General features: G+C 60.3%; 3 protein-coding genes across 6 annotated transcripts; 2 read left to right on the top strand and 1 right to left on the bottom strand.

Annotated features, from left to right (window-relative positions):
- Window positions 1–801: 801 nt before the first annotated feature.
- LOC308515628 (large ribosomal subunit protein P2-like) lies at window positions 802–1853 on the top strand (the record flags this gene model as incomplete). The annotated part of the gene is made up of 2 exons (XM_081086129.1): window positions 802–1378; window positions 1750–1853. Exons 1-2 carry the CDS (start codon window positions 1036–1038, stop codon window positions 1851–1853), a joined length of 447 nt encoding a protein of 148 aa, XP_080942255.1. The 5' UTR covers window positions 802–1035.
- A 3819-nt stretch (window positions 1854–5672) lies between these two features.
- On the top strand, window positions 5673–8985 carry TPRG1L (tumor protein p63 regulated 1 like). The gene is made up of 5 exons (XM_081086285.1): window positions 5673–5925; window positions 6009–6100; window positions 6173–6349; window positions 7007–7160; window positions 7792–8985. Exons 1-5 carry the CDS (start codon window positions 5734–5736, stop codon window positions 7984–7986), a joined length of 810 nt encoding a protein of 269 aa, XP_080942411.1. The 5' UTR covers window positions 5673–5733; the 3' UTR covers window positions 7987–8985.
- Window position 8986: 1 nt separating this feature from the next.
- On the bottom strand, window positions 8987–24423 carry WRAP73 (WD repeat containing, antisense to TP73). Of its 4 annotated transcripts, none has more exons than XM_081086281.1 (12): window positions 24283–24423; window positions 19397–19549; window positions 18719–18835; window positions 15052–15124; window positions 13771–13874; window positions 13031–13117; window positions 12672–12806; window positions 12504–12581; window positions 11569–11653; window positions 10570–10695; window positions 9927–10118; window positions 8987–9749 (listed from the first exon to the last, which is right to left on the bottom strand). In XM_081086281.1, exons 1-12 carry the CDS (start codon window positions 24349–24351, stop codon window positions 9607–9609), a joined length of 1362 nt encoding a protein of 453 aa, XP_080942407.1. In that variant the 5' UTR covers window positions 24352–24423; the 3' UTR covers window positions 8987–9606. The 4 variants fall into 4 exon arrangements, with proteins under 4 accessions (XP_080942407.1, XP_080942410.1, XP_080942409.1 ...); XM_081086282.1 differs by having other exon boundaries at window positions 9429–9749; window positions 10570–10663; XM_081086284.1 differs by lacking the exons at window positions 18719–18835; window positions 19397–19549 and having other exon boundaries at window positions 24283–24418.
- Between the last annotated feature and the right edge of the window lie 36525 nt (window positions 24424–60948).

The raw sequence follows: 60948 nt of genomic DNA, 5'->3' as shown, positions 1-60948 counted from the left end.
TTCAACACGTGGATTTTGGGGGACACAGCTCCAGCCACAGATGTCACTGTCACTGAACCCCAGATGCAGGTTAGCATCCTGCTCGCTGATGCTCCGAGCGTGACCTCGTGTGACCGCCCTGCGGGGTCCCGCTCCTTGGCCCCTGGCTGGGATCGCAGGGCAGGGCGGGCCCACAGCGGGGCTCCAGGCGCACCCTCTCCTGGGCTTCCTGCCACCTCATCTTCTGAGAAACTGCCCGGAGGAAGCCTCAAGGGCCCTGCCTCAGCGCCCGCCTGACCGGTGCACCTAGACGTGTGAGCCCCCTCCTCACCCCGCCCCTGCCAGAAGGCTTACCCCTCCCCTCCAGCGCTTAGATGGCACCAGGGAGCACCCCCCATTGCACTTTCCCCAGAGACAGATGTCACATCACACCACACGTCTACACAGCACAGGGCGCCCACCTTCCCTGAGTGGCCGTCCGTCTACACAGCACAGGGCGCCCACCTTCCCTGAGTCACCCATCCGTCTACGCAGCACAGGGCGCCCACCTTCCCTGAGAGCCGCCATCCGTCTACGTGGCACAGGGCGCCCACCTTCCCTGAGTGGCCGTCCGTCTACGCAGCACAGGGCGCCCACCTTCCCTGAGAGCCGCCCATCCATGCCCGTTTTCTCACTAAGGACAGTTTGCGGGCGTCGCACAGATTTTCCTGGTCTGCAGCCCAGGGTAGGACGGTTGACAGTCCTGGGCGACGCGAACTCGTTTTGTTTATTCAGACCCATGGCCTTTCCCTCTGCAGTCGCTTAGAAATAAGTGCTTAGCCCACCGGCGTGGCTCAGTGGCTGAGCATTGACGTATGAACCAGTTACTAGGAGGTCACGGTTCAATTCCTGGTCAGAACACATGCCCGGGTTTCTGGCTCAATCTCTAGTAGGGGGCGTGCAGGAGGCCGCCGGTCGCTGATTCTCATCATTGATGTTTCTCTCTCTCCTTCTCCCTTCCTCCCTGAAATCAATACAAATATGTTTTTAGCTTTTTCCCCTACCTGACGCCGCCAGATGCGCGACGTTGCCTCCTACCTGCTGGCCACCCTCGGGGGATGCCTCCCCCAGGACGAGGACAAGAAGATCCTGGACAGTGTGGGCATCGAGGCGGATGACGACCGGCTCAACAAGATGATCAGCGAGCTGAACGGGAAGAACATTGAAGATGTCGCCGCCCAGGGTACTGGCAAGCGGGCCAGCGTTCCCCCCGGAGGGGCTGTGGCGGTCTCTGCCACCCCGGGGTCTGCAGCTCCTGCTGCTGGTTCTGCCCCAGCTGCAGCCGAGGAGAAGAAAGATGAGAAGCAGGAGGAGTCCGAGGAGTCGGATGATGACATGGGATTTGGCTTGTTTGATGAGAGTCTCGTTCCCCTGCAAATAAAATCCTTTTTACATATAAATATATACTTTTTTAAAAAATAAGCACTTCGCTTGGGAAAATGATGAATGTTTTTCTCTTTGTTGCCTTTCGCACGCACCTATCTCACGCGGGGCGCACCCTGCTGTGTGCTCGGTGGCTCCAGTGCCCCCCGCCGGGCAGCCGCTGTGACAACCGGACAAATGGCTTAGCACCGTCTGTGGGTATTTCCGCTGATTCTCGCTCCACCCCGCGTGGTTTCTCGGCGGCCCTGCACCGCGGATGAGAGGGTGCGCCCGCCGCTCGGGAAGCTGGCGGAGGACAGGCTGAGATGGCACCAGGGAGCACCCCCCACTGCGCCACTCTCCCCACAGATCACGCCGCTCGTTCTCGCCCGTCGTGCGTCCAAGTGGACGCTGGAGTCCCTGTGTCTGGTTCCTTCAAAGTTGTGCTGGACCTTTTGCTGCAATTGCGCTGAACACTCATTCATTCCTGAAGAAATGGCCTCTTCCCAAGAACCCAGCTTTGAGAAGGTCCAGACTGGGGGCGGGAAGCTGCTCTGGGGCGCGGCCCGAGCCGGGGCGTACACCCCGGGTGTAGGATGGAGGAATGGAAGCCTCGGGTCCCCACCTGCACCCACCCGGCTTCCGTAGACCCCAGGCTTCAGACACCCTAGGAGTCAAGGCTGGGCTCGGGCGGGTGCTGGCCCACCTCAGGTCTCCAGCCCCAGCCCCAGCCCCAACCCCCAGCCCGGAAGCCGTTAGCCAAACCGTAGCAAGAGGTCCCATTGCACCATGGGATTCGCTGACTCGACTTGTAAGAACAGACGTGGTTTCGTTTGCGGGGTGTGGGACACCAGGTAGAAGGGTGCAAGCGACTAACGGACACCTCATTTAAAATGGAGGTGAGGGGCCAGGAGAGTCCTCTCCCACCACCGCTCTGTGCCAATTACACACCCGCAGGAGGAGAGACATAACCTGCATTCCCAACAGGAAGTGTCACTGCTACCCCAGCCGGAGGAAGATTTTCTCCTTGCCCAGCAACAAGCTCAGCCAATGAGAAGCATGGGCGCCTGAACTCTCAGGTTCCTCTAAAGCAGCCTCCCCGCCTCCTCCTTCCCTGGAAAGGAGCATTCCTCCTCCCCTTTGCTTGCTGGGCTTGCCTATCGTTGTTGCTACAGTGTGCTTGACCCGAATAGCAATTCTCTGCTATTCCCGAAAAAAAAAAAAAAAAAACAAAAAAAACCACATTTTTGCAGGGAAAAATAACTGGCTGCGTCATTTTTATGGTCAACAGTACGCTCCGCACTCAGGCCAGAGAGCCCTGGGCAGCAGGGCCACACGTGGAAGCCAGAAGTTCGCTAAGGCCTGGCCTGCTGCCGCCACACAGCTCCCTCCCCTGCCCCTTCGCCACCCTGTGGCCTGCCTGCCCTGGGCGGAAGGAGGCCTCTGGCCTGCCCGCTGCTGCGCCCAGGTGGCCACGCAGGGGTCACGGAATCGGCGGTTTGGAGCTCACGCAGGCAGGCGTGCGGAGGGGACGTTTCCCTTCACATCTGCAAACCGCCGCCCCAGCGAGCGTGGAAGCATTTTTAAAAGACACGGCTGTTCAGTGTTTCCCTCTCACCCTCGGGGAATGATAAAAATAGCCTGGGCCGGGGAAACCTATGTTGGGGGGGTGGGGGGGGACCACAGGCAGTGTGGCTGGTCGTTTCCAAAGCCTCCTGCTCCGCCCTGAGGTCCTAACCCCCCTCCACCCCCAGAGCGGAGAGGGGGTCCCACGGCGAGGTCAGCACAGCCCCTGCATCTGCCTGAGCTGAGCCGCGGGCCATGCTAACCTGGCCTCCTCTGGATTGTCACTCCTGACCGAGGGCAGGCGAGTTAATTAACGAGGCGTTTCCAGGTCAGGGCCTCGCACGCAGAGCGGCCCCAGCGGCCGTCTGCTCTGTCCAGATAGCGAGGGAGCCTCCGCCAGCTTCCGCGGACGGCCCCACAGGAGGTGACCGCGTGGCCAGCACCGTCCTGGCTGAGACACAGCGGGGAGGGGACCTGGGCGCGCCATCCGGCCCCTGGCCAACCTCAGCAGCAGCCCTTGCCCGCGAGCCCGTCCCCTGGTTCCTGGAGGAGGGAGGGGCTGCCCGCGATGCAGCTTCTCTGGAAGGTGAGCTCCGCCCGCAGACCCTGCACAGGAGTAACCTCCCGGCTGCACGTGAACCGCCAACCTGGGAGCCACCGCCGCCGGGCATCCAGGCACCCGGGCACCCAGCTCCCCGAGCACCCGGCGCCCGGCGGCTCTGAGGTCTCACCTGGGGCTCCTGTGTGGCCCCCCCGCGCCCACGACCCGCTCCCATCAGAGACGGATGTCAGAGGCGGGACCCACCGACCCTGAGAAATGCGAACACCTGGAAGGAGAGAGAAGGCGCACACCTGCCGCGGAGACCTCATCCCGCTCTGAGGTTCGCCCGGCACCGGCCAGTGCTCCGCCCGCGGGGCGACGCTGCCACCTGCCGGCCGGCGTGGGAACAGCCTTTCAAAAGCCCCAGGAAAGAAGCACCAAAGACAGGGGCCCGGCCGGTGTGGGCGCGGCTCCCGAGGTTGGGCATCGTCCTGTGCACCGAGAGGGTGCTGGCTGGACTCCAGGTCAGAGCGCGTGCTGGGCCCCGTGGCGGGGCGGGAGGCCGTTTTCTTGGGTCAGAGGGCGCCATACTGGGGGTCACACTGCCGCACCTGCGTTGGGAGCAGACACCTGTTTGCCGCACACCTGGCACTTCGAGGCTCAGCAACAACGTGAAGAACAGTTGCCGCTGAGATGGCGCTGCATGTGGGCCAGGCAGAGTGCTAAGCGCGTCATAGGCATGAACTCATGTAGCCCTCCCAGCACCCGTTAGTAGAAACGAGTATTAACCCCACGCACCAGAAAAGGAAACAGGCACGGAGAGCTTGTGTCCAAGTCCGTGGGCAGAAGTGGAGCCGCCCGATGCAACCCAGGCAAGCAGGCTTCCGCAGGCACGCGCTCAGTGCCGTCACTGGTGGGTCCCTGGTTCCGCTCCGAGCCCCTCCGCCGTGAAGGGAGACTCAGGAGCCTGATCCTGGCCCGCCCCACAGGGACTGGCATGGCAGACTCAGCCAGACGCACACACAGGGTCTGCAGGACCAGCTGTCCCCACGCCACCGCGGCAGCTCAGAGGGCTAGACCCACGCTGTTACCCCTATCTGCGCACTCGCTCAGCACTCTTTAAGGGCTTTTTTTAGGAGGCAAAGTGCCAACAATATTTCAGTGTCGGTGGCATGCCAGTGCCCCGTCCGTCAGTGATGGCATCCCAGCACAGGAGTGTGCGGCTGTCCAGGACCCGCGGTGGGGCGGGAGGCTCGAGGAACAGAAGGCTGGGAGGGCCCTCGAATTGTGCACGAACCCTCTGGGCATCCGAGTCCGCACAAACTTGAGGGCCTTTGCTAATGGGGGGAGCTGTGCCAGCCGCGCCTTCAGCTGCAGTCCGCACACAGTGCCCACACCCCGGGCTGCGGTGGAAGCGAAGGACCAGGGAGGCGCGCAGCGTCCCCAAGTGCCCACCCTGCGGAGGAAATGGTCCCGGCGCCTTCTCCTGACAAATAGGGCGCGCGCAGCCGGGACGCGCAGGGAGCAGGTCGTTGGATGAAAGAGCAGCGCGCGGAGCAGCGAGCCGTGTTGACAGTGTCCCGCGGAGGGTCTGGAAGCGGGTGTTGGATGGACGCGGGGCGATGGGGTAGGAGGGGGGCTCGAGCGGCGGCGGCAGACGTCGCAGGGCAGCGGGGTGAGAGCCTCGGGTGCGGGCACAGCCCTCGGGGCGGGGCGGGGGCGGCGGAGTGAGCGACCCCTAGCGGAAGGTAGTGGCCACGCTCGTGTCTCCCCCGCCCACTCCCACCCCCACCCCCACCCGCGGGAATGAATCCTCGTGCGCCCTGTGGGCGTGACTTCGGCCGCGTCGGGCGGCTCCTGGGCGGAGGTCGTGGCCGGGTCCGGGGCGTCTGCCGCACGAGGGGGTCCGGTTACTGCGAAGGGGCGGGGGCCTCCGGCGCCCTCCCCGTCTCCTGGCAACTGGCCTTGACCCCGCCCCTACTCGTAAACAGGAAGTTGGTGTGCGCTTCCTGCGCGCAAGGGGCGGGAGCGATTGTGAGCAGCGGCGGACGAACCAATCGCGGAAGACGAACGGCGAAGAGCCAATCGCGGGGACCGGAGGGTCTGGAGCCCGAGGCGGGGCTTGTGAGGCGGAGCCAATCGCGGCGACCCAGAGGGCGGGGCGGGGCGGGCCGGCTGGCGGAGGGCCCACGGGTGGCGACGGCGTCCTGATCGGGCCCTGGTCCGGGTGGGCGGCGGGCGCGGCGATGCTGCAGCTGCGAGACTCGGTGGACTCGGCGGGCACGAGCCCCACGGCGGTGCTGGCGGCCGGCGAGGAGGTCGGGCCGGGCGGCGCGGGCGGGGGGCGGCCGGACGCGCCGCTGCGGCAGACGCTGTGGCCGCTCAGTGTCCACGACCCCACGCGCCGCGCCCGCGTCAAGGAGTACTTCGTGTTCCGGGTGAGGCTGGGGCCGGCCGGGCCGGGGGCGGCGGGCGGGGGGCGGCCGGGCGGAGGGTGACCCCGCCCTGTGCCCGCGCGCAGCCCGGCACCATCGAGCAGGCGGTGGACGAGATCCGCGTGGTGGTGCGGCCGGTGGAGGACGGCGACATCCAGGGGGTGTGGCTGCTGACCGAGTAAGCGGGGCGCCGGGTGGGGCGGGCGGGGGCGCGCGGGCGCGGGGTGACCGTCGGGCGTGCCTGCCGCAGGGTCGATCACTGGAACAACGAGAAGGAGCGGCTGGTGCTCATCACCGACCAGTCGCTGCTCGTCTGCAAGTACGACTTCATCGCGCTGCAGTGCCAGCAGGTGGTGCGCATCGCCCTCCGCGCCGTGGACACCATCTCCTGCGGCCGGTTCCAGTTCCCCCCGAAATCGCTCAACAAGTAAGTGCTCAGCCGGGCCCAGCGCCAGGGCCTCGCCCCGCGCTTCTCTCACCAGCGGCAGAGCCCATAGTCCCAGTAGAAACCAGTGCGGCACTAAGAGGAATTCTGGCACCAGAACCGCTGCTGGGCTTGTAGGACCAGACAGCGTTTTACTCCGACAAGGAACACACCCGCGGGTCGGGTCAGGTCTGCTCTGCCCGCTTTTCCAAGGCAGCAGTAGCACTGCTTTAACCAGGAGCTGATCCTCATGCTGGAGCGAGTTTCCTAAAATATGAGCAACTAGGCAGGACTGTGGGCCACCGAGTTACACACTGTTTGAGCTCCGAAGGCGAGGGCTGGAGGGAGCTCAGGAAGCAGAGGGCTGCAGGCGTTAAGCAGGCGCTGCGCCAGGAGGGGTCAGCCGCTCTATGGAGACCCGAACACTGTGTCTCAGAAAGCACGTAAAATTACTTGAGTGAACGTCAGTGCCGACACGAGTGTCTCGTGCCCGGCCAGCGGGTGGGACACGGCCCTTCTCTCTGGAGGCTGCTTACTCCCAAGGCCACAGGCCTTGTCTTCAGCCACAACCGGCCTTTTCACGTCACACCCATCACTGAGCCGCTGCCAGGGGAGGCCGTGGCCTGCTGGTGAAGTCGGATTGTTTCTCTAACCCCGCAGGCGAGAAGGCCTGGGCATTCGGATTCAGTGGGACAAGCAGAGCCGCCCCTCCTTCATACACAGGTGGAACCCCTGGTCCACCAGCGTGCCCTACACCACGTTTGTGGAACATCCGATGGCGGGTGCGGATGAGAAGACAGCCTCTCTGTGCCAAGTAAGAGCCCGAGGCTGCAGCACTGCCCCGGGGGTGGCGGGGTTCTAGGCCTGCACTGCCTGTTGTGGTGGCCACACGTGGCTGCTGAGCACTGAGTGGGTAGCAAGACAGAAACACACTCTTAATTCTCAGTGGTGTTAGCCGACTTAGGGTTAAGCAGCCCATGTGACTGGCAGCCACTGGTCATCCCCACTTCCTAAGGTAGCCCTTGTGGCCAAGATAGTCTTGGGAAAGGCCCAGAGAGCTTTGGGGCAGGGCAGCTGACCGGCCTGTGGCAGCGCCAGGCAGTCTGTATGCTCATCACAGGAGGCGTGGCCAGTGGTGAGGGCAGTGCCGAGGCCCGGGCAGGTCACCCACTAGCCTGCCCGACACCTGGCCTGCTTCCTGGCTTGGCGGTGGTGAGGGTTGGTAGCTCGCTGTGGCCAAGCCGCTCAGGCCTGTGGAGAGCGAGGCTCCGGGTCCTGGCTGTCGCCCAGCACAGTGAGCACAGCTGTGATCCGAGGCTTCCAGAGCCCACTGAGCAGGCAAGCAGAGGCCACAGGGAGGGGCGGGCTGGGCTGGTGCGGGCCAGGGGCCAGGGGCAGCGGCTTCCTTCCGTGGCTCACTCTGGCCAGCTGTTTTCTCTTTCAAGTTGGAGAGCTTCAAGTCTCTGCTGATCCAGGCTGTCAAAAAAGCCCAGAAAGAGAGTCCTCTGCCGGGACAGGCCACCAGCGTGCTGGTCCTGGAGCAGCCGCTCCTCATCGAGACCTACGTGGGGCTGATGTCCTTCATCAACAACGAGGCGAAGCTGGGCTATTCCATGACCAGAGGCAAGATAGGCTTCTAGGGCTGCAGCGCCTCGGAGAACGGCTGGGTCGGCACAGGCCTGGGGCCAGCTCGTCCTGCGGGCCGGGTACTTCCCTGTAGGGGTGAGTGGGGTTACAACATAGTCACATGACTTGTATACTGGAGGTGGGTGTGGACACGTGGTCACCCGCTAGACAGGCGCAGACTGCATGCAGCTGTCCCTGCTGGCCGCTGCCACCTCCAGGAGCTCCCTTTGGGCCTCTCCTTCCCCTGCCCCCACCTGCCTGTTAATAAACGTGCTGTGGTTGCACTGGAACGTCCGCTGGCCGAGCTGGGCAGTCGTCACCCTGGGGGGCACCACACACCAGTGCCTGCGTCACAAGTGAGTTTACACTTGTGTCCAGCCGTGTATTCAGGCACATGATCCACGTTTTAAAGCTAAAGACAAAAGCCAGCAGCCTGGTGCGGGGAGCAGGGGGAAGCCTGCGTCAGCTCCGGGCGGGCGGGCAGCTGCCGTGTGAGCAGGCGTCGGATCTGAAGTTCACCGGCACCTTCTCACCCAGAAGCTGCCGTCCCTGCAGGCCGCTCCTTGGTTCGACGCCCCCGAGCAGTCCGCCCGCCAGGACAGCTGCTGCGCTCTGGATTTGTGTTGTCACACTCGTGTCTGAAAAGGGAATAGCTTTGTTTGCTCTTAGAGCACTTTAACAAGGAACCGTGTTCTCAGGAAGCAGCACCCACGCAGATACAGGCTTCGCCAGGGTCTCGCCTACCCACGCCTGGCCTCCCGCCCAGGGAGCACGTCCCCACGGGGACCACAGCCCGCCCTGTGCAGGTCCAGCTTGCGGCTTTGACGGGACATTTGTTGATAGGCTTGTTGCTACAGCACTAGCCGGCCGGTTCCCTCCTCAGTTCCAGCCCTGGGGGGCTGGACTGGGGTGGACGGGACCCGGACGCAGTGCCTCTCGCTGGGCAGGCTGCCGACACAGCCCGGCCCCGAACCTCTGCTTTCCGTCTCGCAGTAAAGACATTGAGAATCGATTGGGTGTCGTTCCTTTTTTGAAGTTATTAAAACAAGCGCAACAACTGAGACGGTTCCTCTCCCGTGAGTGCATCTTGAAGCCCAAACTGCTTCTGTTCTCGTCCTGGGAGCCGCCCCTACTGGCAGGCAGTGAGGAGGGCTCTCAGGGCTCCTCCCCTGGTGGCCTGTCAGACACACCTGGACCAGCTGCCTACCGTGTGTTCAGGGCCACGGCTGGGGTGGAAACTCCCCACGGGACCCACTCAGCAGGTGGGACGGACCTTGACCACCACTTCGTGCACCCAGAGCACGCCGTGTGCCTGAGACTCGGTGACAGGAGCTCGGAGCCAGCACGTGTCTGTCTGGGGGGAACCGGCTGCTGGGGACTCAGTGCTGCTCCCTAAGACACCGAACCCAGAAAACCCGTGACCAAATCCTCCAAGAAAACCAGCGTCAGCCTTCTTATGAATTACCAAACATTTAAATTACAAAATTGCAGCTTTACACTTTACATATTTACAAGAGCGCCTCGCTGTAGGGAAACAAACGCAAGCTGTCTCCACAGACCACGGTTGGAGCTGCCCCGAGCCCACTCCCCACAGCTCTGCGTGTCTGCGTCCCTTCCCACAGCTGCCACGTGTCCTACGTGTGGTCGCCCAGCTGCCTGAGGGCGCCATCAGCCCCGTCCTCCGTCTCCAGGAAGCACAGGCAGAAGTGGTCCTTGCTGAGCAGGGCCAGTGAGTCCCCCGTGACAGGCCAGCACAGCGAGAGCACCTGGAAGTCCCCTGGAGGAGGACACGTGGCCGAGGGTTAGAGCGGGAGGCCAGGTCCCAGGGAGAGCAGCCCAGAGCCTGTGGTACAGGGACGGGGCAGTGACCCAGCTGGAGCCCAAAACAAACCGCCGCAACCCGGTTGGGCCTCTCTCCAGAGCTCAGAGCCTCGGGCCCCCAGAGCCTGCTCACCTTCCCCGGGCACCTGCACAGACACGCAGCCCGCCGGCGACCACAGGTACACCTTGCTGCCTCCCGAGCAGATGGCCAGCCGGGGCTGCCGCGGGTCCCACTGGAAGGAGCGCACGGGGCCCAGCTGCTCCAGCACCACAAACAGCCGCAGCTTCTGCATGTCCCAGACCCACACGGCGTTCGGGACGTTGTCTGAGGGGAGACGGATGGTCCCCGGTCAAACCCGCCCCCAGCTGCCTGCTTCAGCCTGGCCCGGGCTTGCCGTGGGCCCTGACGCAGCGGATGTGGGGCCCTGGGGGGGGGGGGGGGGCCTCGTGCTCCCAGGTCTGTAGGGGCCACCAGTCACTCCGAGGCTCACCGGCCGCACAGGCATGTTCTGGTGTTTTAAGAATGACTTTTAACATGTAAAAGCCCTTCTCACAGGAAGAGGCCAGGGCTGTCGTGGGCCTGAGTCCCTGTTCACCAAGGACGGGGCGCATGCAGGGAGGCACGGGGCAGAGGGGCCAGGGAGGACCCCCGTTTCAGGAGCGCGTGGGGAGGATGCGCAGGCGGGCCTGTCAGCTGACGCCCTTTCAAACAGCTGGTGTCCCGGCCTCATGGGGCACAGCGAGTGGGCACAGCACAGTGTGGGCGCGGCGCTCACCGTTCCTCGTGGCCAGGAAGTAGCTGTCGGGACTGAAGGCCAGCGCGCCGACGCCGATCTTCGGGTTTGCTCGGTCGGCAGTGGGCTTCAGCGTCTGCAGGGACACCGGCACCGTGGCGATCTCATCTAGAACACGACACCCGTCTCAGCACGGCGCATGCACCCTGGAGACGCCGCATGGCCGCGATCCTGCCCGCCACAGGCAGAGCCTCTGACCCCGACTGCTTGGTTTAGACAGAGGAAGAGGTTACACGACCTTGAAAGCATCAGGCAAAACCTGAGCGACAGAAGGGCCCGCGGGACGCTGGCGTGAGGTCCGTGGGGAACACCTCCCAAGCGCGGTCCTGGCATTTCCTGCTCCTCCCAGTCCCAGCACCTCGGCTCACAGCCCGCTGCTGCCCACCCTCGACAGCCTCGCTCTAGACTTCTCAGATGAGAAAAGGCGTGTGGGACGCAGGAGGTTTGGGGAAGTGACATTACGCTGTGCTATTTTAGGTTCTTGTCAATTCAGGATCACCCGCTGTGACAAACGTCCCCGTGGGGGTACCGAGAATGTGGGGGTGGGGGAAACCTGTGCCTCCCCTAAGAGCTTCTAAAAATCATCGAAAGGAAAGAGCAAGACCAGACCAGAAGCGCGAGATGCCGACGTGAGCAGCGCGCTGGGTACCCGGCTGCCCGTGAGCGCCCGCCGAGCCCGGGGCTGCATTCTGGGCTCCACGTAAAGCGTGTCTGATGCCAGGTCACAGGAGACCCAGGCCGCAGCCAGGACACGGAACAGCCCGCCAGCCCTTCCCACTGTCGCTCCCAACCCTCAGCTCCTCCAGGGAGTTCCACTCCGATTGAAGCAAGGCCCTCGGGCGTCAAATAGGACTCCAGGGCTGACAGTCCGTCAACAAAAGCCACACCCCCTGGGGAAGGAGCCCCGGCCGCAGGGACAGGAGGAAGGACCTCTGAGGAGGACGGGACAGGGAGCCCGTCCACAAACAAGGAAAGGCTCACACTTGCTCTCGGCAGCCCTGGGTGGCGGGCAGGCGGGCCGGCCCAGCGCCCCCCGCGGGCTCTTCTCCGATTCCTTGTACACCACCTGCAAGACAGGGACGGCGGTGCTGCCGCTGCGGGTGCAGGACACGGCACTGCTCCCTGCTGGGGTTCGGTGTGGCCCCGAAAGCCCCCTAAGGACAAAGGTCTGATGGGGGCAGCCCCATATCCACTCGGGCAGTTAGCAAACGTGAGCAGCTCCCTGGGGAGTGACAGGCTCGGAGTGAGGGACCGTGTGACCTGGCTGACAGGCAGCGGCGAGTACCCCGACTTACATCCCCGAGGCCTGGGGACAGCTGACTGCCTGACACACACACGCCCCAGCCGCCAGCACAGCCCTGCTCCCTCCTGTCTTCACTGAACCTCCCGGCTCCGGGGCCGCCTGACCTCACACTGTCCCTGCAGCCCCCGCAGCTCAGGTCGTCACACACCTGCCCCCTTACTGAGGTCCCCGCCTGTGGGCGAGGAACTCTCCAGACCAGGCTGTGTCCCCACTGCCCCTCACCCCCCAGCACCTTCCCACCTCAGTCTCGCCCCGCTGCCTGGCACACTCCTCCCCATCCTGCACCACGTCCCAGGCGTCTGCCCAGTCCCTCGGTGGCAGCGTCCCCACCCACCCTGGGAGACACCAGCTCTCCCAGCCTCGCCCTCCACCGGGCAGGGCTCGACGGCTCTGCGTGGCGGGCAGGAGGCCAGACAGTGCAGGAGCAGATCAGAGATGAGCCATTTAGGGGGATGCAGGGCAAGGACACCGCCTGGCGCCCCGTGGGAGTGTGGGCAGGAAAAGGCCCTGGCAGCGAGTCTGGCTGTCCCGGTCCCCTGGCCGCAGGATGGAGCCCTGCATCGCAGCATCACCGCCTCCCAGCGCCACTCCCATGGAGACAGGTGCCGCTTACCACTCGCGGGTCACTGATGGCCGCGGGGTGCCCAAACTCGGTGAGCATCTTCCAGGTCACGTGATTGAGGATGCGCACCTGAGGGAGGGCCACGCATGAGACGCACTGCGTGGGGACACCCACCACCCGGGCCGTCCTGGGGCTCCCTACGGCGGGCGCCCTGCCCACCTTCCCGTCGTAGCTGCCGACCGCCAGGAATTGACTGCTGGGGCTCCAGGCCACCGACTTGATGCCCAGGGACCACTCGTACGCGCAGTACGTGGCCAGCAGCCGGCCGTCCAGGGAGTAGAGCAGGACCTTGTACTGCAGAGGAGAGGGCGCCGTTAGCTGAGCACCCACTAAGCCGGGCGAGCACAAGTGCACAGACGGGAGGCGAGGACGAGCGGGGCCAGACTCCGCCCAAGCAGCACAGGGACCCGGGGCGGTAGCTGGGGGAGGTGGTCGCTAGACAGCGGTGAGGTTTGCGGACGGGATCGGCTGTCAACGGCGCCGCAGCCGAGGAAGCGAGGATGAACGTGGCAAAGCACCTCCAGGCAGGTGTCCCACGCCGCCAGCACACAGCCGTTGGGCGCCCACTCGATGCCGGCGAGGTCCTGGGTGTCCGTGTCAAAGTGCTGCCACAGGAAGGGGAGAAGCAGGTTACGTCCGGGCGGACGTGGGCTTGTACAGCCGATGTTGCTAATGCGTCCCGTGTGCACTTTCCTTAGAGAGCAATGGGTGGAAGGCTACCAGGTGTCCTTCCCGGTCGTCATGTGTCCGGAGGTTCGGGGGCGCAGCCTGGCCGCCCAGCAGGCACTGCCGGCTTCGGGTGCGGCTCCCACCTGTGCGCGCTCTCCCGGCCTGCTCCTCGCCTGGCGGTGGGCTGCCGAGCGCTCCCTGAGCTCTGACAGCGTTCCAGAGGGTTCTGTGCCCAGCCTGCCTGTCTCCCACCTGCAGCCGGGGGCACCTCCGAGCCCTGGGCCCTGGGGAGTCCGAGTCGGGTTCAAGTCCACACTCCACCTGACGAGGCGCCACATGCCATGGACGGGCCGGAAGGGGAAGGGCTCCCGTTGGCCGGCAATCCCTCAGCGCACCCCAGCCCGCACCATCCCACCACGGCTCACACGCTTCACCTGTGGGTGCTCCATGGAGTCGCAGGTAGCACCCGCCCTCGGAGATGGGAGTCCCGTTTCCCACAGGTCCCCCCAGGGCCCGAGAGCCTGAGGACAGGCGCACCCGCTCCCTGCCATGCGGCGAGGACAACGGTCCCCACGGGAGGAGTGCTCACCCGCAGCAGCTGCCAGTCGCTGCAGACGAAGATGCTGACGTAGTCCTTGCAGTCCCGCCTCTCGGCCAAGGCCAGGTAGCGGCCGTCCCGGGAAAAGGTGATTCCTGCCAGCAAGAGGAACGGGCGGAATCAAGGCCAGACGGAAGGCAGGCCAGGGTGGTTTAAGGAAGAAGGGGCAGGGCGGCCCAGGCAGACACGGCAACGCGGGGGCGAGGGCAGTGCGGTCTGGCTCCTGCGGGCGCGCACCTGCCGGGAGCCCGTGAAGAGGAGGCAGCCTGCCCGAGGACCTGGTGGCTGCACACGCAGCCCGGGCTGTCCTGGCGTCAGGACACAGACCACAGGGCTCTCAGCCGTCGGGAACAGCCTGTCCCTACGCTTCTGTTGTTACTTCTGAACCTAATTCCTTGGAAGGAGCTTCGAGATAAGCCGCTGGAAATGTTACACCGCATTTCCTGTCGGAACGAGCTGACAACACCCAGGTCACACTTCCTGCGGCCTGAGTCGGAGGGTCGTGTCCACGCGGGAAATGCTCACGCGGCCTCGGGAGACACCCGCTTTCAAACCAGAAGTAAATGTCAAATGTACCACCGCCCCTCATCCAAAACGCAAGCTCCAAACTGCCGAGGCCACAGAGCAAAGGGGGGAACCACTCAATATGCAAGGCCTCCCCGCTGGCCACATGGAGGACGCATCACTGTAGCTACATTGAGCAGGACGCCCACCCAGCCTCGTGGCCCACCCACCTCAGCGCGGGTGTGTCTGCCCCGCCCTCCCCATGGCCAGGGGACACCGCCCCTCAGCCCTCCTCTGGGATGTCCAGATGGGGCAGGTCACCATGTCCGTGGACAGAGACCACAGACTGAGTCAACAGAAGACTGAGATTCAAGGTTCAGAATTCGAGGCGTGAAGTGGGGCCCCTCAGCCCTGAGACAGGGCAGGGCGGCCATGGAGCGCCTCGACTCTGATGCCCTCACACAGGCCTCCTCAGCCCCTGGAGCATTTGAAGGGGTCCTGGTCTTTGGAGGCGCGGGAAATATTCATTCACGGACGAACATTCGGAGGTGGACAGGCTTTAGAACAACCCGAGGGGAAAATGAGATAACCGGGGGGCCCGGGGGAGGTAACATGACCCAAGGGTGGGGGGCTCAAGCAGACAGAGAGGCTGGGGGCCGACACACGGACGGCGAAGGCACTGCAGCCTGTGGCTGAAATTTCCCGATAAAAAGAGCAAAGGACCCAAAGCAGCGCCCGAGGCCTGGACCCCGTGGTCTGCGCACTCACCCTGCTGACAGGCCTTCGGGTACTTGATGTACGAGACGGACTTTGTGCACAAGGACCAGACCGTGATCCGCAGCTGTCGGGGAGGAGGGGGAGCACACGTTACACTTCCAGAGAGAGCGTCCGAGCCCTGGGGGAGCCAGGCCACAGAGGGAACGGTCTCGGGGCAGGGCTGGCCCTGGCCCTCGGTGGGCACCACGCTCACCTCCCACTGCCCTACAGCCACCCCCTCCACTGTTTTCACTTTGCAGCAATGCCATCTGAGTGACAAGAGAGTGAAATGAATAATGCACGAATGTCGCTGTTCATGCCGGGCAGGTCGGTGCTGCGTGGCGGCTGGCATATTGTCACGCACATCGCTGGTCTGAGGAGCAGCGTCCTGTGGGGAAGCACGCGGGACGCGGCCTCCTCGCTCCATGGAGTCGGCCTGGCTGCTCCTGGCGCCTGGGACGCTGGAGCGGTGGCCCAGCTCCAGGCAGGAGGCTGTGTCCTGAAACGCTGACCCGCTGCTTTGGCCCACGGTCCTAGAGAACCACGGAGGCAGCCCGTCCACATCCCTGCCCTCCCTCACCGGCCGGCGCAGAAGGACCGAGAACCTGGGGGGCGGGGGGCAGGCCCCTGTGCTTAGGAGGACGACCTCGGGTCAGGACGAGAGCCGTGGCCTTTCACTCAAACCAGCGCATCTGCATCCGACACTGAGGCTCTCAGCCCCCCTCCACCGCGCCCATCCCCTCTGGAGCCTGAGAGCAGCCGCCCCGACCAGCACGGCTCCACTTCTCTGTGGAAAGGCTCTCCCTGCCCTCCCGTCTGTGAGAGCTGAGCCGCAGCTGCAGCCGCCTGCCGAGGAGCCCCCAGCTGGGCCGGGCCGTGGTGAACAGAGACCCGACTACACAAACCACAAAAGAAAAAGGACCGTGTGCCTGGCCGGTGTGGCTCAGTGGTTGAGCATCGACCTGTGAACCAGGAGATTGTGGTTTGATTCCCATGGGGCACCTGCCCAGGTTGCGGGCTCAATCCCCAGTGAGGGGCGTACAGCAGGCAGCCGGTCCATGATTCTCTCATTGATGTTTCCAACCACATGACCCTGAGGCACATGTGTAAACTGTGTTTGTGAGTGCGTGTGTGAGTGCGTGAGTACCTGTGAGTGCACGTTGTGAGTGCACGAGCGAGTGTGTGCGTGCGTGAGTGCGCTTGTGTGCAAGTGCGTGTGAGTGCGTGTGCGTGAATGTGTGTGTGTGTGCGTGTGAGTGCGTGTGCATGTGCGTGAGTGCGTGTGTGTGTGTGAGTGAGCGTGTGTGTGTCTAAAAACCAGACGGGAAAGCACTCACCTCACCAATAGGCAGAGAAGTGGAAACCAAAGCCCAAGGGCAGCCCACGCAGCCGCACGGGGCGGGCGATCGCTCTGCGCCGCCTCCCACCACCAGGCCGCCCACAGGCCCATCCCAGAGGACGGCTCATACCGGCCCAGGAGACACAGCAGACTCCCAGCTGCGTGGGTCCCAACACCTCAAATGCTCGGCAAAGGTAGGACGGCAAGTGAAGCGGGGGGTTTCCCACAAGGAATGCAGGGACCAGCCATGCCTTCCACACGGGGCGTCTCAGAAACATGCAGCAGGGGGAGCGAGGACCTCGGACAGAGGACAAAGTCAGGCAAACGGACCTGAACAGGTGCAAACCCACAGTGCAGTGTCGACACACACACTCACACATACACAACCACACATAAGGGCACACAGATACATACACACACAACCACATGTATGGACATACAGCCACACATATGGACATAGATACACACATTCAACCACACATATGGGCACACGGATACTCACACACACAACCGCATGTATGGGCACACAGATATACACTCACACATACAACCACACGTGTGGGCACACAGATACACACACGCCCCTCAAGGAGCGCGAGGACTGAGTCACAAGGCATGCAGCAGCCGGGAGCGCTGGCTGGGGGGGCGCCGGCTCGGGGCCTGCCTTCCAGCCGAGACCTGACGGAGCGAACGGCTCCTGTGTCCCTCCCTGCTCACGGAGGCCGGTCCGAGGGGCAAAGCCCTCCGTCACGCTGCCCTGCGGAGGGGCCGCCACCTGCCGCTGGAGGGAATCCCGGCCCAGGGAGCCGAGTGCGAGGACTGTGCCCGCGGCAGCACAAAGAGCTCCAGGGATCACGTCTGAAACCGGAGACGAGCACCTCTAACGTGTCGGCGTGTCCGGGGCCGAGACCAGGAGCCGTGCTTCCCGCCTCTCCCCGCGGCCCGTGTGGCTGGCGAGTCAGTAACAACAGGGAGGAGCAGAGCGAAGGCCACTCTGACAGCAGGTCGTCCCGGCAGCTTCGCCAGGACGCTCGGGTGAGCTCCCCCGGGAGCCGCGGTCCCGCCCTGCAGGTGGCTGGGCGGAGGGACGGGACGGGGACACGGGACGCCTGCCCGGTAAAGCTGGCGATGCCGGGAAGGTACCTGCTTGTCAGTCACGGCTGGGAGCAGGTCACTGGCCAGACTGGGCGCAGCGACTGAGGGCACGGAACCTGGGACATTAACCCGAGCAGAGGCGTTCGCTCCCTCGGCTCCTGGCGTGTCGCACCGGCCTCCTGGAGGCCAGGCTCCCTCGCTCCGCTCCTGGCATCTCCCCACGCGGCTCACGGCCATGTGGACCCCACGCTGCGCTGAGGGACTGCAGCTGCTCATGCCTGGACCGGCTGCGACATGGGGCGGAAGGGGGGCCCTGGCCTTGCCTGCAGCTACACTTCGCCCGGGACTGGAGCCAGGCTTTAGATTTATTTCCGCACAAATAAAAACCTCTCACCTCCATGCAAGTCTCAGAAAACTCTGTTCCTCGAGGTATCATAAGGACCCCCCCAGCACCCAGTGGGGAAGGGGCTCCCCGATTTATGACATCACAGCAGCAGGCCCCAGGTCCCAGGGTCTGACTGACAAATCCCGAAGCCAGAGCGGCCTGAAGCAGCTCCTCACAGCTGGACAGAGGGTCTACCCAGAGGGGCCCTTGAAAAAGCCGAGTGAACCCCGAGGTTGGCTGGGAATCAGTGTGCCCGCCCCACGTGCGTGCTGTCAGCTTGGCCGAGCCTGGAGCCGGCGCCACGCCGCCCGCAGCCCTGCCCGCCGACCGCACTCGGGGTCAGGCCCACACGCCGGGGCCTAAGGCGCCTCAGAAAAGCGCAGGAGCGGGATCTCTGCGCACCTTTCTGTCTCCAAAATGCACGCAGACCCCGGGAACCCGGCACAGGCCGTGCCCTCACCGGACGCTCCTGGGAGGGAGGCCACGCTGAGCGCTTGCATTTACCCAGCCCCAGCCCCGCTGGGCAGAACCGCCAGCGGGTGTTCGAAGAACAAACCCACGATGCGCTCACCGACACCCCCAGGTCAGACACCCCCTCGGAAAGATGTAAATCAGTCTGTACTGATGCACATTCTCTACTGTGAAGTCCCAGGAACTGTTTAAAGCCTTAAAATGTGACTTAGGGTTTACTTTTTAAAAATGTGTTCATTTTCCTTTAAAACTGGGCAAGAAGATTAAATATCACCTCTTCGGGGCTTGCTGTGCTCGGACGACTGACATAAATAACCCCCCAAAGCCCCCGAGGGAGTTCAGGGCCCATGTCCCAGCGCGCTGTGCGGGGCAGGGGCGGGGCCGCTCACGTGGAACTCCGTGGTGTTGAGGATGTGGCGCCCGTCGGGGCTCCAGCAGGAGGCCACCAGCCCCGCGGAGCCCTCGTCGATCCTGCAGTGCCACTCGGGCTGCTCCAGCGACCACACCTGGCCCAGGAGAGACGCGGATCACAAACCACCCAGGGCAGCACTGACCCTAACACCACTGCGGTCCAGGCACGGGAAGCTGCCCCCCTCTCTCTACGCTGGGCCGGCGGGCACACCACCAGTCCCCACCCTTCTGGGGGTGAAGGGAGGGGTCATTAATGCCGCACTGGCCAAGCTCCCAAACAAAGCCTCGTCTCAGGGCTTCCCAAATGCCCACGCCCAGCTGTCCGCCCTGGTCTGCACGCTCTGCCTGCAGCCCAACAGCTATTCGGTTCCAGGTGAGGAACATTTACCTGCGGGGGGAGGGGGGGGGCCGGGCGGGGTGGCGAGGTCAATGGGAAACCAGCAAACAAAGGGGACATCTGCAGTACTTTCAACAATAAAGGTAAATCTTCAACAACAACAAAAGCATACTGAAGTGTTTCCCATTTGGAAGGACTGGAACTGAGAGAACTACCAGTTTTCACAGGGAGCGGCTTTGAGGGGCCTTTTTCTCAAGCCAGAAGGGCAGAGGGCAGCGAGGGTCTGCAGGGCTCACCGGGGACGGCGTCCAGCCCGTACCTGCACCAGCCCCCGCTTGTACATGGCGCACAGGATGAAGAGGGAGTCGGCCGACCACTCCATGTGCTGGATCTGGTCCAGGCAGCTGTACAGCTGGAGGATCTGAAGGCTGCCCACCTCCCGGACCACCAGGCGGTACTGCACGCAGGAGGCCTAGACACAGGAAAGAGGCGCTGACGTCCTGCTCGGGGGTGGGGGGGGGGGGCGTTCTCCAGGGGCGCCCTCGTGGGGAAACCTGCGGCCTCTCTCCTCTCTGACATGTTTTCTATCTAGAAGGTTCCAGGTTTACCACCAAGTACACGGCCCATTCTGAAAATGAGTCAATAAGAAGATAGAATTGAAATATACAAACCAGATGTTAAAACCATTACATTTCAGCATAAAGTATTATTTTAACACTCTCTACTGAAGTAATTATCTGCTCCTTTCCTATTTCTTTTATAATATGTACTAGAGGCCCGGTGCACAAAAATTTGTGCACTCGGGGGGGTGGGGGGGAGGCGTCCCTCAGCCCGGCCTGTGCCCTCTCGCAGTCTGGGACCCCTCGGGAGATAACGACCTGCTGGCTTAGGCCTGCTCCCGGGTGGCAGAGGGCAGGCCTAATCCCTAGGTGCAGCCCCTGGTCGGGCTCAGAGCAGGGCCGATTGGGGAGTTGGGGCACCGCCCCGTCATGCACAGAGCAGGGCGGATTGGGAGGTTGCAATGCCACCCTCAGTCACGCTAAGGGTAGGGCCGATTGGGGGGTTGGGGCACTGCCCCCTGTCACACTCAAGGCAGGGTCGATAGGGAGGTTGCGGCACCACCCCCTGTCAGTCACGCACAGAGCAGGGCCAATCAGGGGGTTGGGGCGCTGCCCCCTGTCATGCACAGAGCAGGGCGGATTGGGAGGTTGCGATGCCACCCTCAGTCACGCTCAGGGTAGGGCCGACTGGGGGGTTGGGGCACTGCCCCCTGTCACACTCAAGGCAGGGTCGATGGGGAGGTTGCGGTACCACCCCCTGTCACGCACAGAGCAGGGCCAATCAGGGGGTTGGGGCGCTGTCCCCTGTCATGCACAGAGCAGGGCCGATCAGGGGGTTGGGGAGCTCCCCCCTGTCACGCAGAGCAGGGCCCATTAGGGGGTTGGGGAGCTCCCCCCTGTCACGCACAGAGCAGGGCTGGTCAGGGGGCTGGGGCGCCGCCACTGTCACACTCAGGGCAGGGCCGATGGGGAGGTTATGGCTCTACCCCATCACACACAGAGCAGGGCCCGTTGTGGGGGGAGGGTTGGAGCACCGCCCTCTATCACCCACAGAGCAGGGCTGATCAGGGGGTTGGGGTGCCGCCACTCTCACACTCAGGGCAGGGCCGATGGGGAGGTTATGGCTCTACCCCGTCACACAAAGAGCAGGGCCCGTGGGGGGGGGGGGTTGGGGCGCCGCACCCCGTCACACACAGAGCGGGGCCCGTGGGGTGGCGGGGTTGGGGCACTGCACCCTGTCACACACAGAGCCGCAGTGCGATCAGGGGGTTGGGGAGCTCCCCCCTGTCACGCACAGAGCAGGGCTGATCAGGGGGTTGGGGCGCCTTCCCCTGTCAGGAACAGAGCAGGGCCGATCGGGAGGTTGTGCCCCACCCCCTGTCACACACAGAGCCACAGGGCGATCAGGGGGTTTGGCGCTGCCCCCTGTCATGCTGATCCTGGTGCTTGGAGGCCTCACGGCTCCACTGATCCCGGTGCTGGGAGGCATATTACCCTTTTACTATATAGAATAGAGGCCTGGTGCATGGGTGGGGGCTGGCTGGTTTGCCCTGAAGGGTGTCCTGGATCAGGGTGGGGGTCCCCACTGGGGTGCCTGGCCAGCCTGGGTGAGGGGATGATGGCTGTTTGCAGCTGGTCACACACCCTTCAGGGTGGGGGTCCCCACTGGGGTGCCTGGCCAGTCTGGGTGAGGGGCTGAGGGCTGTTTTCAGGCTGGGACTGAAGCTCCCAACTGCTCCTTTTTTTCTTTTTTTTTTTTTATTCTGGGCCAGCTTCAGCTCTGGCTCCAGCTCTGAGGCCTCTGCTGCTGAAAGAAGGTATCTGGTTTGTTTAGGTTCTATAATCGAAACAATGTATAACTCCAGCTCTGAGATCCCAGCTCGCTGAAAGCTGGTTTCTGGGGTTTTGTTTAGCTTCTATATTTGTTATAATGTTTCTTAAACTGCAGGCTCAGAGGCCGGCAAGGCAGGCAGGGAAGTTGAAGCAAGCAAGCCTCATGTTAGTTTCAAGCTGCCTGGCTGCCGGCCGCCATCTTGGCTTGCAGTTAATTTGCATATCTCGCTGATTAGCCAATGGGAAGGGTAGCAGTCGTACGCCAATTACCATGCTTCTCTTTTATTAGATAGGATTTTTTTTTATTGATTTCAGACAGGAAGGGAGCGGGAGGGAAAGGAACATCAATGATGACAGAGGATCATGGGTCGGCTGCCTCCTGCATGCTCCACACTGGGGATCAAGCCCAACAGGAACTATCCCCTGTCTGCCCCCAGGTCCTGGCAGTGCTCCTGGGACCCTTGTAGCTCCCTGGGTGACAGGGGCCTCTTCTGTTCTACCAGGGGACTCGGGGGAGGGGGCCTCCTGGATGGCCCCTGAATGAGGGCTGGTCACAAGAGAGACCAGGTCATCAGAAGTTTGGAATTTCCGCCCCATTCCCCATTCCCTGGGGAGGGAGAAGGGCTGCAAACAGAGTGAAGGACAGATCAGACCTGCGGGAGAGCCTCCGGGTGGGAGAACACATCATGCAGAGAGGGTGGCACCCGATCCACCAGGACAGAGCTCCTGCACCGGGCCCCTCCCACCGCGCCCTAAGCCTTCCTCAGCGGGCTGGCCACCCGTGTCCGTTACCACAGCCTTTAAGGAGCTGGTGAGGAAGCTAGTGTTTCCCCGAGTCCTGTGAGCTGCTTCAGCGAATGCATCGAACCCGAGGAAGGGGTGGTGGGAACGTCCCACTGCAGCCGAGTCAGACAGAAGCTGTGGGTCACCTGGGCCCCTGCTACCCACGCCTGGTGTCTGTCCCGCGGGACTGAGCCCTTCACCTTAGGACTGAGGCTGCCTCCGGGGAGAAAGGGCAGAACTGAGTTAAGTGGCAGGACGGCCAGGCCAGCGGGTGCCAAGGAAGTGCTTGGTGGGGGGAAGCCCACACGTGTGGGGACCAGAAACGACGGGAGGTGGGTGGTCGTGGTGACAGTAAGAAGGGCCCTTGCTCCCGGTACTGACTATAAAACTGCGTGTGTCAGTATTGCTTCCTGAAAGATACAGTCTCTATGTCATGTTAGCATCCGTACCTAAGCAAATGCTTTCTGTTTGAGTATACTTTGCTGACTGTAGAGGACATGACAGTGTAAAAGTCAGGAACCCATTTCTAATTGCTAATTACTTCCTTTTTGTACATATCAAGGCCAAACTAGATACTGGTTTGTGTTTTATGAACATCCATTAAGAAAAAAAAGCCACAAGCGTTTTCCGTAGAAAAGGGAGGAGGAGCCCTAGCTGGCTTCACTCAGTGGATAGAGTGTGGGCCTGCGGACTCAAGGGTCCCAGGTTCGATTCTGGCCAAGGGTACCTGCCTGGGTTTCGGGCTCGATCCCCAGTAGGGGCGTGCAGGAGGCAGCTGATCCATGATTCTCTCTCATCCTTGATGTTTCTCTCTCTCTTCCTCTCTCTTCATGTCGCTCTGAAATCAATAAAAACATATATTTGAAAATAAAAAGGGAGGAGGAGGGCTATTGCAGATTAGAACAAATCTGTGTCACAGTGCTAACTTTTTCACACTGTAGCTTTGAATACTGTATCAGTTACAATGAATTCCCTAGGAGGTGGAATATTTGGACCAACTCTTGGAAAAAATAGTATTAAATCTGTTGCAAGATATTAAAAATGGCACCCCCCAATTCTGAGGTCACACCTTGGTCTTACTGGGATCTTTCAAAACCTGAGCTGCTGGGGCGCACAAGAGGCTTGGTTGGGAAGTGGTAGGGAGGACATTCCCGTAAAAGGGAGTGTGTGGAAGGCACCGGCCCTGTGCATCGGAATTCCGACTCAGGGGAGACTTGGGGGAGTGTCGAAGGCGACACCCCTATCCTTGACCTTTCCAACAAGTCTGTGCACCTGCAGACCCGTGCAGACCCCGGGAGTTTCCTGGAACCTTACGCTTAACCCCTGATGCCCTCGCCTAGAGGACAATGTAGACGTCGTGTCCTCCCGGGATCACTCGCCCTGTTGATGGCATCTAAAGGTAGGAATTCCAGTGAAGGCCTAACAGGCAGGCGATGGAGGGAGGCAGCTCTGGCCACTAGAGCCAGGGCCCTGCGGCCTCTCCTGCACGGCCCGACTGTGCCTGAGTGACCTGTTCCCCCGTCCGCCGGGGCTGCTGGTCGCCCGACCCCAGGCTTCATGCACGGGGCGGCTCACCATCTGCACCCCTGGGAGGACCGGCTCCCGGCCCAGCGGTGCGGACACGGAACGCTAGTTAGCGACACCAGCAAAGAGGGCTGGGAAGGGTGTCACAGCAGCTGCCCCTGCCCCCTTCACAGAAGACCGATTGTGTGCTTGCTTGTTTTGTGGCAAAATAACCACCAGCAGCCGCTGTCTCCTGTGTGTACAGAAAGCGCTGCTTCCATCCGCCCGCGGCAGGTGGAAACCCAGGTGCGGGAGGCGGCACCTGCCCAGGTCCTGCGCCCAGGCCACCCGTCCGGGTCCCGTGCCCACGGCTACTGCCCAGGCCACCCGTCTGGGTCCCCTGCCCGCATCCCGCCCCTGCCCACCCCCAAGCTGCCTTCCCCCGGGGCCCCGCGGCCGCCTCCGCTCCCCTATCCGGGGTCCCCACGGAGGGCCCGACCTCGGCCCGGGCCCTGCGGCCGCTCACCAGGTACTTGCCGTCCGGGGAGAACTTGCAGAGCTGGTTGGAGAGCTTGAACACCTCGGAGAAGTTCATGGCGAAGCCGCCTGCCGCGCCGGACCCCGCGCTGCAGAGCACTCGGAGTCACCGCAACCGCCAGCCCGCGCCCGGAAGTGACGGAGGGCGGGAAGCGCGCCACAGCCTATCGGGGCCCGGGAACCCGCGGGGCATTGTGGGGCTTGTAGTTCGCCCTCCGGGCGCCTCCACGCTTCTAGCGACCCGGGATTTCCGCGGTGCCTCCCTCCAGCCCGGGCTGCCAATAAAACGCAGGACACGCACTTCCATTTGAATTACAGATAAACAACGAATCGATTTTAGTAAAAATATGTTCCCCCAATACTGCATGGGACGGATACTAAAAAATTACCCGCTTATCTGAAATTTACATTTACTGGCCGGCCTATGTTCTGTGTATTTATATTTGTATTTATATTTATGCGTAAATATATTTACATAAAACATGTATTTGTATGCTAATATATAATAGTGTATGTACATATGTTTTGTACATGGTGCATAAACTTTCGTTTTTCTTTGTTTTTTTTTGTTTGTGGCTTAATCAGGCTCCCTGCCTGCAGCGAGTCCCCCCCCCCCACCCCCCCTCCCCGCCCCCGCAGCGAGCCCACGACTCGCGCTCCGGTGCAGCTCAGATCGGGGTGAACGAATTTGACGCCTGTTCCGCGAGGACAGCGAGTGGACCGCGCCCACGCTCCGCACGACGGTGCGCGCACCCGCGTGGGCGCTGGCTGTGCGGTCTTTGCTACCCACTCCTGCGCGCGTGAGCCGTGTCCTCGCGCCCACTTGGACCGTATTCCCTTCTCCCCAACTCCCCACCGGGCGCCTCCCGTGAGGCCCGCCGGCACCCCAGCGCCCGCCAGATCGCGCGCACCCAGACCCCGCGCCTGCCCCTGGCTCTGATAACCGAGACCGCCGGAGTCCTCCTGGTGCCTCCGCGCCCAGCCCAGGGGCTGCTCCCTGCGGGCGCCCCCACCCTCCAACTTCCCAGAACAAGCGGGTTGGGGATGTGCAGGGGGGGACACCTGTGAGTGGGGTGCTCCTCTCCAGGGATGTGAGGTGTCCCAAGGAGCGTGGCCAGGTGGGAGCCGTGGTTGGGGGCGGCCACACGGGGCACGGGGGAGGAAGCACACACGTTCACTGGGGAAGAGAAGGCCAGAGCAGAGCCGGCCCCTGCCATGGTGGACGCCGGCAGGTAGACAGAGGCCGGGTGGGGCATTGAGGAGGCTGACGGGGAGGGCAGGGTGCCCATCAGCCAGGTGGGCGGGCAGATGGTGTCTGGTCAGGGTGGCTCCTCCAGCAAAGGCAACAGTTTGTTCCACGGGGCCTGTGCCCGTCACACACACACACACACACACACACACACACACACGCACACACCAGCACCGCCCGCCCTCCTGCTGTGCCAGGCACTCGGGCCCTGGGGATGCGGGTGACCGAGCCCGCAGGGGACTGGTTCCCGTGGAGGGAGACGGCAGGAAGCAGGTTCTGTCTGGGGCTCCCCGAGGGTTTGTCCTGCCACGTGTGCTGGTCCCACGCAGGTGCCTGAGCTGGGGCAATGCCCTGCAAAGGAGTGGAGACGGCGTGGGTGCTGCGGGTGTCAGCAATGGGGGACCCTGGGGGCGTCATGGGCAGGAAAGCGCACCCTCACGCAATGCTGGCTTCAGTCAGAGGCACAGGCCCCAGGGTGAGGCGAATCTGCCAAGTCTGTGCCGTGGGGACATCAGGGGAGGCAGGAGCAGGGACACCCGCTGAGAGGCTGTGGCAGACATGGGAGAAGAGAGGGGCTGGGACGGGTGGCCTGTGAGTGGGAGCTGGGGCTCCGGAGCTCTGTGGGGGGCAGGGGGGAGGAGGGTGGGGGGATGGGGAGCCTAGGGTGTGCGAAGCTGCCGTCCACTCCTCTGCCCCCGCCAGGCCACCTGGGCCTCACCCGGAATGTGCCGGCGGAAGCTCAAACACCACTCTGACCACAGCTTCTCTCCCCCCCACCTCCCCCTGCCGGGAGCTGGTCCATGCTTGCTGTTTCAAGGGACCTGGCATATATGGCATACTGTTCTTAATATGTTTGCTCACCTTCTTGGCACTATGTGTTTTAACCAAGGTCTCTGAGAAAGGTTGTTTCCCCAGGTAGGGATTTTCCCCTGAAGTTAGGGAGGGAATAAAACCTCTTAACTAAGTGCCAGGCGGGTAATTAATCACTTTAACTACGAACAATCATGCTTAAGCTACATAATCTTTACTCCCTGGAATGGAGATAAGAAATGCCCTAACCTTTGGAATAGAGGTTGATAGGATTGGAATCAACTGGTATAAATACAGATGTAAGAAGACAGAACGAAGAAGACAGAACCTACACGGAACCTAGAGACAGAAGAACTTCGCTGGAGAGAACATGGCAAAAGATCCTGGACTGAACCTGACTACAGAAATTGGCAAGAGAACCTGACTAGAACCTGGTGACTGAACCTGGCTGGAGAACCTGGACAGAACCTGGCTGGAGAACCTAGTGAGGGAACAGGAAAAAAACCTGGCTGGAGATCCTAAGCAGAACCTCTCTGGAGATCCAGACCAGAACTTGGCTGGAGATCCTGGCTGGAGATCCTGGCCAGGCTGCTGATCAACTGAACACTGTCTCCGTGTCCTTCCTTCTTCGCCGACTCCGTCTACGCCTTTGGGAACCCCTGGACCTGCTGGGGTTGGACCCCGGCATCTGGCACCCGAACAGGGACCGCTAGGTAAGCGCCCCACACTCGGGACGGATAGGACTCCACCGTAGGAAGAGGGTGGATAGTCTTCGCCGACTCCGTCCACACCTTTGGGAACTCCTGGAACAGGATTCCCCTAGGTAAGCCCCCCACCCCCATTGAGAACCCCACACTCGGGACGGATAGGACTCCACCAGGGTACTGCAGACCCCCCTACAGAGGATAAGTAGGGTAAGAAGGTGGATAGTACAGAACTTAGATTGAGAAGATGTGCCATACTGAGTCCAAAGAAAGAAGACTCTGTATTGATTCTTAGATTGAGAAGATGTGCCATACTGAGTCCAAAGAAAGAAGACTCTGTATTGATTCTTAGATTAAGAAGATGTGCCATACTGAGTCTAAAGAAATAAGACTCTGTATTGATCTTTTAACACAATATGCTTGCTAGCAGAGGAATTAAGGTTACTCCCAGTCAGATGGAACATTTTATACAAGAAATACGTCCATGCTTTTCTGAGGAAGGAAAGGTAAATGTAAAGGCATGGGAGGAGGTAGGCCCAAGGAGCCTTATCCTTAACCCCACTGCAGCCTTCCCACCCCGGGAAAGTGCAGGATTGGCAAGCTCTCCCTGGTGTGATAGATCGGGACTCAGGTAATAGCGGAAAGCGCCAATCCTACTCTTAAAATGGATACAAGAGAGCATTTGGGGTTTTTCTTTTTAATGCCTGCTTTTAAAAAATAAAAAAGGGGGAATTTGCCGGGAGCCGGTCCATGCTTGCTATTTCAAGGGACCTGGCATATATGGCATACTGTTCTTAATATGTTTGCTCACCTTCTTAGCACTATGTGTTTTAACCAAGGTCTCTGAGAAAGGTTGTTTCCCCAGGTAGGGATTTTCCCCTGAAGTTAGGGAGGGAATAAAACCTCTTAACTAAGTGCCAGGCGGGTAATTAATCACTTTAACTACGAACAATCATGCTTAAGCTACATAATCTTTACTCCCTGGAATGGAGATAAGAAACACCCTAAACTTTGGAATAGAGGTTGATAGGATTGGAATCAACTGGTATAAATACAGATGTAAGAAGACAGAACGAAGAAGACAGAACCTACACGGAACCTAGAGACAGAAGAACTTCACTGGAGAGAACATGGCAAAAGATCCTGGACTGAACCTGACTACAGAAATTGGCAAGAGAACCTGACTAGAACCTGGTGACTGAACCTGGCTGGAGAACCTGGACAGAACCTGGCTGGAGAACCTAGTGAGGAAACAGGAAAAAAACCTGGCTGGAGATCCTAAGCAGAACCTCTCTGGAGATCCAGACCAGAACTTGGCTGGAGATCCTGGCTGGAGATCCTGGCCAGGCTGCTGATCAACTGAACACTGTCTCCGTGTCCTTCCTTCTTCGCCGACTCCGTCCACACCTATGGGGACCCCTGGACCTGCTGGGGTTGGACCCCGGCACTTCCTTCTTCGCCGACTCCGTCCACACCTTTGGGAACTCCTGGAACAGGATTCCCATAGGTAAGCCCCCCACCCCCATTGAGAACCCCCACATTCAGGACGGATAGGACTCCACCAGGGTCCTGCAAACCCCCCTACAGGTGATAAGTAGGGTAAGAAGGTGGATAGTACAGAACTTAGATTGAGAAGATGTGCCATACTGAGTCCAAAGAAAGAAGACTCTGTATTGATTTTTACATTAAGAAGATGTGCCATACTGAGTCTAAAGAAAAAAGACTCCGTATTGATCTTTTAACACATATGCTTGCTAGCAGAGGAGTTAAGGTTACTCCCAGTCAGATGGAACATTTTATACAAGAAATATGTCCATGCTTTTCTGAGGAAGGAAAGGTGCCGGAAAGGTAAATGTAAAGGCATGGGAGGAGGTAGGCCCAAGGAGCCTTATCCTTAACCCCACTGCAGCCTTTCCACCCCGGGAAAGTGCAGGATTGGCAAGCTCTCCCTGGGGTGATAGATCGGGACTCAGGTAATAGCGGAAAGCGCCAATCCTACTCTTAAAATGGATACAAGAGAGCATTTGGGGTTTTTCTTTTTAATGCCTGCTTTTAAAAAATAAAAAAGGGGGAATTTGCCGGGAGCCGGTCCATGCTTGCTATTTCAAGGGACCTGGCATATATGGCATACTGTTCTTAATATGTTTGCTCACCTTCTTGGCACTATGTGTTTTAACCAAGGTCTCTGAGAAAGGTTGTTTCCCCAGGTAGGGATTTTCCCCTGAAGTTAGGGAGGGAATAAAACCTCTTAACTAAGTGCCAGGCGGGTAATTAATCACTTTAACTACGAACAATCATGCTTAAGCTACATAATCTTTACTCCCTGGAATGGAGATAAGAAACGCCCTAAACTTTGGAATAGAGGTTGATAGGATTGGAATCAACTGGTATAAATACAGATGTAAGAAGACAGAACGAAGAGAGACAGAAATTGGCACAGAACCTACACAGAACGTTCTCTAGAGACAGAAGAACTTCGCTGGAGAGAACATGGCAAACGATCCTGGACAGAAACTGGCCTCAGAACCTAGAGACAGAACCTAGCGAGAGAACATGGCAAAAGATCCTGGACTGAACCTGACTGCAAAAATTGGCAAGAGAACCTGACTAGAACCTGGTGACTGAACCTGGCTGGAGAACCTGGACTGAACCTGGCTGGAGAACCTAGCGAGGGAACACGGCTACAGAACCTGGCCGGAGAACCTGGAGAACCTGGCTGGAGAACCCAGCAAGAGAACATGGACACAGAACCTGCCTGGAGATCCTAAGCAGAACCTCTCTGGAGATCCAGACCAGAACTTGGCTGGAGATCCTGGCTGGAGATCCTGGCTAGGCTGCTGATCAACTGAACGCTGTCTCCGTGTCATTCCTTCTTCGCCAACTCCGTCCACACCTATGGGGACCTCTGGACCTGCTGGGGTTGGACCCCGGCATCCCCCCCTCCCCCCCGCATCATGCCCCTGCCAGCCCCACCGCCTCCTTAGAGCGCAATCTCCCCAGGTGCCCCCTGCCCCAGCCCCTGCCGGCCCCGACCCCACCTGCGGGGATGGCGCCTGGGGACCTGGGTGCTGGGTTCTGGTTCATTGGGTGGAACCTCTGATCCTCCGTGGGGCCCAGCCGCTGCTCAGCCAAGCAGCTCCGGAGCAGGGCCCTCGGTGCCCCCAGAGTCCCCAGGGGTTTGCTCCGCAGTTTCTTTCTAGAAGGACACGGAAGTCACGTGGGCGCTAGAAACGTTAGATGAAGACGGTTCTGTGGCTACTTCGGAGTTGACGCGCCCGTAAACCGCAGCACCTTCCGGTGCAGAAGACATTTGCCACTTGCAGCCGAGTCCACTGGGAGACAAGTCCCTTGAGTCACGGCGGTCGGGGGTTTGGGGGTAAGAGATGGGGTTTGGGGGTAAGAGACGGGAGTCGGGGTGAGAGACGAGGTTGGGGGTAAGAGACGGGGTTTTGGGGTGAGAGTCGGGTTCGGGGTGGGAGGCTGGCAGAAGGAGTTGCAATGAGGCTGACACCCTGGGGCCACTCCTATCTGCCCCCCGGTGGGCCCTGGCCCAGGAGGGAGAGGCGGCTGTGCTGGGCACCTGGGGCGGGGTCAGAGGTAACAGGGGGCCCTGCTCGGGCAGGAGGCTGCACTGGTGTCTTGAAACCTGGGCTTGGTCTCCCCTGGAGCCGGGCGCGGGGGAGCGGGGCGCCCTCTCGGGGTGCCAGAGGCTGCAGCCACGTCTTCAAACCCGGCCCCTCAGGGCCTGAGGTCCGGCAGGGTCCTGGGTAGCCGTGGCCCCAGCCCCGCTCACCCACCCCCACCCCCGCCTGCGGGACAGAGGCCTGCCCGCACTGGCTCCCGTGCCCATGTGGCCGGGTGCAGGCAGGAGGGGCGGGCTAAGGGGGGCATTGCCCGGGTTTCCTGCCCGAGGAGGGGGCCTCCTGGCCTTTTCAATCGGGACCCAGGCCCAGCCCTGCCCGGGGCTAGAGCCACCGGTTCTGGGGCGGCTGGGGCAGCCGAGGCCTCTCAGCGCCCAGGGCCCCTGCCCTGATGCAATTGGGGGAGATGGCCGCTGCACCGGGGCCACCCCACCTGGCCACCCAACTAGGGGCTTCTGGGTGCTGGGACATCCTGCAGGCCCCTCGAGGCAGGGCCACGGGGGTGGGAAGGGGCCCAGGAGGGCGCGGGTGTCCCACCCCGCAAACCCCCCACCCCCGTGATGGCTTTCCTCCCCCTCAGCTTCCAGGCTGCCTGGGTTACTGACCTCAAAGTAAAACAAAGGACCCGAAGCGGCCGGTTTGGGGGTTTGGGGCCGGGGTGGAGATTTTTGGGGTCTTTTCTCTGATGAACTGAACCGAGCTGCCCTCCCTGAAAGCTGGGGTCCCAGGGGAGTGTGGGCAGCTGGAGCGCCTGCCACTGAGGGCAGAGGCCGATCGGGCAGAGCAGGTGCTAGGCCGTCCGCTTGGCTGGGTGTCTCCGTGGGGCCCTGGGCAGGGACAGGCAGAGGGGCCGGGAAGCAGGAAGCCATGGGGTCCTGCCCGCCCCTGGGACACACAGCGGAAGGTGGTGGTGATGGAGCAGGCCTGACTCAGTCAGGTCATGGAGGAGAGTGGCTTCCTCCAGGAGGCCTGCAAGAGGGGGTGGGGAGGGTGTGGTCTGCCCTCAGAGCCCATGCGTCAGGAGGAAGCACTGAGCTGTGACTGGGAACTGGGGCTCCGTGCTGGGCAGCCCTGCCTGAGCTCGGGGCCCTGTCTGCGGGCTGAGCCCCAGAACAGCCCTGTCACAGAGATGCTGGGAATTGTTTGGGGCGAAGTGGGGAGTGAAAGGCAGAAGCGCCAGGTGTCCCCGTCTGGTCTGGGCTCTCACTTTCCCTCCTGGCTGTCCTGGCGGGGCAGGTGCAGGGGCAGGTGCAGGGGCAGGTGCAGGGGCAGGTGCAGGGGCAGGTGCAGGGCTGGGCCTGGGGGCCGGGGAGGCCCAGCTGCTCGGCCTGGCCTGGCGGGGTGATCCCAGGCCCTGGGGTCCTGCTTGTGGCACCCGGCTCTTGTTTCGTGTATACATATATGTTTTTTATAGAAATGAGTATTTTATTTTTTTAAATATATTTTATTGATTTTCTACAGAGAGGAAGGGAGAAGCATAGAGAGTTAGAAACATCGATGAGAGAGAAACATCAATCAGCTTCCTCTTGCACACTCCCTACTGGGGATGTGCCCGCAACCAAGGTACATGCCCTTGACCGGAATCGAACCTGGGACTCTTCAGTCCACAGGCTGACGCTCTATCCCCTGAGCCAAACCGGTTAGGGTTGTTTTGTATATTTTTATTGATGTCAGAGGGGAAGGGAGAGGGAGAGAGAGAGAGAGAAACATCAGTGATGAGAGGGAATCATGGACCGGCTGCCACCTGCAAGCCCCACACTGGGGATCAAGCTCACAACCCACGCAGTGCCCCGACCGGGAATCAAACCCTGACCTCCTGGTCCGTAGGTCGAAGCTCACCCACTGAGCCCCGCCAGCCCAGCCCCAGGCTCTCGCTGTTTAAAATTAAAAGAGTGTTTTTCCTGTGCTGGAAGTCACATCATCTGACATGAACCCTTTTCGGGTGACCCCGTCAGTGACATGCAGCACCTTCACCGTGCTGTGTGGCCACCACCTCGGTCCAGTTCCAGAACATTCTCATCAGCCCACAGGAGACCCCACGCCCACGAGCAGTCACTCCCCATCTCTCTGTCCCCCAGCCCCTCCCGTGCCCGCGGCTGTGCCCGCCCTGGACACTCCGGTCGGCGGAGGCCAGGCCAGGCCAGGCGGCCGTGGATGTCCGGCTCCTCTCGCTGAGCAGCACCGACCGTGGGGCGGGTGTGGGCGCTTTGTCCCCCTTCGTGGCCGAGCAATCGTCCGCAGTGTGGACCCACTACAACCTGGTGACCCACCCGTCGGCTGGTGCAGGCTTGGGCTGTTCGGGATTATTCTGAACAGTGGGACCGGGATGGGAGGTGGGATGCGGGGTCCACGCGCTGTGTGACATTCCCTAAGTTGTTTTCCGTCTCCAGGCGCACCAGCAGCGGTTCTCAACCTGTGGGTCGTGAACAATGAAAACACATCCTGCATGTCAGATATTTACATGACGATTCATAACAGTAGCAAAACTGCGGTTATGAAGTAACAACGAAAATAATTTTATGGTTGGGGGCGTCACCACAACATGAGGAGCTGTATTAAAGGGTCGCGGCATTGGGAAGGTTGAGAACCACTGGGCCTTAGAGGGTCCATTGGCAAGATGCAGGGGCTGGACCAGAGGGTCCGGGGCAGTCAGGTCTCCTGCAGGCAGACCCTGCCCACACCCGGAGGCTGTGCTGACTAATTCCTGTGCACCCCAAAAGGGCCGGCCTGGGGAATGGGCACTGCTGCCCAGCCTCCCAAGCCCCCCCAATCCAGACCACCTGGTGGCCCGCTCCCTGCCCCCCGCTCAGCCCCCCTGGATCCAGGTCAGCTCAGTTCAGCACAGGGACGGCCTGCCAGCAGGAGGTGTGCCAGTGCTGCCAGCTCTTTGTCAAAACCCTGTGGGTGGCCCTAACCCGTTTGGCTCAGTGGATAGAGCGTCGGCCTGAGGACTCAAGGGTCCCAGGTTCAATTCCGGTCAAGGGCATGTACCTTGGTTGCGGGCACATGCCCGGTGGGGAGTGTGCAGGAGGCAGCTGATCGATGTTTCTAACTCTCTATCCCTCTCCCTTCCTCTCTGTAAGAAATCAATAAAATATATTTTTAAAAAACACAAAAAAAAACCCCCTGTGGATGGATTAGACACCAGAGCCCAGGAGAGCAGGACCATGTCGCCACCCGGGAGAAGTGAAGCAGTGCAAGCTCCAGCCCTCCTGAGGGCCACGGCACCAAGCTGGGTGCCTCCCGGCCATCTGCCAGCTCAGGAGGCCGAGCTGGGTGCCTCCCGGCCATCTGCAAGCTCAGGAGGCCGAGCTGGGTGCCTCCCGGCCATCTGCCAGCTCAGGAGGCTGAGCTGGTTGCCTCCTGCCCTGCCCCAACCCTGCTGCACCAGCCTTCCTGCCATTGGCCCTGCCACCAACCTATTGGCCCTGGTGGCCTGCTCCCGGTGCCCCCCATATAACCTGGGCCCCCATATATCTCATCATCCAGCCCGAGTCCGTGAGGAGAGGCCTGGCCCCCGCACCTGGCTATATACCACCTAGGAGCTGTGTGACCTGCTGCTGGGAGCAGACAAGCCTCCCATGGAGTCAGCCAGCCTGCCCCAGGCTGCCCAGGATCTGGCCCCGAAGTCCCCTTCCATCCACCTCTCAGCTGCCAGAGACAAGGATGCCACGGAGAAGGAGCTGAAGCAGGAGAAGGCGGCCGACCACCAGAGCCCCAGTAAGAGGATGGACCGTGTCGTGTCTGCAAACACATTCCACAAGACGCAGGGCCTGGAACCCGGCCCTGGAGCCAGTCTCCACAAGACCCAGGACAGAGGGGCTGTGTGCCAGGAGGTGGTGCTGGGGGGCAAGTTGGCCGCCCAGACCAGCTTCTCGCTGCAGCGCCCGGACAGCCTCCCTGAAGAGGATCCTTTGCAAGGGGCTGCTCTTTACCAGCGCCTCAAGGAGCACCTGCTCACCCAGGCCCAGCTCAAGGAGAACGGCTACCCCTTCGCGCACCCCAAGCGGCCCGGGGGCGCTGTCCTCTTCACCGCCCAGGAGATGCCACCCCCAGATGCCTCCTGCAGGCTGTGCTGCCGCTGTGGCACCCAGTACCTCGTAGCCCCCTCGGGCCGCTGTGTGCACCAGGAAGAATGTCACTACCACTGGGGGCGGCTGCGCCCCACTCCAGCGGCTGGGGGCTGGGAGATTCAGTACACGTGCTGCTCGGCCCCCATCGGCTCCCCTGGCTGCCAGGTGGCCCAACAGCACGTGCAGGACGGCCGCCAGCAGGACCTGCAGGGCTTCGTGCAGACCTTGGACAAAGAGCTGCCCCCAGGGGCTCACCCCGGCATCTACGCCCTGGACTGTGAGATGAGCTACACCACCTCTGGCCTGGAGCTGACCCGCGTCAGCGTGGTGGACAGCGCCCTGCGGCTGGTGTACGACACCTTCGTCAGGCCGGACCGCGACATCGTTGACTACAACACCAGGTTTTCCGGAGTCACCGCGGCTGACCTGGCCCGCACCAGCACCTCCATCCGGGATGTCCAGGCCGCCCTGCTGACGCTCTTCAATGCCCACACCATCCTCATCGGACACAGCCTGCAGAGCGACCTGCTGGCCTTGAAGCTCATCCACGGCACCGTGGTGGACACATCGGTGCTCTTCCCGCACCGCCGCGGCCTCCCCTACAAGCGCTCCCTTCGCAACCTAGCGGCTCACTACCTCGGACACGTCATCCAGGACCGGACGGGTGGCCACAGCTCCATCGAGGACGCCAGCGCCTGCATGCGCCTGGTCATCTGGAAGATGGGACAAGACGCCAAGACTCAGCACTGACCGCTGTTGTGTGTGTGTTCCCCCTTGTCCCGCGTGGCTCAGGGTTCAGGCTCTGGAAGAGGAGTGTCTTTACCAGCCTTTATTCAACTCCGGTCACACATAAAGCCCTTAGGCAGGCAGGTGACTAGGGTAGCAGACAGACTATCTTAAAGGTCAGTAAATATTAGAAGGATTTACTCTGAGACTATTTGATCAGGAAATAGCTTGAGCCCCCATTGTCAGGACTAGACAATCGGTGCATAACTCAGGCCCTGCCGTGGGTTCAAGGGTCACCAGCCTTCCGGGACCCTTGTCTGCACTTCTTGCTAGTGAAGACAATGGGCAGCCTCCCACATCTCCCCCGTTTCTTTTCCTTAATAATTCTTTTTTTTTTTTTAAGTTTATAATGGTCTTTATTATCCATAAATGAGTGAGATCATGTGGTATTGTTCCTTCACTGACTGGCTTATTTCTCTCAGCATAATGCTCTCCAGTTCCATCCATGCCGTTGCAAATGGTAAGAGTTCCTTCCTTTTTAGAGCAGCGTAGTATTCCATCGTGTAGATGTACCACAGTTTTCTAATCCATTCATCTGCTGATGGGCACTTAGGCTGTTTCCAGATCTCAGCTATGGTGAATTGTGCTGCTATGAACATAGGGGAGCATATATCCTTTCTGATTGGTGTTTCTGTTTTCTTGGGATATATTCCTAGAAGTGGGATCACAGGGTCAAATGGGAGTTCCATTTTTAGTTTTTTGAGTAAACGCCATACTGTCTTCCATAGTGGCTGCACCAGTCTGCATTCCCACCAGCAGTGCATGAGTGTCCCTTTTTCGCCACATCCTCGCCAGCACTTGTCGTTTGTTGATTTGTTGATGATAGCCATTCTGACAGGTGTGAGATGGTACCTCATGGTTGTTTTGATTTGCATTTCTCGGCTGTTCCTCAATAACTCTTGAAAGGTGACTGCTGCCTGAAGGGTTCGAGTCTTTTTAAGACTCTTCATTCTATGGGGGGGGGGGGGGGGAATAGAGGGTACACATATGTAATATCTTAATCAATAAAAAATATAAAAAAAAATAAAAGAAAATAATCTAGTCTCACACAGATTTATAATTGGAAAAGGGAGGAGTACTTTAATAGTCTTTTTAGATAATCATGGACATTCTTCTTTGATACTATACTAGATCTCAAAAAATGATAAAGTAAAAAAAATAAATTCAATGTGCAGCCTGAAAAAAAAAAAAAAAAAAAAAAAAAGACTCTTCATTCTGGATGTTCCTCTTTTTTCTTCTTCTTAAAAAAGTGCCTTTAACACTTCTTTGTCATACTTGTTTGGTGGTAATAAATGCCTTCAGCTTTAAAAAAAAAAAAAAAAGACTCTTCATTTGGCATCTGCAGACTAGAGACAAGCACGTGAGGACAAAAGTGAGACGAGCAATGGTGGTTACGCTGAGAGGCAAATGAATCCGTCTGTAGTAGATTTCTTTCTGGGCCAACAGTTCTTTGAGTCCCAATTTCAATGTCCAACAGTTCCGTATGTGTCCATGCCAGCAATGAGATGCTAGTTCTGGATGGTGGGCAAACGGTGGCGGTGCAGGTCCGACCTTCTCTGGTTTGGTCCTGGCAACCTGCAGCGACGCACAGCCGCTGACTGCTAGCATGGCAAGGTGTCTTCACCATCTCCATCTCTGGACTGTCTCTCTTCTTGTCTTCATGTGTTGTCAGTTCCTCTCTCAGATTCATAGTTGCAGGAATCCACACGGCCTTGGAGAGAGATTTTCTGGAAATATACAAACATATTCTCGACCAAAGGTTAGTAAAGGAATATTTTTTATAAACTAGACTTGGGATCCTTCCCTATTTGCCCAAACGATTTTCCTTTGGCTTATTTTGACACCATGTGTGTTTTCACGGGTGTCTTGTCTTCAGCATTACAAGTGAAAAATTAATCTTTAAAGTAAAATTTTCTTGATGTAATTTACTCACGGGATTATTCCACTATCCCCCTTCCTTTTTAATTTAAATAATATTAAGAAATTTTTGGAAATTTTGCAATGCAGTCTTGATAACTTTTTAATTTGTTTTTTTTTTAATATATTTTATTGATTTTTTACAGAGAGGAAGGGAGAGAGACAGAGAGTTAGAAACATCGATGAGAGAGAAACATCGATCAGCCGCCTCCTACACATCTCCCACTGGGGATGTGCCCGCAACCCAGGCACATGCCCCCGACCGGAATCGAACCTGGGACCCCTCAGTCCGCAGGCCGACGCTCTATCCACTGAGCCAAACCGGTTTCGGCTAATTTTAGTTTTATGCACAGAAATATGACTACTTTGGATTCACTGCATGTTAAGCAGTTTTTGAACTATGCAATAAACCATTAGTAAGAAATTAGTTAATGCTTCAGGAACAGTTTCCTGCCCAGTACAACAATGTTTTTATGAATATTCATTTATTTTAACTAGCCAATTTAAATCAATCTGAAATAAGGTTTATTTTTTCCTACTTGTCCTTGGTTATAGAAAGTAAATGACATTAACTAAATTTCTATTAGCCTTTGAATAACTTTACATAAGTTTTCTCAGGGAGGCAAAAACGCAAATTATTTACTTTTATTTATGAAGCCTAACATTGACTTTTAATAATGTATTTGAAGGAAACCTCTTTTTATTTCCTTCCAGGCAGTTATTAGAACACATTTTGAGAGGTGTTTTTTTTTTTTTTTTAAGGCAATTTTCTTTCTTTTTTACACCAAGCAACTTATAGAGCTACTGCTTGAATAATGGGCCATGCAGACAAATAGCTATATTTCAATGACTCTCATTACATTATGTCGACTACTACTAGTAAGGATCATATTTAATATTTTAATAATAATCTTTAATTTACCCTGTAAATATTAGCAAAAGAGATTTCAAAATTTTAAAGTTCTCCTTTTTATTAATATTAGAATTATATTTTTAAAGAGTATCCCCTTAGGCTTATTTGTATATACAGAGGGATCATGGGTAGTCCCAGTAACTTTCAGAGGGCTTTATTAGAATTTAATTGTTTATAAAAATATTGGCTTTTCATTTAGCTGAAATTATATGAAACCTTGATTATAATTTAAAAAGCTAATTTATAAAGTAATTAAAGTAGGTATCTTTAAAAAGCAATGCAAGTAAATTTATACGTTTGATCCATGAGGCACAATGCTGCCCCACCTCCAGCCTATTTAAATGCAGGTGGCTAGGAGTTTTTTGTCTTTTAAATTTCCGCTGCTGAAAAATTTGGCTGTATCTAAGAAATATACCGTCACTCTATTTTGCCCATCCTAGAGGCCAAAACCTTCATGGCATTTAAAATGTATGTATATAAGTAAAATATAGTTATTTTTATTTAATTAAAGCTTTCCATACAATTTCAATTATATTAGATTGACTAAATTTAAAATATTTCCTTTAAGAAGAGAGAACAAATTCTTTTTGGATCACTACGGGCCCTTGGAGTTCTCCAAGAATCATCCTTCGGTTATAGCTTTGAAATTTAACATGGAAAGACCATCAAATACATATTTAAAGATTATATACTTTTTATAATTATTAAAAGATATTAATGAAATTTAAACTGGTTTTTGTATTAAAAATTTAGTTGGGATCACAGAATTAATCTTCCTTTTTTAAAATTAGACCAATAAGTAACATATTTTGAATTCCTAATTATTTCAGAGAAAACACAAAAATTATTTTCTCAAAATTTCTATACTTTAGGCATTTTGTTATTACAACTATATAATTTCTCCCAATTTAATTTGAATTCTAAGAAGCTTCAACTTTCAGGTAGCAAGTAAAATACTTAGCATTTCTCAACTTAATAATATTTTTACATTTTTAAGGATATATTTCAAATAAAATACAAGACATATTCAATTAATAGATTAAATTCTACCCTCTAGGTTTTTTTGGGGTAAACAGGTTAATATTTCAGTATTTTTGTCATTTTAAAATACCTAGATATTTAATAATTTTTATTGTTTAATTCAGCAATATTCTAAAGTCTTAAGTTACCAAAGGCTTTGGAAAACTATGTTTCTGGTGAGAAGGTAGGGGGAGGGGGATTTTAAAACCGCCACTTTTTTCCTTTAGAGATAACGCTTAAGGTTTCTGTTGCCGCTGCTGCAGACTTCTCCGGCTTTTACAGGGAGAAGAGGAACTGGCCCTTTATCATCAACACATTATCACTGAAAAACTTTACCATAAAGTCTAATCCTATCTAATAAAAGAGAAACATGGTAATTAGGGTACGACCGCTACCCTTCCCACTGGCTAATCAGCGAGATATGCAAATTAACTGCCAGCCAACATGGCGGCCAGGCAGCTTGAAACTAACATGAGGCTTGCTTGCTTCAGTGACGGAGGACTCCACCGTTCCCTGCCTGCCGCTGCAGGCCTCTGAGCCTGCAGTTTGAAACATTGTAACAAATATAGAAGCTAAACAAAACCCTAGAAACTTGCTTTCAGCAAGCCGGGATCTCAGAGCTGGAGTTATGCATTGTTACGGTTATAGAACCGAAACAAACCAGATACCTGCTTTCAGCAGCAGAGGCCTAAGAGCTGGAGCCTCACAGCGAAAGCTGGCCCAGAATAAAAAAAAAAGAAAAAAAGGAGCGGTTGGGAGCTTCCGTCACCCGCCAGCCTGAAAACAGCCCTCAGCCCCTCACCCAGACTGGCCAGGCACCCCAGTGGGGACCCCCACCCTGAAGGGTGTGTGACCAGCTGCAAACAGCCATCATCCCCTCACCCAGGCTGGCCAGGCACCCCAGTGGGGACCCCCACCCTGATCCAGGACACCCTTCAGGGCAAACCAGCCGGCCCCCATCCATGTACCAGGCCTCTATCCTATATAGTAAAAGGGTAATATGCCTCCCAGCACCGGGATCATAGGAGCTGCGAGGCCTGCAGGCACCGGGATCAGCGTGACGGGGGCTATGCCCAAACCCCCTGATCGCCCTGCGGTTCTGTGTGTGACGGGGTGGGATCACAACCTCCCGATCGGCCCTGCTCTGTTCGTGACAGGGAAAGGCACCCCAACCCCCTGATCAGCCCTGCTCTGTGCCTGATACGGGGGAGCTCCCCAACCCCCTGATCGGCCCTACTCTGTGTGTGACAGGGTGCGGCGCCCCAACCCCCCCTCAAGGGCCCTGCTCTGTGTGTGACGGGGTAGAGCCATAACCTCCCCATCAGCCCTGCCCTGAGTGTGAAAGTGGCGGCGCCCCAACCCCATGATCGGCTCTGCTCTGTGGGTGATAGAGGGTGACGCCCCAACTGCCCTCTACGGGCCCTGCTCTGTGTGTGATGGGGTAGAGCCATAATCTCATCGGCCCTGCCCTGAGTGTGACAGGGTGCGGCACCCCAACCCCCTTATCCGCCCTGCTCTGTGTGTGACAGGGGGCGGTGCCCCAACTCCCCTATCGGCCCTACTCTGTGAGTGACAGGGGGGAGCTCCCCAACCCCCTGGTAGGCCCTGCTCTGTGCGTGACAGGGGGGAGCTCCCCAACCCTGATTGACCCTGCTCTGTGCGTGACAGGGTACGGAGCCCCAACCCCCCTGATGGGCCCTGCTCTGTGAGTGACAGGGGGTGGCGCTGCAACCTCCCCATCGACCCTGCCTTGAGTGTGACAGCGGGCAGTGCCCCAACCTCCCAATCGGCCCTACCCTGAGCATGACTGAGAGTGGCATCAGAACCTCCCAATCCGCCCTGCTCTGTGCATGACAGGGGGCGGCGCCCCAACTCCCCAATCGGCCCTGCTCTGAGCCCGACCAGGAGCTGCACCTAGGGATTGGGCCTGCCCTCTGCCACCCGGGAGCAGGCCTAAGCCAGCAGGGCGTTATCTCCTGAGAGGTCCCAGACTGCGAGAGGGCACAGGCCGGGCTGAGGGAACCCCCTTCCCCCCCACCGAGTGCACAAATTTTTGTGCACCGGGCCTCTAGTTTGCTTATAAGCTTTCTGCACATTAATTTAGCTGATTTTGCACATCATTATACTGTCCCAGCCTTGCTAACATTTCATAAGTTATTTGAGTATTCAGCCAGTATTATCCCTCCTTAGTCTCTTTAAAAGGCTCTAGCAAATGAAATACCGTGTTCCACAAGGAGAAACAGTTTGGAGGCAAGTTTTTTTCCTGCTGCTGAGCTTTTTTCAAGTTCTGACCAACTTTTTGCCAAACATTCAAGATCTAATATACCTTCTTCAGGAAACCAAGGGTTATCCTATCTAATAAGAGAGAAACATGGTAATCAGCCATACCTCCGCTACCCTTCCCATTGGCTAATCAGGGCTATATGCAAATTAACTGCGAGCCAAGATGGTGGCCGGCAGTCAGGCAGCTTGAAGTGAACATGAGGCTTGCTTGCTTCAGTGACAGAGGAAGCCAAGGTTCCCCGCCTGCCGCTGCTGGCCTCTGAGCTTGCAGTTTAAGAAACATTGTTACAAATATAGAAGCTAAACAAAACCCCAGAAACCAGCTTTCAGCCAGCCGGGATCTCAAAGCTGGAGTTGAAACAGTGTTTCCATTATGGAACCCAAACAAACCAGATACCTGCTTTCAGCAGCCGAGGCCTCAGAGCTGGAGCCAAGCCTCAGAGCTAAAGCTGGCCCAGAATAAAAAAAAAAAAAAAAGGAGCGGTTGGGAGCTTCAGTCACCGGCCAGCCTGAAAACAGCCCTCAGCTCCTCACCCAGACTGACCAGGCCCCGCCGGGGCTGCTGGTCGCCCGGCTCTAGGCTTCATGCACGGGGTAGCACACCGCTCTGCACCCCTGGGAGGACCGGCTCCCGGCCCAGCGGTGCGGACACGGAACGCTAGTTAGCGACACCAGCAAAGAGGGCTGGGAAGGGTGTCACAGCAGCTGCCCCTGCCCCCTTCACAGAAGACCGATTGTGTGCTTGCTTGTTTTGTGGCAAAATAACCACCAGCAGCCGCTGTCTCCTGTGTGTACAGAAAGCGCTGCTTCCATCCGCCCGCGGCAGGTGGAAACCCAGGTGCGGGAGGCGGCACCTGCCCAGGTCCTGCGCCCAGGCCACCCGTCCGGGTCCCGTGCCCACGGCTACTGCCCAGGCCACCCGTCTGGGTCCCCTGCCCGCATCCCGCCCCTGCCCACCCCCAAGCTGCCTTCCCCCGGGGCCCCGCGGCCGCCTCCGCTCCCCTATCCGGGGTCCCCACGGAGGGCCCGACCTCGGCCCGGGCCCTGCGGCCGCTCACCAGGTACTTGCCGTCCGGGGAGAACTTGCAGAGCTGGTTGGAGAGCTTGAACACCTCGGAGAAGTTCATGGCGAAGCCGCCTGCCGCGCCGGACCCCGCGCTGCAGAGCACTCGGAGTCGCCGCAACCGCCAGCCCGCGCCCGGAAGTGACGGAGGGCGGGAAGCGCGCCACAGCCTATCGGGGCCCGGGAACCCGCGGGGCATTGTGGGGCTTGTAGTTCGCTCTCCGGGCGCCTCCACGCTTCTTGCGACCCGGGATTTCCGCGGTGGCTTCCTCTAGCCGGGGCTGCCAAATAAAACCCAGGACACGCACTTCCATTTGAATTACAGATAAACAACGAATCGTTTTTAGTAAAAATATGTTCCCCCAATACTGCATGGGACGCATACTAAAAAATTACCCGCTTATCTGAAATTTACATTTAACTGGCCGGCCTATGTTCTGTGTATTTATATTTACACGTTTATGCGTAAACATACTTACATAAAACATGTATTTGTATGCTAATATATAATATAATAGTGTATGTGCATACGTTTTGTACATGGTGCATAAACTTTGTTTTTCTTTGTTTTTTTTTGTTTGTTTGTTTGTGGCTAAATCAGGCTCCCTGCCTGCAGCGAGTCCCCCGCTCGCAGCGAGCCCGGGACTCACGCTCCTGTGCAGCTCAGATCGGGGTGAACGGATTTGACGCCTATTCCGCGAGGACAGCGCGTGGACCGCGCCCACCCTCCGCACGACGGTGCGCGCACCCGCGTGGGCGCTGGCTGTGGGGTCTTTGCTACCCACTCCTGCGCGCGTGAGCCGTGTCCTCGCGCCCACTTGGACCGTATTCCCTTCTCCCCAACTCCCCACCGGGCGCCTCCCGTGAGGCCCGCCGGCACCCCAGCGCCCGCCAGATCGCGCGCACCCAGACCCCGCGCCTGCCCCTGGCTCTGATAACCGAGACCGCCCGAATCCTCCTGGTGCCTCCGCGCCCAGCCCAGGGGCTGCTCCCTGCGGGCGCCCCCACCCCCCAACTTCCCAGAACAAGCGGGTTGGGGATGCGTGCACCCTCCTGCTCCACGGAGGGGCTGGCCTTCGCTCTCCCCGGCCTGTCACCCCCGGGCAGGTCCTCTTAGTGCGCCCACCGCCCCGCTAACAAGTGAGCGGCAGAGCGCGTGGGGGTGCGGCGCAGACCCGCGCGGCCAGAGATCCCGGCCTGGCCAGCCCGGCGGGCGCGCGGTTCCACGGGCGACACTGACGCGCGGGTCACCCTAGTATCGGGGCTGAGAGAGAAGGGGCCGCGCACGGTCGGTGCCGCCGCCGAAGGCCGCTCCAAACTCGTCCTACGCGAGGCCACGGGCTCCGTGGCCCGAGGGAAACTGGGCCTCGGGCAGTTCTGAGCGCGGAGAGCAGTGCCCGGCGCGGGGCGCGCGTGTTGCCGTGGACACCGGGCCTGCCTGTGCCAACAGCGCAGCAAACGGCGCCCGGCCCGAGGCTGTGGCCGGGGAGGGAGCAGGTGCAGTTTCTCCGGAGGGGCCTGGAACACAGCCTCCGGCCGGAAGGCGCGGGCTGAGGCCCAGAGTCCTGCCCAGAGGGGCCCGGCGTGGTCCTGACCTCGGCTCGTTGGGCGGGGGGCGGGAGGGGCGCCCCCTCCCTGGCCGAGGAGCCGCTGGAGCCACCAGAGGAAAGCGGCTGCACCCAACCCCCCAGCCCCCGGACATTGGGGGCCTGGACCCGCACCCACGTGCCCGGCAGGACACAGCCAGTGTGGACACTCCGTGACCGGGGTGCTGCCCCCCCCCCCCCCGCGTACGCGGCGCTTCCCCCCGACGGTGGATTCCAGGCGCCCGAGCGCGGAGGAGCACAGCGCTGCTAGGAGGGAGAGGAGAGGCCGGGTGCCGGGAAGAGACGGCGTCGGGGGGAAGGGAGGCGTCGGGCCGGGAGTCAGCATCCCTGCTGCCCTCCCGGGCTCCCGCGCCCTCGCCCGCGCCTCCGTCCCCGCCTCCAGCCGCTGGAGGGTCGCGGCCTCGTCTCACCAGCAGGCGGACCCCGCTCCCGCCCTCGAACAGCCTGGGGTCCCAGGCTCCGCAGGGGTGACACGCGCCAAAAGGCGGCGGGAAGGCGGCGGGGCGGAGCACACCGGGTCCCCGACTCGCATGCGGCCAGCTGGGGGGGGGGGGGGGGCGGAGCGCCCGGCACAACCAGGGCCCCGGCCCGGTCCCGCCGCCCCGCGCTTCTCCCGCCCGCCGGCCTCAGAAGGCGCTCCCGCCCGCGGCCGCCCCCTCCCTGCGAGCCTCCATATAACCCGCCCCGACGGGGCCGCCGCGCGCCCTGCCTCCCCGCCTGGAAGCGAGCCTGGTGGGCCTGGGAAGGAGCGACGCGCGAAGCGGGGGCCAGGCCGGCGACTCGGGTACCGATGCTGGGGGCTCCGACGGCACCAGGTAGGCAGCGCAGGGACCGGACCGGCGCCCGGCGCCCGAGGGACTTGCGCGGGGGTCGGCTCTGCTCGTCTGCGGGGTTGGAGAGCTGGGAGTCTGCGGAAAGACCGCACAGACTGGGAGAGGGAGAGACATCCAGTCTCCCTCGAGGTCCGACAGGCTCCCTGGACTTGGCTCAGGGACAGGGAGCCGGCCGGAGTCCAGGCCCGGAGGAGAGGCGGGCAAGGCCCCAGTGTGGGGGCCTCTTGGGGGCAGGAGCAGCCTCGCTGGGGTTCCCGGAGGGCCTCCCCCCTTCTAGCCCCTCCTCATCTTGGCCTCAGGCCCTCCTGCTAACCCCCTTCCCGCAGCTTGGAGGGAAGGCTCGGAATGTGTTCCTGGAGAGGCACCAAGCTCCCGCCCCCCCCCCCCCCCTTCATGCTGCACCCCTGAGCTCTGTACTGATGTGGATGGAAGCCTTGGTCCCCCCCCCTCACTCTGCACCCCCTCACTCTGTACTGATGTGATGGAGGCCTTAGCCTGCCAATCCCGGGCGCTCTCCGCTACTGAGACCGCAGATCTGAATCTGGGCCTCGGTCACAAGGAGCTAGTTGGGGGCGGGCGCGGGTCTCCCCATGGTTCTAAGCTGGCCTGGGGGGGCGGCCTGTTGCTGAGTCTGGAGTAAGGACGGGGGCCTGGCAGGAGACAGACCCCTGGTTCCTGCCTCTCCCCCCAGCCATGGTCCTCTCAGCCTTTAAACCCAGGGGAGGAGCTATGGTTACTGTCTTGTTCAGCCTGTATTTTTGTCTGGTCCCTGAGCTGAGGTGCACACGTATGCACTTGTCCGCATACACAGACGGGTGACAGGCAGACCGTTGTCACCCAGCAAGGGGCCGGGGCAACAGTGTGGGATTATCGTCTGACCCGAGGCCGCTTGGCCCAAATGGACTGTGGTCTGTTGGTCAAACACCTTGCTGTTTGGAGACCGTCGGCACAGCCGTTGGCCGGGCTGGGTTTGCTGTCATGGACCGTGTTGAGCTTTAATAATTAGTCTGGGGGGAAATGAGTCCTGTAAGCGGAAATAAAACCCATCGCCCCTTTGGTGTTTCTAGAAACCCAGCCACCCATCTGTTGATTTATCCGTGAAATGTAAGAAAGCGCCGCACTGAGAACAAAGGGCAGCCTGTTTGGAATTCGGCAGCACGTGAATGTACGGGATGTGCGTGCAAGTGCAAAATAAGAGAAAAGTCGGGAGCGGAGCTGTGCCGGAGGCCTGTGCGTGGGTCAGTGGGGCCTCCAGAGGTGGCTGATAAGCAGGCCTGGCGCCCTTGCCGGGTCGCCCAGTGGGTGGAGCGTCGACCTGGGTCCGCCAGGGGGGCTGTCGGGAGGGTGCCTCAGGTTAGCATTTATTTATAGAGGATGCCCCACCCACATCCAAGAATGGGTTTATAACATCGAATACGTGCCAACAACTCAGCTAAAACAGAGACAGAAAGGAGAGCCCCAGGACTGGGGAGAGAGACAAACACCCCGGAACCGGTGGGTGGGGGTCCTGCCTGCAGCCGCGGAAGCATTCACGGGAGACGGCCACGCCCAAGGGGGCCCCGGGTCCCTGGAGGGTGCGGGGCGGGCGCGTGCTCCTCTGGCCTGGAGGCAGCGTCCGCTCACGGAATCCCAAATCCCGGGGGCGTTGACCACCCAGACGGTCCTGACGGGCGTGGATACACCAGGAACTTGGGTTTGCAACAAATCAGAAGCTTTCCTCAAAGCCCTTCTGCTCGCCAGCCCCACACAGGGGAGGGCACACCTTCATCTCCCTCCCAGGAGCTTCTGCAGGAGTGGAGCCGTGTGTTACGATGCGTCATTTCCTGATGCCTCAGCCCAGTGGCTCTCAACCTTCCGGCCCTTGAAATACAGTTCCTCATGCGGTGACCCAACCATAAAATTATTTTCGTTGCTACTTCATCACTGTCATGTTGCTACTGTTATGAATCATCATGTAAATATCTGATATGCAGGATGGTCTTAGGCGACCCCTGTGAAAGGGTTGTTCAACCGCCAAAGGGGTCGCGACCCACAGGTTGAGAACCGCTGCTAGCCCCTGGGGGGGCGGGGGTGGGGGTGGGGAAGAAACCAGACAGAGAGAGGGCGCCTGGTCTGCAGGATGCAAACCTTATTGCCACGCCCCGTTTGATCCCCAGCCCCGCCCCCCACGGGGCATTAATGACCTGCCCAGAGCCTCCATGTCCTGCCCACAACACACGCCTGCAGCCAGCAGCGTCCGTGCGGGTGTAACCAGAACACACATGCCTCTTTGCGAAGTTCCCTTCTCAGGTTCCCAGGGACACGGGGACCCTTTCCTGCGTGTGATGCAGAGGAAATGGGTTCTGGGTTACAGACAGGCTCCCTGTGCGCCCGGAGGTTCCAGTTCAGGACAGCCCACCCGGAAGCCAGCTCCGACGCGGGCCCAGCGGCCCCTCCCTGCCCACCCTCGGTCCAGTGTGCCTGCCCCTCCCTGCCCACCCTCCGGCCAGTGTGCCTGCCCCTCCCTGCCCACCCTCCGGCCAGTGTGCCTGCCCCTCCCTGCCCACCCTCCAGCCAGTGTGCCTGCCCCTCCCTGCCCACCCTCCGTCCATTGTGCCTGCCCCTCCCTGTCCACCCTCCGGCCAGTGTGCCTGCCCCTCCCTGCCCACCCTCCAGCCAGTGTGCCTGCCCCTCCCTGCCCACCCTCCGTCCATTGTGCCTGCCCCTCCCTGTCCACCCTCGGTCCAGTGTGCCTGCCCCTCCCTGCCCACCCTCCGGCCAGTGTGCCTGCCCCTCCCTGTCCACCCTCCGTCCAGTGTGCCTGCCCCTCCCTGCCCACCCTCCGGCCAGTGTGCCTGCCCCTCCCTGCCCACCCTCCGGCCAGTGTGCCTGCCCCTCCCTGTCCACCCTCGGTCCAGTGTGCCTGCCCCTCCCTGCCCACCCTCCGGCCAGTGTGCCACTGCAGAGCAGACGTTCACTCGTCAAAAAGGAATTCTTTTGCCTTGGACTGTGTGCTCAGTGGTTAGAGTGTCGGCCAGAGCACTGAAGGGTCGAGGGTTCGATTCCCGGTCCAGGGTGGGTACCTGGGTTGCAGGTTCAATCCCAGGCCTTCAGTCAGGGCATGTGGGAGAGGCAACCAATTGACGTGTCTCTCTCACCTGGATGTTTCTCTCTGTCTCTCCCTCTCCCTTCCATTCTCTTCAAAAATCAGTGGAGAAATATCCTCGGGTGAGGATTAATAACAACAACAAAAACAGTGTTTTCTTTTCCTGGATACACTCCCCAAACCAGAGACCCAAAGAGAAAAGAAATCAGTCAAACGACTGTCCATTGAACACCTGCGGCGCTGACACCGTCAGTGGCGGCTGGGAGCTGGCGTGTAGCTGAGCAGGTCTTTCCCCCCCGCCACCCTCCCAAGGGCGCACTGAAGCAGATGCGTGGGCGTACCCACACATACAGTGGGAGGCCGAGGCTCCACGGGTGGCATGCGTGCCCAAGTTTGCACACTGTGCAAGGGGCACAGCCCGGACTTGGAGCTGCTGGCCCCGCCCCTGGGTGGTGTGAACACGACACGCAGCCCCCGCCCCCCCAGTGCAGGGAACACAGTGCCGGGGGCCCCTCAGAGACCATCTGAGCCAGAAGTATAGGACTCCGGGTGCTATGCACTCGAATGGGGGAAATGCCATTGTTATTTGCATTAACTTCAAATAAATGTCAGCATTGCCTCCCATTAGGAATGCAGGCGCCAAACCACCCTCCTGCTCATCATACCTGGAGCTTTCTTTCTTTAAAAAAAAATATATATATATTTCTATTGATGTCAGAGAGGAAGGGAGAGGGAGAGAGAGAGATGAGAGAGAATCATGGATCAGCTGCCTCCTGCATGCCCCACACTGGGGATCGAGCCAGCAGCCCGGGCATGTGCGCTGGCCGGGAATCAAATGGTGACCTCCCGGTTCAACCACCGAGCCACGCCGGCCGGGCCCCGGGCCTGCTTTCCGGTGGAATCCCCGGCAGCTGCTCCTGTGCGAGACGGGCGCCGCTGAAACCGCACAGCTCCGCTCCTGCGGGCCACCAGCTGGATGGGGTCTCAGAGCTGCCCCCAGCCCTCTCGGAATGAGAGACTCAGGAAGCGACGCCCGGCCCCCTCGAGAGCCGGCCTTCCCAGTGTCATGATGACAGGGTGTCCCGGGGCCGCCCTAACGAAAGACCCCAGAGGCAGGGGCTGCGGGGCTGTGGGTATCGCCCGAGAGCGGACGGGAGGGAGGACAGCCCCGGGGAGAGGCCAGGCACCAGAGCTCTGCTGGTGACGGAGAGAGGAGGCGGCGAGGAGGACATGGGAGGCCGGTCTCAGGCCGTGGAGGGGACGTGCGTGTGGTCAGGACAGGTCTGTGGCTGGAGACTCCGTGGGCCTGGGATGGAATCCGATTTTCCCCAGACGGAGCCTGGGGTGGAGCCAGCGGGATCTGCCGGAGACGAAGACAGGCCTGGGAAGGGCGGGGGCACTAGGGACACGCAGGGGGTGGCACTCCCGGCCCTGCCCACCCCTGCCCTCTGCCCTCCACGTTCAGGTGCAGGGCTAATGACAGGCTTTCATGGGTGCCACTTCTTCTCCTTCCTCCTCCACCTCCTCCACCTCCTCCTCCTCCTCCTTCTTCGTGGTTGGTAATCCTCCCCAGAGGATATTTCCCATTGATATTTAGAGAGAGGGGGGGAGAGAGAGGGGAAGACAGAGAAACATCGATGTGAGAGAAGCATATTGACTGGTTGCCTCTGGCAAGAGCCCGGACCAAGGCCCCGGCTGGGGAGAAGCCTGCAACCCAAGTACATGCCCTTGACCGGAATCAAACCAGGGACCCTTTGGTCCATAGGCCGACACTCTGTCCACTGAGCCACACCGGCTAGGGCCATGGGTCCCTCTTCTGATGGACTTGGGGTAGACCTGTGTGTCTGGGAGCTCACTCCCACTCACAGGGAGACACAGGCCATGTGACTGTGCCGAAAGCCCAGAGGGTATGACCAAGGGTGCAGGGTCCGGCTGGCTGCCCCTGGGGCAGAGCACACGGCTCCGGGGGCTCTGGCTGGTGGGCTAGGTCCCGACTCCCTGGCCAAGTCCCCATCTCTTCCCCTGTGGGGGGAGGGGGGCACGGCTTCTCCTCCTGGGAGTAGCCCTTGGGGTGACACCTGAGAACCCCGAGGGCAGACTCTTGGGGCCCAGAAAGGCTGGTCCAGCCCCCTTTCCCACCAGGCAGGGCCCAGGGCGTGGGCATCGCCAATGCCACCTCCCACCAGCCAAGGTGCCTGTGACCTGCTCCGTGGACCCATCCCTGGCGGCCCCATCCGGTGCCAGATGGTGAATCGCCCCAGAGACTGGAGCGGGAGGTGCAGGGAGGAGGCTGGGGCGCTAATTGCTCACCTGCTGCCAGGCCCTGGGGGGCGGGTATCGGGGGGAGCCTCTGGCTAATTGAACGGTGGCTGCTCCTGGGGCGAGGGGTGCCTGGGCTGCCCCGCCCGCCTCCACCCACTCCTGGGACTTGGAGGTGACTGACACCCGGACTGTGTTCTCTCTTGGGCTGAAACACACAAGCAACGCCTGGGGGTTCTCTGTCGCAGCCTCCTGGCCTCAGGCCTCCCCTGGGCGGTGCCCACCTGGCGACAGAGGCTGCGCGGACTCACCCTCAGGCCCTGCCCTCCCTGCAGTGATGGGCGGGGAAGGGGGGGGGCTTGAAGGGTCTCGGTGGCCGCAGAGAGGGGCTCACTTCTGTAGAGGAGGCGGCAGCCTCAGCTGCCCTCGGGGCTCCAGGAGGGATCCCTGTGTCCAGGCAGGTCCATCGTCCTGCTTCCCGGGCTGCCTGTCACTGTGCCCCTCGGTCGCTGACGGGGTCACCTCCAAGTTCAGCAGCTGGAAGGGGGGCCGCTGTTAGCGGGTAACTGGGAGGAGGGCAGCCCGGGTCTTTAACGAGCTGTGGCGACCGTGTGTGGCTGTGGCTGTGGCTGTGGCTGGATGGCGGCCGCCACTTTCCCTCTCCGTCTGCTTCCCGCCTCGCCTTCCCGCCTCCAGCGAGGCCTGTGGTCCGGCCCCTGTGGGTTTCCCGCGGGAGGAGGGCGTGCTCCGACCTGCCCTGCTTCGCTTCTGACCGGGGACGCCGCCGGTCTAATTGCTCGCAGTAACGAGGGAGGCGACGCCAGTTGGGAGCGCGACCCGAGCGCTCAGGACAGGATGGATGGCACGGAGCTAATTGGAGCTAATTGGATTAACGCGGAGAGAATGGATTCTGGTCCAAATAGCAAAGCGGAGACGGAGGTCGGTGTTGTTCTCAGAGCGTGGCCTCATGGCCATCGCCCTGTGTGGGTTTTTTCCATCCTCATCGGAGGATATTTTTCCATGAATTTTCAGAGAGTGGAAGAGAGGGGAAGACAGAGAGAAATACGGATGTGAGAGAAGCACATCGATGGGCTGCCTCCTGCACGCGCCAGACCCGGGCCCAGGCGGGGAGGGGCCTGCAACCGCTGTACGTGCCCTTGACCACAGTACGTGCCCTTGACCGGGATCCAACCCGGAACCCTTTGGTCTGCAGGCCGATCTCTATCCACTGAGCCACACCGGCCAGGGCCCATGTGAGTTTTGAAAGCATTAGTCTGAGAAGGAGCCAGGCTTCTCCAGGAAATGAGCAGGAAGTCCTGTATGCAAAGCGCCTTTGAGCCGGAAAGGCTCCGCTGAGCTGAGCAAACACTGTGTGACACGGAGTTCAGCACCTTCCGCCTGGGGTCGCCGGGAGGGAGCCTCAGACCCCCAAGTCCCCGACGGGACCCCCGCTCTGTGGTTGAAACTTCCATTGTGTTTATCTCGGACAAACCCACCCTCCGCGGACTTGACGGCAGTGGGGCTTCTGGGGGAGGGAGCCGGGGTCTGTGACTGATGGGGGTGATACCCGCCTTGCTCTGTCTGAACCTTTTGAAATTTGTGCCGGTCAATGACATCCCATTGACAAAAACCCACGGTGGTGCCCGCCCGGCGGGGCTCAGTGGTTGAGCGTCGACCTATGAATCAGGAGGTCAGGGTTCAATACTCAGTCAGGGCTCATGCCCAGGTTGCCGGCTCGATCCACAGTGTGGGGTGTGCAGGAGGCAGCCGATCCATGGGTCTCTCTCATCAGTGATGTTTCTCTCTCTCTTTCTCTCTCTCCCTCTTTAAAATAAATAAAAAATATGTTTTAAAAAAATCCACAGTGGTGCCCTAGCTGGTGTGGCTCAGTGGATAGAGTGTGGGCCAAAGGGTCCCAGGTTCGATTCCGGTCAAGAGCATGTACCTCGGCTGCAGGGCCCTCCTCGTCCCGGGCCCTGGTCAGGGTCCGTGCAGGAGGCAACCAATCGCTGTGTCTCTCTCACATCGATGTTTCTCTGTCTCTCCCCCGACCCCTTCCACTAAAAATCAATGGGAAAATACCCTCCAGTGAGGATTAACAAGCTCACAGAAAACCCACGGTGGGAAGAGGAGACGAGGCTCAGGGAGGGTGGCCGACCGTGGAACCAGCCAGGAGCGGGTGCAAATCCACCCCCGGTCTGCCACTGTCCGTGGGCCCTGCAAAGCGTGGCTTCCCCAGCGGAGGGGAACCGGCTTCCGGGGGAGGGGACGGGGCAGCGGGGCGCCGGGCACGCGCGGTCCAGGGGTGCCACCCAAGGCCGTCGTCTGGGCTGGTGTCTCGGAGCCCACCCTGGGGTCTCTCTTCGGGCTCATGAGGCCTCGATGGGGCCTTTTGAACTGGAGTGCCCTGCCCCCCTCATGGCCCACACTGACCATCGGCCCACCACCCCTGTCTCATGCCCGGGTGGTTGGGAATTCAGGTTTTTAAAAATTATTTTTAAAAAATGCCTGGCCAGTTTGACTCGGCATGGGCCCTCCGACCGAAGGGACCTGGGTTTGCTTCCGGTCAAGGGCACAGACCTCGGTTGCAGGCTCCATCCCTGGCCCTACTCAGGGCCCTGGGAGACAACCAATCAGTGTCTCTCTCTCACATCGCTGTTCCTCTCTCCCTCCTTTCCACTCTCCCTAAAAACCAATGGGAAAATGCCCTCGGGTGAGGATTAACACAAAAGGAAAGTAGCTAGTCCCAGAATCCTGTATGTTATAACACCCCCAGGGGTCTGATAGAAACTCCCCATACTGAGCTCGCCCCACCCGCCACGGGTCTTGAGTGAAAGTGGCCACAGGACCATGAAGAGCCCAGGAAGGACGTGCTCTTGGCTTTCTGAGCCTTTCAGGTTTCAGGTTTCAGAAAAGGGAGGCGGAGCTGAGCTAAGGAGCTTTCACTCAGGACTCAGCTCGCAGCTCAGCTCGTCCATCATCGCTCCGCATTGAGCACCTGCAGTTTACCTGCCGTTCTGGGGGCTCAGGGCCATCAGCCTCCCCCTTCAGTGGCCTCAGGGCCGGGCAGTGAGTGGGGGCAGGGCTCCCAGAGGGCAAGGCTCCTCCGAGGGCTGGAGCAAGAGGTCAGCCAGAGCACCCTTTGCTCAGGGCCGGGGTGGGGCCTTGGGAAACCGCCTTAGGAGGCAGCCCACTGGGCTGAGGTACGCCCAGAGGCATGCTGGGAGTGGCCAATGTTAGGCCGAACAGGTGCTCAGGAGACCCAGGTCGTCTGGCACTACCCAGAAGTGCGCACAGTGGGCGGAGACGGCTGCGCTGTTTCATAGCTGTGGGTGGTGGGGAAAGCTACCCAGTGCCAGTGCCTTGGATTTCTCATCTGTGAAATGGGGAGAAGCGTTTCTCGCAGGGCAGATGGCTACATGATGGGTGTGGGAGGAGGAGCTGAAAATAGTGCCTGACGCGTAATAAGCAGGACGTTGGTGGAGGGGGAGGGTATGAACAATGTGCTATGTCAGTGGAGCTATCTTTCAGGGACTCATCATGGTTATTGGGGGGCTGCTGGTAAATGCTGAGGAGTGGGGGGAGCACAGATGGGGGGGTCTGTGACAGTGAGAGGTGCGATGGCTCCCCTGCCCCCGCCCCCTCCCCTGCCCTTGGCTATGAGCCAGGACCTCTGACCTCCAAGAGGCACACCCTGAGCCACTGGCAGGAATGGAGCCCCCCGGAGCCCCTCAGCCTCTCAGTGTGTCTGGTCCCCAGGCCCAGGGTGGCACCCCTCAGCCTGCACCCCAGCGGGAAGCAGGGCTTCTGCTGAGAGGCCCAGGGAGCCGTCAGGGACTCGCACAGATGGCTCACAGGACGTGTCTTTGTCAAAGGACTCGTGGCAGCAGAATTGTGGCTCCCCCGGCATCCGCGTCCCGCTCTGTGACTAGCACGGGGGCTGTGGCACGAGGGATGTGCCAGGTCAGGGGTCCCGAGATGGGCGATGAGCTGAGGGTATCAGGGTGGGGCCAGGCGCCTTCATGGAGGTTCTAAGGAGAGGAGGCGGGGAGTCCAGGGCAGGGGCAGAGGGTGTGTTTGGAAGGGGGAGGAAGGCGGGGGAGGGGGGGGGGAAGGGCCCGGCCAGGGATGCTCGGATGCGGGGAAAGGAGGGGAAACGGTGCCCGGAGCCGCACCCTGCCCGCCCACACCGGGATTCTGGTCCCGTGGGACTCACTTGGGACTCTGCCCGCAGCGAGTGAGAGGACCCAGGCGTGTTCTTTACGTCCCTCCCTCCGGCCATTGTGACGGCAGCAGGAGGGGCCTGGACAAGGTGTGTCGCTGCCGCCAGCCCCCCAGCCCTCGTCCTGCCAAGGCCTCACCTGAGCCACGTGGCACCTCCCAGCTGGAGCCAGGTGCCCGGGGAGAGCGCCCAGCCCGTCTCACCGGCGGAGGGTGTGCAAGGGAACCTGGCCACCTCCCGTCGAGTGCCCCGCCCGGAGCCGTGCCATTGTCACTTGGTGTCGCTGCTCTGGGGCCAGAGGCCCAGCCGGGACCAGCAGGGCCTGTGAGTCCTCGGCCTTAGAGCTGGTCCAGCCCCCCAGCTACCAGCCTCTGAGCTCGGGCCTTCCTCTGGGGCGGGGGGTGCCAGGAGGTCACCCCACAGGGTGTGCCCATTCAGCTTGGGATGGGCAGTGGTCCTCCCGGGGGCTCCGCACATCTGCGTGGGGCCCGCAGCTGCCACCTGACCCTTTTGCCAGGAGCAGCCCTGACGGAGCCCCCCTCCCAGGGAACGGCACAGGCGAACCTGCCCGGGCTGCCCCGGGCGTCAGGGTGAGAGCACGGGCACCCACCAGCTTCCCCGGGGGTGCAGGCCATGGGGTGCTGACACGGGGTGCAGGCTGTGGGGTGCCGCCGTGGGGTGCAGGCCATGGGGTGCTGACACGGGGTGCAGGCTGTGGGGTGCCGCCGTGGGGTGCAGGCCGTGGGGTGCTGACCTGGGGTGCAGGCTGTGGGGTGCAGGCCATGGGTGCAGGCCGTGAGGCCTGGGGATGAGATGCCCAGCCGTGTGCACATGAGCACATGTGTGCCGTGCAAGCCTTGTGTACACACACATGCGTGCGCACGTGCATGTGTGTGTGTGCGTGTGCGTGTTGGTGGGACAAGGACAGTTACATGTCAGCAGTTTCCCGGGAGAATGGAGGGTAAGCATCGACTAGGCGAGGCTCTGTTGCCAGGAGCCCTTCTGCCGTGTGACAGGCGACATGGGACCACCTGGGGAACGTGCCTGGGCTGAGGGCGTCGGAGTTGGGGCTGGAGACAGATGCTTGGGACGGGGTCCTCGCACCTTCTCTCCTCCTGAGTGTTTGGAAATCTCCGGAGTGAGGAGCGGAAGAAAGCATGCAAACCCGGAGGGGGTGGGCCACGGCCCCAACGCCAGCTCCCCTGCCTCCAGCTCGGCTCCCACAGGCAGGGGCACCACCGGAGGCCATGGCATCCACAGCCCCGGGCACAGCCCGCCGCCAGCCCCAGGCTCCAGGCCACGCCCCGCCCCGGCCTGCCCCAGACTCCAGGCCGGCCACGGCCACACGGCTCCAATGTCATCACCTAGGCTACCGGGACGCTGCCCCACCGCGGCCTGCCCAGCCACAAGCAAGCAGCGGCGGGCCTGCCGGCACCTGCACGACCCTCCGGGCCCAGGCCCGCCAAGGTAGGCTCGGGTTCGGCCCGGCCCCCCTCTCTCAGGCACAGGCTGAGGCCTTGTCACCACCCCCCCGGGCCACCCAGGGGGCAGAGCCCGCTCCACATGGCCTGCCATCTGGTGCCCCTGACAGGGTGCCCTGGGCCAGGGGTGGCAGATGGGCAGCCTGGTGGCCAGGCCAGTGTGGGGGGGCTGTGGCAGTGAGTCCCCTCATGGGGGGCCAGCCCCTTCTTCGTGGCACTTTGGGGAACCACCTGCCCCGTGGGGGGCTGAAGGGCATGCTGCACAGTCCTGGGCTGGGTACCAAGTGGGCGGGGGCAGAGCGGCCCCTGGGCCCACCTGGAGCTCTTGCTACTTCCTGCCCAGCAGTGACGGAACGATGCCCAGGCCGACAGGTCCAGGGGTTCGCCAGGCTGGGGCCCACTTCTGCCAGCGCCGTCCTGCTTATGTGCGAGACTCCCATGGCGTGGGGCATGTGCTGTGAGGTAGGCAGGGGTGCATGTGCGTGTGCGTGTGTGTCTGTGTGCATGGATGGTGAGAAGGACGGAGGGGAAACTGCGTTTCTGGCCCGCGGCCCTGCCGTAGCCACTGGAGGAATGGAGGGGGAGCAACTGACTGAGAAATGACTGATCTCAGATATGCAAATGGCCCGGCGGACACAGGGCAGCCACGCTCGCGCCACTGACGTGCCCAGGAATCCCACCAGGTGCTTCGGCCTAGAGCAGCGGTTCTCAACCTGTGGGTTGCGACCCCTTTGGCGGTCGAATGACCCTTTCACAGGGGTCGCCTAAGACCGTGCTGCATATCAGATATTTACATTACGATTCATAACAGTAGCAACATGACAGTTATGAAGTAGCAACGAAAATAATTGTATGGTTCGGTCACAACATAAGGAACTGTATTTAAAGGGCCAGAAGGTTGAGAACCACTGGCCTAGTCCAGTGGTCGGTAAACTCATTAGTCAACAGAGCCAAATATCAACAGTACTTCTTCAAAATAGACTCGCCCATAGGACGGCCCATGTGAGGTTGAGACGCCCCGGTGAGGTTGAAATGGCCCTGGTGAGGCTGAATCGGCCCTGGTGAGGTTGAGACGGCCCCGGTGAGCCTGCAACGGACCCGGTGGGGTTGAAACGGCCCTTGTGATTCTGGGACAGCCCCTGTGAGGTGGGGATGGCCCCTGTGAGGCTGAGATAGCCCCTGGGAAGCTGCGAAAAATACCACGTGATCTCACTCATTTATGGATAATAAGGACCATTATAGACTGATGAACAAAAATGGATACAGAGGCAGAGCAGCATTGAGCAGAATGTCAAACTACAGTGGGAACCCTGGGGAGGGTTGGGGGGGGGTAGGAGATCAACCAAAAGACTTATATGCCTGCATATGAGAATAACCAATGGACACAAGACACTGGCGGTGGGGGAGGCCGGGGGAATGTCGGGGGGGGGGGCGGGGGAAGGAGACATGTGTAATACTCTTTGTAATACTTTATGAAATAAAAATAAAAAAAATAGACCCGCCCAGGCCGAAAACCTACTTCTGCGCATGGGCCACGAAGTTTCAATCGCACTGTACGCGCACGCCCACACGTGGTATTGTGTGGAACAGCCACACTCAAGAGGCCAAAGAGCCGCATGTGGCTCGCGAGCCGCGGTTTGCCGACCACGGTCCTAGAGCAACGCTGTGTGGTCGGTGCGCCTTCCCCTTCCACAGAGGAGGGTCAGGGCCCCGACACGCACACAGTTGCTGGGGGGCAGCTGGCGCCCCAGCCCGGGGCTGGTTGGAGGCCTTAACCAAAGCGCATCAACTTGGAAGGGGTCCTGGGATGGATACATGTCCTCATCCCTCTGCGCCCCACATCCCAGCACCATCCTCTGGGCCCATGTTCCCTCCGTTACCCGCACCCGCCAAGGCCGCCTCCTCGGCTCACAGGCCCACGATGTGGCCACAGGGTGACCTCCGTGAAAACCCCTCTGTGTCTCTCTGGCAGCCAAGCCCCCAGCGGGCTCCCCGTGGCCCACGGATTCAGAGCCCGACCTTAGCTGAGACCTTGGTGGGTCTGGGCCCCGCTAACCTTCCCCCGCCCCTCCGCACGCTTCCTGCCGCCCCTCAGCTGCCGGCTGTCGGTGCTTCTATGAGAACAGGAGGCGATGGGGCCCCCTGTGCCTTCCTCCCTGGGTGACGTGGAGGGTTGGTATGAATAAATGAGCCTGGCCGGCGTGGCTCAGTGTTTGAGCATCGACCTAGGAACGTGGAGGTCATGGTTCAATTCCTGGTCAGGGCACAGGCCTGGGTTGTGGGCTCGATCCCCAGTGTGGGGCGTGCAGGAGGCAGCTGATCCATGATGCTCTCTCATCATTGATGTTTCTCTCTCTCTCCCTTCCTCTCTGAAACCAATAAAAATATTTTAAAAATAAATAAATACTCAGGGCTCTGGGCTGGGGCTGACACAGAGGCGGTGCAGGAGATTCTGGGGGCGTTATCAGGAAGGCCATCCAGGGCTGGGGCAGAGGCAGGGGCGGGTCCCCTCGGCAGCAGGGCCCAGGGAGAAGGTGTGGGCGGGCCGCGCTCTGAACCCCCGGTGCATGCTCTTAGAGTGAGTGAGGGTCACGGCAGCTGGGAGCACGTCACGCCAGATGCTGGCTGACTTCAGGGCGAGAAAGAAAGGGGACTCAGGAGCGGGCCTGAGCATGGGGTCAGTCTGGGCCTCCATGGCCGGGGGGGGGGGAGCCGCCTGGGGACCCGTGGGGGTTCAGGGGATCATTGAGTCCCGGGCTCCAAGGCGAGGAGCCCAGAGTGTGAAGGTGAGGGGCCTGTGCAGGGGGGGACACCTGTGAGTGGGGTGCTCCTCTCCAGGGATGTGAGGTGTCCCAAGGAGCGTGGCCAGGTGGGAGCTGTGGTTGGGGGTGGCCACACGGGGCACGGGGGAGGAAGCACGGACGCTCACTGGGGAAGAGAAGGCCAGAGCAGAGCCGGCCCCTGCCATGGTGGACGCTGGCAGGTAGACAGAGGCCGGGTGGGGCATTGAGGAGGCTGACAGGGAGGGCAGGGTGCCCGGCAGCCAGGTGGGCGGGCAGGTGGTGTCTGGTCAGGGTGGCTCCTCCAGCAAAGGCAACAGTTTGTTCCACGGGGCCTGTGCCCGTCACACACACACACACACACACACACACACACACACACACACACCAGCACCGCCTGCCCTCCTGCTGTGCCAGCCACTCGGGCCCTGGGGATGCGGGTACTGAGCCTGCAGGGGACTGGCTCCCGTGGAGGGAGACGGCAGGAAGCAGGGTCTGTCTGGGGCGGAAGGGGCTCCCCGAGGGTTTGTCCTGCCATGTGTGCTGGTCCCACGCAGGTGCCTGAGCTGGGGCAATGCCCTGCAAAGGAGTGGAGACAGCGTGGGTGCTGCGGGTGTCAGCAATGGGGGACCATGGGGGCGTCATGGGCAGGAAAGCGCACCCTCACGCAATGCTGGCTTCGGTCAGAGGCACAGGCCCCAGGGTGAGGCGGATCTGCCAAGTCTGTGCCGTGGGGACATCAGGGGAGGCAGGAGCAGGGACACCCGCTGAGAGGCTGTGGCAGACATGGGAGCAGAGAGGGGCACGGACGGGTGGCCTGTGGGTAGGAGCCGGGGCTCGGGAGCTCTGTGGGGGGCGGGGGGAGGAGGGCGGGGAGATGGGGAGCCTAGGGTGTGCAGAGCTGCCGTCCACTCCTCTGCCCCCGCCAGGCCACCCTGGGCCTCACCCGGAATGTGCCGGCGGAAGCTCAAACACCACTCTGACCACAGCTTCTCTCCCCCCACACACCCCCCCCCCCGCATCATGCCCCTGCCAGCCCCACCGCCTCCTTAGAATGCAATCTCCCCAGGTGCCTCCTGCCCTGCCCCGACCCCACCTGCGGGGACGGCACCCTGGGGCCCTGGGTGCTGGGTTCTGGTTCATTGGGCGGAACCTCTGATCCTCCGTGGGGCCCAGCCGCTGCTCAGCCAAGCAGCTCCGGAGCAGGGCCCTCGGCGCCCCCAGAGTCCCCAGGGGTTTGCTCCGCAGTTTCTTTCTAGAAGGACACGGAAGTCACGTGGGCGCTAGAAACATTGGATGAAGACCGTTTTTTGGCAACTTTGGAGTTGGCGAGCCCGGAAAACCGCAGCACCTTCCGGTGCAGAAGCCATTTGCCACTTGCAGCCGAGTCCACTGGGAGACAAGTCCCTTGAGTCACGGCGGTCGGGGGTTTGGGGGTAAGAGATGGGAGTTGGGGTGAGAGACGAGGTTGGGGGTAAGAGACGGGGTTTTGGGGTGAAGGACGGGGTCGGGGTGGGAGGCTGGCAGAAGGAGTTGCAATGAGGCTGGCACCCTGGGGCCACTCTTATCTGCCCCCCGGTGGGCCCTGGCCCAGGAGGGAGAGGCAGCTGTGCTGGGCACCTGGGGCGGGGTCAGAGGTCACAGTGGGCCCTGCTCAGGCAGGAGGCTGCACTGGTCTCTTGTCACCTGGGCTTGGTCTCCCCTGGAGCCTGGCGCAGGGGAGCGGGGCGCCCTCTCAGGATGCCAGAGGCCGCAGCCACGTCTTCAAACCCGGCCCCTCAGGACCTGAGGTCCGGCCGGTCCTGGGTAGCCCTGGCCCCAGCCCCGCTCACCCACCCCCACCCCCGCCTGCGGGACAGAGGCCTGCCTGCACTGGCTCCTGTGCCCATGTGGCCGGGTGCAGGCAGGAGGGGCGGGCTAAGGGGGGCA

This window comes from Myotis nattereri, assembly GCF_964212035.1.
Source record: "Myotis nattereri genome assembly, chromosome: 3".
Taxonomy (NCBI): Eukaryota; Metazoa; Chordata; class Mammalia; order Chiroptera; family Vespertilionidae; genus Myotis; species Myotis nattereri.
Note: the sequence above shows the minus strand (reverse complement) of the source record. Positions and strands in the feature narration are given on the sequence as shown.

What these genes read in the sequence shown, in the direction of transcription:
- WRAP73 (XM_081086281.1), bottom strand. Translation starts at nt 24,351, where the DNA reads ATGAACTTCTCCGAGGTGTTCAAGCTCTCCAACCAGCTCTGCAAGTTC. An exon ending in CCCGAAGGCCTGTCAGCAGG is followed by an intron (nt 13,875 to 15,051) that starts GTGAGTGCGCAG and finishes TCTTGCTGGCAG; the next exon opens with GAATCACCTTTTCCCGGGAC. An exon ending in CCATCAGTGACCCGCGAGTG is followed by an intron (nt 11,654 to 12,503) that starts GTAAGCGGCACC and finishes CCTGTCTTGCAG; the next exon opens with GTGGTGTACAAGGAATCGGA.
- TPRG1L (XM_081086285.1), top strand. Translation starts at nt 5,734, where the DNA reads ATGCTGCAGCTGCGAGACTCGGTGGACTCGGCGGGCACGAGCCCCACG. An exon ending in CCCCCGAAATCGCTCAACAA is followed by an intron (nt 6,350 to 7,006) that starts GTAAGTGCTCAG and finishes CTAACCCCGCAG; the next exon opens with GCGAGAAGGCCTGGGCATTC. An exon ending in AGACAGCCTCTCTGTGCCAA is followed by an intron (nt 7,161 to 7,791) that starts GTAAGAGCCCGA and finishes TTCTCTTTCAAG; the next exon opens with TTGGAGAGCTTCAAGTCTCT.